This window comes from Adiantum capillus-veneris, chromosome 22, assembly GCF_014529385.1.
Source record: "Adiantum capillus-veneris isolate H3 chromosome 22, ASM1452938v2, whole genome shotgun sequence".
In the NCBI taxonomy this organism is placed as follows: domain Eukaryota; kingdom Viridiplantae; phylum Streptophyta; class Polypodiopsida; order Polypodiales; family Pteridaceae; genus Adiantum; species Adiantum capillus-veneris.
The window spans coordinates 12,382,503-12,454,591 of record NC_140952.1 but is presented as its reverse complement, the minus strand read 5'-3'; the positions used below and the strand labels follow the sequence as shown (position 1 = coordinate 12,454,591).

The 72,089-nt window shown below is 43.1% G+C and overlaps 1 protein-coding gene across 1 annotated transcript; it reads left to right on the top strand.

The window, feature by feature from the left end:
- The first annotated feature begins 17,952 nt into the window (after positions 1-17,952).
- On the top strand, positions 17,953-56,833 carry LOC147428917 (cell division protein FtsZ homolog 1, chloroplastic-like). Its single transcript, XM_086496183.1, has 6 exons — positions 17,953-18,367; positions 53,086-53,185; positions 53,271-53,500; positions 54,165-54,332; positions 54,408-54,641; positions 56,452-56,833. The coding sequence occupies exons 1-6, from the start codon at positions 18,038-18,040 to the stop codon at positions 56,698-56,700; spliced, it is 1,311 nt and encodes a 436-aa protein (XP_086352309.1). The 5' UTR covers positions 17,953-18,037; the 3' UTR covers positions 56,701-56,833.
- Positions 56,834-72,089: the final 15,256 nt, after the last annotated feature.

The window sequence follows — 72,089 nt, the reverse complement described above, 5'->3', positions numbered from 1 at the left end:
TGGAATCATGTATAATTCATAACGTAATTAAGATTCGTAATTGAGTCGTTTGGACATTGTGCATTGGAATGCAATTGAGATCAAAATGTAGATGATTTTGCATCTTTGATTGAGGAATCGGACGTCATTAAAATCAAGTGAATGTGCTACCCCAAAATCTTGAATAATTTTCGATTGAAGACTCTCTCTCTCTCTCTCTCTCTCTCTCTCTCTCTCTCTCTCTAACGCATGTGTGATGGCCCCCTTGTTTAGAAAAAAAAAAAAGCACACACACTCGTTTTTCTTAGCTTGTGGCAGGCAGCGAGCTTTTCTCTAAATATACACACACACACACATTGTGATACCATATTGATGACCCGGAGTTGCGACCCTACCCAGCTGCTAGTTATGGATTTCAGCTTGAACTACACACACACACACGCGGGCATTGGGCCCTCAAGGCCCTCGTTTAATGCATCTAATGGCGAGCATGAGCTGCGTCTTCTACCAACCTGCCGAATATGGCGGTTTCTTAAAAGTACACATGCCTACCGACTCCCTCGGGTCATGCTGATTCGCTGAATCTTATTAGCGCACACGCACTGCCTTCGAGCAAGAATCCCACTTATCTGAGCCAGGCACGAGCACACCTTTTTGCTCCTATTCATTGCTGATCCACGCGTCTCCTGCAGCCTACTGCAGTACAAGACAAAATGGCCTGTGATCCACTGCTTTGGCTCGTACTTCACACACACACAGCGCCGTGTTGACCCGGAGCCGACCCTTGCACCCGCTTTGGCTTGACCCCAACATTAGCACACACACTCCCACTCTCTTTGGCTGCAGCCTGGCTGCAGCCTGCAAATGACCTGCCACACTCGCAACGCTCCTAAATACACACACACACACTCACACGATGCCCTCGGGGCTCTCAACAACCCACCAGTTCTCTCTGACACACACACACACAAGCCAAAATCCGTCAGCCTGCCACATTGCCTCCATAGAATGTCGCCAGAAGGTAATTGAAAAAATAAAAAAAGAACTCAAATAACGTTTTTCGTAGAGTGTTCCCACCCACTTCCCCATCTTGAAAAGAAACATGTTTCTCCATGAGTGTATTGAGAGGAGTGAGGGTAAATATCAATATGCGAAATTCAGCTATTCCGGAAAAAAAAACTTTGCCTTGGAGTGGAACTCGAAGAAAGAACGAAAACGGAAAAGAATTTGATTGCATTACCTACTAGCAACTAGCTTGAAGGAATTTGTTTTGGTTCTAAAATCTTTGAGGATGTTCTGGCACACCCGGCATATTGGCCGTGAGCCAATCCTTTTGCAATAACCATTGTTGACATGAGTGCAAATTGAATCATACCATCTACTCAAAGGTTAAAATGTTGAGTGGTTGTAATATGTTCTTTGCTTAGTGCACTAATTGTTAGTGGCCATTTCATCAATCATGAGAAAATAAATAAATTGCACTTTATGAAGCTCTCTCTTCCCTTTGACATGTATGCCAAATATGCTTATTAAGAGCATTTGTTTCACCCACTGAGCTTACTTCTTGCATACGATAGCATTGAGGTTTTGGATTTATGCTTGTGCATGACATTTTAGTGCTCATTTTTGCCACTTTGGGTAACAATTGGGCTTTAGCTGGAAGGTTTGTAGATAGTTGAGCTTGTATTGATCAAGAGGTCCGCTTTATAATGCATCATAAATTTTCCCGTTTAAGAGTTGGCATCTCGGTTGCAATCATCTCTAACTTTCTCATTTGACTTAGGTTGTGAGAAGATCTGCAGGATAGGCATTATAGCGTATTGTAAATTGGGCTATCCAAGAGCCATGACATTTTCTTCAAATGTATTATTGACTTTCAATGCAAAGAATCTTGGCTTATGCATTGGATAAGAATTGGTTGTGATGTGCATGTGAAATTTTTTGAGTTTGAGAGTTACACTAGATGATGAGTTGTGCTTGTTGGTTGGGATTTTATGCTTGAAAATGGCATTGGATATGCATTTTAGTGCTTGATTTGAATGTAAGAAACCCTACATAGCACTAAAATGAATCTTGTTTGATGGCCAAGAGTGAGCATTAAACCTTTGGGGCTTGTGGTTGAGCATGCTTTTAGTGCTTACTTTGAATGACGAATGCTTTGAAGCACTAATGATTTGAGTCGTTTTGAAGGGGTGTGGCAAGAGTGTGACTTCCAAATGATCCAAGAAGGGGTCATCATTGCAAAAAATTGCAAAATTTGGCTAATTAGAGCCATTCCAAATGTTTGGATTAAAGTTGTAATGCTAGCTCATAGCTTGGTCTGAAAATGCAAATTTTTTCATTTGAGCTAGTATTTACCCAAACTTTTTGAGCTTTCAAGTACATAATTTGGCTAGTGAGAGCCATTCATTTTCATTTCATCAAGTTGTAGTCATCTCTAGCTCATAACGTGCACAAAAAATTTGTAAAATATATTGAGCTAGTTGTTAGCCAGCTTTTTGGAAAGCTTTGCAATGTAAAATTCGGCTTTGAAGAGCCACTTCATTTCTTCAAGTTGCATTATTTTTTAAGCTCTTGATTTGTTTTTTCCATACTTCAAGTGAGCTAGAAACTAATCAACTTTGAATCATGCATAAGAGATGGTAAAAATTGCAAAATTTGCTTAGGTAGAAGCTCATTTTATCTCTCTCATTGTTGTTGTCTATGCATAAATTTGCTACTTTAGAGCATCATGTGCATAACCAAAGGCATTGTTTTTCCCTTGGGTTTTTTCCCTTTGGCAAATTCGGGTATGCAAGACCCTAGCTTTAGGTTTTCATTAATGTTTTTTGTGTGCTTTTGGCTTTCAAATAATTGGCTTTTGTAGCTTGTGTTTACACTCGTCTTGAAGTCAGCTTCTTTTGCAAATAAAAATATCAAGAGGCTTCTCTACACAAAGGGAGATGCTTGCTCAAGGATACTCAAAGAGCATGAATAGGTGTAATCCTTCCATGATATTTCTCTTTTGTTCATTATCTTGCTTGGATTAAGTGAAATTTTGCTTCTAAGCTATGTTTTTGTCATGTTCGAAAGTTAGGCATTTTAAAGTTTCAACACTTTGCTTTGTGAAAATTAACTCATTAAAAAATTAGTTTTTATGAATACTAATCATAGGTAATTGGCCTTGACCTTAGGTTAATGTAGGTTTATTTCTTGCTAGTCCTAAATTCTTAGTGATAGTCTTAATATTCCATTCATTTTTGTCATGACCTAGGGCTATGATTAGGCTTTAGTCTTTTTTAGTCCAATTGCCATTAGTATCTTATAAAGGAAGTATTAAAAAATGTGCTAAAAAATGAATCATGAAGCAAAGAAGTGTCCCAAAAAGTAGCAAAAATGCTACTAAGGCACATGAAAATAAAAATTCTATGTTATGTTGTGTCTGTGTGAGGCCTAGCGCCTTATTGGCACTTGGTAGGCCAGGGGAATCACCTTGGCTCGCTTGGTCAAGGCCCTAAACCGATGCCCTGGGTTGGTAGGGGTTAGCCGTCGCCTTGGTAAGCTAGTAGGCTTTTGGAACACCTTCTTGAGGGTTCAAGGAGCTGAGAGTCGCACCTAGACTTACCTTGGGGTGGTCTAAATTGCCTGAAAAAGACATTGCAGCAAAGCCGGGTCTGGCACCACAGTACAGGGAGATGGCTGAATTCTTTTTGAAGCTTGAGTTAAAACTAATCAGCCGCTTCCAGAAGGATGGATCCATATTGCTTCGCATTGTCATAAGCTGTCCAGAACCAGACTTAGCAAAGGCAGGCGTACACTCTATGATCCTGACACCAAAACCTATCATTCCCTCATGCCTTATGAAGTAGAGATGACCACCAACCAGCGGGATCAGCTTGAGCAGGAGGCCATTTACTGAGTGATTCAGAAGGAGAATGCTGGTACTGGGACTTCTCAGGCACCGTCCAGGTCCAAGGGCAAACGAAAGACGGTCCAATGGAAGGATACTGGGTAGTTCCATCTCAGAATTCAGTGGCGACTTTTCTCCTCAGCAGGCAGGTGGAGATGACATCTCTACCTTGGCCTGATGAGAGCTCCACCTTAGCCTGGTGAGAGCTCCACCTTGGCCTTTTCAGCTGCCTCTCGCAATCTTTGGCCTTTTCAGCTGCCTACTCGCAATCTTGGTATGGTCATTCTATCAGTGGTCAAGCCGGATTCCCAACATCAGAACCAGACGATGGATTTTTCAGTCTCACATCAGAATCAGACAGGGAAATTTTTCAGAAATTTTGGAATCTTGCCAAAATTCAAGAAAGAAGGGAAGGATGTAGACGGCTGGATAGTTCACTATGTGGGAACGTCTTCTTAGAAGATGGGCAGCGAATTACTTAGTAGTTACTATGGTAATTACTACAATAAACTTGAAGTGTATAAATAGGGCCCATTACATTGTAATCGGGTTGGCAATTATTATCATTTGGGTTAGCGCCTTGGCTATACTTGTACTTGAGAATCATTGGCAGTATTGTCGGCTGTACTTTCTCTCTGTAAATCATATTCGATGTAATCTTGATCTGTAATCTCAATCATGGCATATATTTCAGTTATACTTACTTCTTTTCCAATCTTCAGAATCTGAATCTGAATCTGAACCTGAACCTGAACCTGAACCTTATTTCCAGTACATAAGTCTGATTCTTATTTCAGTATCCACATTCCAGTCTAGTCTTTGATTCCTGTCCAGTCTGCTGTCTGAAATCTTCCTACACTAGTGGCTGAAATCTTCCAACACTGGAATTTGTAACATTTAATGGCCTAAAATCTTATGTGTAGCGGAAATTAGCATGAACATAGTGAGCATTTCATTAGAGTTGATTCCTAATGAGAATTACAAGAGTGCTTGGGTGGAGAGAGCAACAAAAAGCATAACACCTAGTTAGATAGCATCGACAATACTTTCAAAAGAGAGAGCAATTAAACTATTGACAACAGTTGAGGACCGGATTTGCATGGAGCCGGTCCCCCCTCCAAAAGGCTTTGTATTATGGTTTCTCCCATCAAGAGAGACATTGTACAATACAATTCTTTGTGTTCCTTCAAGACTAGCTAGTGCAATGAAGATGGAAGCTTCATACACCAAGCAAAACACTTAATCAAACACAACTTGAATTATCCCCGTTCTCAGACCCAAGACCTCACACACCTTCGAAGATGGTGAGAGCTAGCAGGGTATGAGAGTAGATTGAGAGGAAAAAGAAGTATCTTACGAGAAAGAAGTACATCTCCTCACATAATCACTCATATTAGCATAGCTTAGCTTAGTAATTAGCTTGGTAGAGAAGATGAGCATGCATTGAAGCTTGGCTCTTGGTTGGATTTGCATCCACATGCCAAGAGAGTGTTGATGTAGGCTTCTATCTCACAAGCTTGGAGTAGGTGATGAGCTCTCCATTAAAGCTTGGGAGGAGATAGAGTATTTTTCCCTTCACACATGGTCAAGTGTGAGAGTGTGAGAGTGAATGCCAAGCAAAAATCAGCCCCCTCTCTCTCTTGGGCGAGCCCTAGCTGCTATGTTAGTCCGGCTTTTACCTTATTGGACCCCCCCAGGTCAAGCCAATAGGGATTAAGCAGCATAAGTGATAGCCTTCTGACATGTGTCCCCCTTTCCCCTTTTGTGAGAGCTTTAGGTAATTAAATAATTAAACTAAACTCTCATTGGACCCCTTTGCCTCCTGGCCAATAGGAATCAGGCAAGCCATGGGGCTCCTGAATGCTCATTGGACCCCTTGGGAGACTGCCCAATAGTCTTCTAGGACACTTAATTCTTATTGGTTTCTTTTATTAAATGTTTTTAAATTAATTAAACTAGATTTACTCTAGCTTAATTCTCATTGGTCCACTTCAAGGGTCTTCCAATAGGAATTGGGCATACCTTGTGGGCATCTGGCCTAGGGAGCTGACATGTGTCCCTCATTCCCTTTGCGTAAAGGGAGCCTGTGTGTGTGTGTGTGGCTTTCTCTCTCATCCCCTAGCTTTGGGGCTCGCCCCCTCCCATGTAGGGATGCAGAAAGACTTTTTGGGCACACACTAAGCATCCAATTTTCCCTAAGGTTGACCTTTGGACACAACCTTTGAATTTTGGAACCTTAGCATTTTGGAAGTCTTAATGGGCTGAACCTTAGGGTCTTTTTAGCCCGTTGTTTCACATGGCTCTTTTGCAGATGGCCCCCCCTTTGGATCCCTATTTTCCCTCCTTTGGATCCCTACTGTGGCCGGTCTGCTAACTTAACCAATATTCTAGCTTTTTCTCCCTTGGCACTTCCCCACATTAAATGATCAGTTTAATATGAGAAAATCATTTAGGAGAATTAGATATTGATTATTATGACATTACCTCTCTCTTGAAATCATAGTCGTCCTCGACTATGGTGTAGAGAAGATAAAGCATATGCATGAGTCCTTTTCTTAGCGGGTAGAGGATCCCTATGTTACCCTACGACATCATTCCATAATGGATGACTAGTCCATTTGGCGCTTGAGAGCCTGAGGCTGCCGCAAGCATGTCTGCACATTAGTCCTATCAGTCTTCCATAGTAGAGTGACAGGCTCTACTTGGTGTTTGGGAGACGTCGTCTCCACAAACTTGATCTAAGCATGCATACTACTTCATTTTTGTGCACAAATCAAGAAAAAGAGAGTCTTATAAGACAAAAATTTTTGTTCATTTTTAACATTTTGTACATTTGCTTACTCTTGGGAAGCATTGTAAGCATTGACAAGGTTTAGGTTATCCTTTAATTGTATGCCTTGCATCCATCTAGCATCTTCAAAAGGATAATTCTTAAACTTAATAAGATATCGTCGGATAGTCTTACCGCCTCTTAATACCTTGTCTTCATGTCGGAGAATGGACTCGGGCTGCAGCACCTCCTCGTGGTCCTCGATCTCCGGTGGGTCTTCAATAGTTGGTTCTTGAGGTGGCTCTCCTTTGTAAGGCTTTAAGAGGCTCACATGAAAAGCATTGTGTATGAGCCAATGATTGGGCAACTTAAGTTGATTTTGACATACCACACATTTGGAAACATACTCATGTATGTTCACTTTCATGGTAGGCCAATAGAAATATGTTTCAATTCCCTTTAGGGTAGACTGAATCCCTCTATGCCCCGCATATGGGGGAGCATGAGATTCATACATTACTTTCTCACGTAGTGAGTTAGTAACGCATAGTCTATTGCCATAGAGAAGATAATCATCTTGTAAAGTAAATGGTTCTTCTTTCTTCCCTAATGCAAGGGCTGAAATCACATCTCTAAAATCGGGATCAATAGCATACTCATCTATCATTGAAGATAGATCATTGTGAGTTGCTATGGAAACCGCATTCACTCTCGGTCGTCTTGAGAGTGCATCGGCTACTTGATTATGCTTGCCAGCAATGTGAGCAATATGAAAATGAAATTGCGAAAGGAAATTTGCCCACCTCATTTGTTTGTCGGAGAGCTTGGTCTGCGTCATGAAGTACTTAAGACTTTGGTGATCCGTTCGCAGAATGAAAGGAGTCCCCAATAAATAGTGCTTCCATGAGTCTAAGGCATGTAGAACTGCAAGGAGTTCTTTTTCGTATATGCCTAAAGCTTGCTCAACAGGGTCGAGCCTTCGACTCTCATAGCTTATGGCGTGCCCTTCTTGGAGCAAAACAGCCCCAAGGCAATCACCACAAGCATCACATTGGACCTCAAATGGTTTTGAGAGATCCGGTAGTGTAAGCACAGGTTGAGAGATAAGCTTTTCTTTAAGCTTTTCGAAAGCATTGTTTTCCTTAGCAGACCACGTATACCTAACATTTTTCTTTGTTAGGTCATGTAATGGTCCCGCAATTTGTGAGAACTTTTCTATGAAGCGTCTATAGTATGCACACATACCTATAAAGCTTCTTAGTTCATGAAGATTCCTTGGTTTAGGCCATCCTTTTATTACCTCTAACTTGGATGGATCCATTTGGATTCCATCTTGAGAGATAATGTGACCTAAATATTGAATCTCTTGCAAGAAAAATTCACTTTTCTTTCGATTAATATAAAGTTTACTCTCTCTTAAAACTTGAAATATTACCTGGAGGTGTTGCTTGTGTTCCTCTAGTGAATTAGAGTAGATGATAATATCATCAAAGAACACTCCAGTGAAGGTCGATGAGGTCTGAACAGCTTCTCCATCAAGCGATTAAATGTGGCTGGTGCATTAGTCAAGCCAAAAGGCATGACAATGTATTCGTAAAGACCAAATGTAGTACGAAATGCGGTCTTTACAATGTCTTGATCAACTATCCTTATTTGATGATAGCCACTTTTTAGGTCAATCCTACTGAAGTAGGTCGATCCTTGTAGCTTATCAAATAGGTCTTCTACCCGTGGAACGGGAAACCTATTCTTGATAGTGATCCTATTTAGTGCTCTATAGTCGACACACATACGATATGTGCCGTCTTTCTTTTGCACTAATAGCACAGGTGAGCAAAATGGAGATGAGCTAGGCCTAACCATGCCCTTCTCAATTAACTCATGCACTTGCCGCATAATCTCCTCTTGTTGAGCTTGAGAAACTCTATAAGGAGGTTTGTTAGGCGGTGAACTTCCTGGAAGAAGTTCAATTGCATGGTCGTCATTACCTCGTTTAGGAGGTAGCTCACAAGGGATGTCGTCAATAAAGACATCTTGAAACCCCTTGAGAAAATTGGATAACTCTAATTCCTTTTGGTTGCTTTTATTTTCTTTTGCTAAAGCATTAGGTTCATTTTGAGAATCTTTAACAAAAATCATGTACACGGAAATAGAGCTCTTTATTGACTTGTTGAAAGCTGGTGTATGTACAATGGGGATGGTGTTACCCATCTCCCTAGCATCTATATACATGTCCTTTTCCCTGAACTTAAAGGAGATTCTCCTTTCAGGAAATTTAACATGGGCAGCCAAACGGTCAAACCATGGTGCCCCTAGGATTACATCCTCATGCTTGAGAGGAGAGATAAAGAAGTCCTCTTTGTCCACATAGCCTTGGACATGAAGCCTCAATTTCCCGATTAAGGGAGTGACTGAAGCTTCTTGCCCCTTGAAGGCACTGTCTGCGGGTAGGATATCTCCCATCTCGTAGGATTGTATGCCTAGCTTGGTGGCTAACTCCATAGATATAAAATTGTGAGTAGAACCAGGGTCAAAGAGAATAAAAGCATCATGTTCTCTTACCTTTCCCCAAGCATGGCATAGAGGAGATCCTTTGTGGTGAGTTTGGTGTATCTCCTCCTCTTGGATTTCAACCAAAGAAGCTCTAGGAGGATCTTGGCGGTTGTTCTTTTGGGGACAAGCGCGGTACGCATGCCCTTGTTCGCCGCACTTGAAACACCGGTTATCTTTACGATAACGCTCAAGCTCTTCAGGAGAGAGTTTATTCTTTCCTTTGTAAACTCCCTTCTCTTTAGCTTTGTTGGAATTGCCCTTAGGAGACTTTTGGACATTGTCCTTCCCCTTAGGCTCATTGGAACCTTTGTTTTCCGGGGGCTTATTATTTCTTTTACCCCCCGTTTGGAAATTGATTCGCGAGGCCACCATAGTATGGTGTATTACCGCCGATATGGTACGTGGCCTTTGGGAGTTGACATACTCCGCCATTTCTTCGGTTAAGCCCGCACAAAATTGTTGCTTTTGCTCTCCAAAATCCAACTTTTTGAAGACAGTGGCTTTGAGTTGTAGGTCCCAAAACTTGTCTACATATTTGTGGATGGATTCATTGGGAGAGAGCTTTAAGCTTCGCCATTCGGTGAGTACTTTGTCTTTGGCATCGGTGGCCAAAAACTGCTTCATAATGGAAGCTCTTAAAGCCTTCCATGTTCGTGGAGCTTCACCGTTGGCTCGTAGGCTAGACCACCATTGTCTGGCGGACTTTTGAAAGTGCATAGCTACATGGCGTAGCTTAGAGGACTCCGTGAAGCCCTCATCTCCAAACGCCGCATCGAATTGCTGGATAAAGGCCAAAACTTTGTCTGTAGCACCGAAGGTGCCATCATAGGTAAGGAAAGAGATGCTCTTCCCTCCCTCTTTGAATTTCTTCAGCTTGGACGACCTCTTCCATGCGGCATAGGATTTTCTATGGCCTCTTCTTTTTGATGGTTCAAAAGTTGCACCATCACTTTCTTCAGAAGATGAAGAATTTGAAGAAGGTGGAGAAGAGGGTGACCTCTTTCTCGCCTTTTTCTTGTCTTGATCTTTGTCGTCTTCACCATAGCTTTCATAAGAGGAAGAGGATGAAGAAGATGGAGAAGAGGGTGTCCTCTTTCTCGCCTTTTTCTTCTCTTGCTTTTTATCATCCCTCTTTGAATTATGACGTGGAGAAGAGTGTGATGGTCTTCTCCGCTTTGGTGGTGATGGAGAGCGTTTAGCCCGCCGTCTTCGTGGAGCCATCTCCGCCGAGGTGGCGGGAGACTCGCTTCTTTCTCGTTCCTTCGGTGGAGGCTCTTGAGTTCTCCTTTGGGAAGGAGATGCATCATCAAGAAGTAAGTTCTTGAGCCCTTCATATGGATTCTCTTCTTCTTCCCGAATCGGAGAGAGACCTCTTTTGGTAGTCTCACAAGGAGGCTTCCTAGGTGTTCTCTCGTCATGGTGATGAGCTTGGAGAATCCCGTGAGCACGGAGCTGCCGTTGCACTTCACTTTGGAGAGATGGATTGCCCATGGCTTGTTGAAGCCTAGAAACAAGATAATTAACAAGCATTGAAGCATCATTAGTAGCTTGCTCATGAGCAAAATCAAAGTTATCAACATTAATTTCACTCTCTTTAATATTGTCAGCCATTCTAACAACTTTTAGGTGTAAACTTTTTAGGTGTACTTTGGCACTTCAAGCCCTAGTTGCTACTCCTCTTTACCCCTTTAGAAAAAGCACTCAAGCTACTGTACCCGCGGCTCGAATACCATTAATTGCAAGGAATAGAAGAGAGGGTCTTTCAACACCAAAACAGCACCGGCTCCTGTCAAGCTTCTAATAGCTCAATAGTGGTTAAGCCGTAGGCAAGCCCCGTAGGACTCCACTATTAAGACCATAGCTCTCGACGGTGATGCCCCGTTAACTGCACAAAGGCAGGCGCACTGAAAGGCTGAAAAATCCCTATTCTACTTACTCACAGGCAATTAATAATACCAACCATTTGTAGCTAGCTTGAGGACCTCCCTTCTTGAGCAAGAAAAGAGAAACCTTGAGCTCTGATACCAATGTAACATTTAATGGCCTAAAATCTTATGTGTAGTGGAAATTAGCATGAACATAGTGAGCATTTCATTAGAGTTGATTCCTAATGAGAATTACAAGAGTGCTTGGGTGGAGAGAGCAACAAAAAGCATAACACCTAGTTAGATAGCATCGACAATACTTTCAAAAGAGAGAGCAATTAAACTATTGACAACAGTTGAGGACCGGATTTGCATGGAGCCGGTCCCCCCTCCAAAAGGCTTTGTATTATGGTTTCTCCCATCAAGAGAGACATTGTACAATACAATTCTTTGTGTTCCTTCAAGACTAGCTAGTGCAATGAAGATGGAAGCTTCATACACCAAGCAAAACACTTAATCAAACACAACTTGAATTATCCCCGTTCTCAGACCCAAGACCTCACACACCTTCGAAGATGGTGAGAGCTAGCAGGGTATGAGAGTAGATTGAGAGGAAAAAGAAGTATCTTACGAGAAAGAAGTACATCTCCTCACATAATCACTCATATTAGCATAGCTTAGCTTAGTAATTAGCTTGGTAGAGAAGATGAGCATGCATTGAAGCTTGGCTCTTGGTTGGATTTGCATCCACATGCCAAGAGAGTGTTGATGTAGGCTTCTATCTCACAAGCTTGGAGTAGGTGATGAGCTCTCCATTAAAGCTTGGGAGGAGATAGAGTATTTTTCCCTTCACACATGGTCAAGTGTGAGAGTGTGAGAGTGAATGCCAAGCAAAAATCAGCCCCCTCTCTCTCTTGGGCGAGCCCTAGCTGCTATGTTAGTCCGGCTTTTACCTTATTGGACCCCCCCAGGTCAAGCCAATAGGGATTAAGCAGCATAAGTGATAGCCTTCTGACATGTGTCCCCCTTTCCCCTTTTGTGAGAGCTTTAGGTAATTAAATAATTAAACTAAACTCTCATTGGACCCCTTTGCCTCCTGGCCAATAGGAATCAGGCAAGCCATGGGGCTCCTGAATGCTCATTGGACCCCTTGGGAGACTGCCCAATAGTCTTCTAGGACACTTAATTCTTATTGGTTTCTTTTATTAAATGTTTTTAAATTAATTAAACTAGATTTACTCTAGCTTAATTCTCATTGGTCCACTTCAAGGGTCTTCCAATAGGAATTGGGCATACCTTGTGGGCATCTGGCCTAGGGAGCTGACATGTGTCCCTCATTCCCTTTGCGTAAAGGGAGCCTGTGTGTGTGTGTGTGGCTTTCTCTCTCATCCCCTAGCTTTGGGGCTCGCCCCCTCCCATGTAGGGATGCAGAAAGACTTTTTGGGCACACACTAAGCATCCAATTTTCCCTAAGGTTGACCTTTGGACACAACCTTTGAATTTTGGAACCTTAGCATTTTGGAAGTCTTAATGGGCTGAACCTTAGGGTCTTTTTAGCCCGTTGTTTCACATGGCTCTTTTGCAGATGGCCCCCCCTTTGGATCCCTATTTTCCCTCCTTTGGATCCCTACTGTGGCCGGTCTGCTAACTTAACCAATATTCTAGCTTTTTCTCCCTTGGCACTTCCCCACATTAAATGATCAGTTTAATATGAGAAAATCATTTAGGAGAATTAGATATTGATTATTATGACAAATTAGCTGTCTCAAGAGATCAGATCCAATTCCAGTGCACAGAGCTCGGCATGGCCGACTTCTTGTCACTGCTTCTAGAAGTCGGCAGAGATGCTCGCCACACGGCACTAGCCAATTTCAATTGAAATTGCTTGACAAGGTCAATTCTCGTTTGCCATGACCTTTGTACGTCGGTACCAGCATTTGTTGGCTACAATTTGGGCATTTTGCATTGAAGATTCCCGCATTTGGACTATGCAATGAGCATACAAACTTGGCGGGGGAATTGGCATTATGACTGCATGTTATTTCATTACATACCAGACAGGCGTATATGATCTACAAGGGTGTATATGAAACACACGATAATTCTCTCTCGTTCAATAGATAGGGCTATGAGCTGCATTTGAGCGAGTTTTTCCTTGACATCTCAAGACAACTAGTTACAGCAGGATGACCAGGTTAGACCACGTTCAATTTTGTTTATTTTTTCATGATTACACCTTTGATTGAAAACTACTACTTTTGTGCAAAGCAAAGTGCTTTGACAATTTTATAGGAAGCAAGGTTACTCCCTTGTGCCAAGGTATTGCCCAATGACTTGGCATCAAGGGCATTGGCACACAAATTCGGGAAACTGGCAAAATAGGGAATCTCAACTCATAGAATCCCTACCAGTCTAATTGTGCAAGGCACTTATGGCTTTTTGCTCTCACGTTTGAGACCATCACTTTTGCCAAGGGTTTAAGATTATGTATGCATGGCATGCTAGCTAGGTGGATTCAATTCTACCGCCTCCTGAAACACGCTTCCGCTATAACACCAGACACTTTGTCAAGGACACGATAAGTTCGCGATTGTTTCACATAATTTTGGTTGCTGTCAACGCACAAAAGCACTAAAAAGAACCTAAATCAAGGACTTAATTCAAAGGCAAAGTGCTATCATTAAGTCACACTGGTGTCATCACAACCACATACATGGTAGGTGGGTCAGTCTATGACTTGTTTTTGTTTTTCTGCTACCTCTCTCGATGAGAGAGTCATAACAGAAAACTGTGGCACGCTTATATGATAAGCTGTATGCTATGCATAAGATGCACACGAGCATGGGCACAACATATACAAAGTTGTCACTTAAGGAAAGTTCTTCATCCCAACATTCTCTCTCTCTCTTATTTCTCTCCATGAATAATCAAAATTTTCTATGCAGTCTTTGATACATGTTTCGGAGTCAGCATGAGCCAAGGTACTCTAACTCTCAGTTAGAAATTGGGCAAGACGCCCTCTACATTAGTTTTCATCGTTTCGTTGATGCAACACTAATTGCCATAAGGGCTACGCGCCATACACGCTAACACTAGCTAAGAGCCATTGTTAGGACAAGGGTAAGACCTAACTATTGGCATTCTTTGGATAACTCTTTTCAAGATCAACCAGATCTACCCAGGGAAGTACACATCAACATTACTACACAAGCAAGAGTCTTGTCATTACGGATGTCTAGGGTGTCATTTTTTCCACTACATGTTTTCAGTGTGACACTCACATTGAGTTTTTTATACTCTTCAACTCACAGCAACTGAGCTCTACAAGGAAGTATCGATGCAGCAATCCGTTGCGACAGCATGGCTGTCCATAAGAGCTCGGCCGTTCACTTGTGTGGATTTCCTTCTCTCTCTACAGCACTACGGCGTGTCTATGGACATACTTTTTTGGGGTAAGACCCGGTGGGTGATTGTTACATGACCCCATAGGCATTGAGGATCACAGTTGATCTCTCCCAGTTATACTTTCAAGGAAAGAATTCCGCAATCTACCACACGCGGTAGCGGACAGACACACTTTTCAAGTTGATTCCAATCATTTTGTACACGATTGACTATGTTGGTTATCGTTATCTGCTAGTTGAGCAGTTTCTACAAAGAGTCTTACCACGGGGTTTGACTATGTAGATTCTAATCCAAGGGCTTGAGCATGGGATACAACATGGTCTAGGAACTCAAGGAGTTCGGTTTAGCGAGTGTGGAGCAAGATAATGAGGGTCCCTCTCACTCTTGTCGCGGAGTGTTTTGCAGTTCCTCCACACACACGTACATCTTGTACTTGATGGATGTCACTTTTTCGGCCATCCTTATTTCAGACATATTCCACATGTGGTGAATATGAGTCTCTGGGACTGACACTGGCGCCTAATTCTTAATGATGTGTCGCGACGAAGTCCCTACGTGCTGGTCGCATCCGTTTATTAGACCATTTGGAGCACACCGTATCAGGAACAATTTTAGTGGCCAAAAATTGTCGGGTACTCAGTACAGACTCGATGCGATGACAAGTGCTGCGAAACCACCTTAACGGAGGGTCGTTTCTACATATAGCCAAGTATGCTAAGTTACTGAGAATCTCTCATGGTTGGTACCTAGGTGTGACTGATCTTTCACATTCTATTATGGTCAAACTCTTGTTGAAAGGCTTTCACTTACGTACCGGGAAAATTCTCGTCATGGAATTGCGGTTTGGATAAATTTGTGTTAAATGCATGCATACTAGGTGTTATGGGCCCTAGTGTTTAACACTGATTTATTTGGAGCGGCATGTCAATTCATGGAATTTATTCTCTCTGCACCTTTTTCAACTGCATGTGAAATCTCTCCTGCAGATTTATTATGAGTTTACACCCTGCCATACAAGGCACTGGCTCAGGATGGGTGTCTATGGGTGGATGGTCTAAACTCTAGGAGCTTACTCCAGTCCACCCGCTTTCAACCTAGTTGGTTGTCTTCACTCTATATAAAATATATGGCTGGATACTCAATGATCGAGTCCTAGTTTATTGACAGTCGAGGAAGACTGTCTGTAAGTGGTTGGGGAACAACACCTCACTCTTACTGCTGCTATTCATCTCGTGTTGGATGGGCAACTTATAAATATTTCTTTTGCTAAAGGATCTGCTAAGAGCATATGTTAGCACAACGCATTTCTGAATAGATGATTTTCTCCCTATTCTAAAATTTGTTTAAATACGGTTTTCAAATTTGAACACCTGTTGTGGTAGGGTTGGAGATTGTTTCAATAGTTTCATACGTCAAGGACTTACCAGGTGTGCTGACAAAGTATGTTGGCAAGTAACCTTCATTAGGGATGAACATGTAGTTCTTTGTGTTCCAAACTATTCAGAATTCTAACAAGAGGACACTCCCTATCTATGAACTTTTCAAGATACTCACGCGAGTAGGAAATCTGGCTCACAACTGCATGGAAAGTTACGCCAAGGTTTCCTTGCATTATTCCAGTACCTTCAGAAGATCTGAAAACTGGTTATGCCTTTGGACAACTCTTAGTTGTGGTTACTCCTTTACAGTACTCAAGTAAGTTATAAATGGAGTTACCATTTAGACCCAAGTGGTTGCAAAAGGACAACAATGTTCAAAATCAAGATGTTGCTCTTGGATGCATTGAACCTCCTCACTGCACCAATTATCGGTCATACAGACAACTGGCTCACGTATGGGACGTCAATAAAGAAAACATCAGTATCCTTAAGAAGATATATATTTGTGTTTTCGAGGACGAAAACTCTTCCTTAAGGGGGGAGTAATGTTAGGACAAGGGTCCTACGGGGCAAGGCCCAACCTAGGGGGTTAGGGACCTAGGCCAAGGGCCTGGATTGGACCAGTGTGGACTGGGGATCCGCTTAGGGCAAGAGCTAGGAGCTAGGCCTATATAAAGGGCAATAGGGAGGAGGATCCTATGTCTCAGTTCCCTAGGTCTTATAATGCGTAGCCTCAATACATACCTATTTTGAGTGAGACAAGGTAACTTTTTAGGCATCATGGTGGTGAACCTACAGCCCCTTCTCTCTCTCCCCCCCCCCCCTAAGTACGGTATATACATCCCCAAATTTCGGGGCACCCCCTATTATATACTCTTATAGAAGTTCTAACAAAACCCCTATTGTGCACTCACGTGCCACCATACATAAGGTACTAGTGAATCCCCTGAGATTGAAGCACCATTCATTATAATTCAAAATTTGATAGGAAAATGCCTTACTCATAAGTTCCTTCTTCTCATTTGAGGGGCTACAAAATAGCATTATCAATACCTGTGTAGTTACTTGAGTGTGATGCATTATTATCCAACGAATTTATGACACGAATCATAGAGACAAAAATACCATTATATGTACCATTCACTTCAAGAAACATAAAAATACCATTGTATGTACTATTCACTTCAAGAAACATACATGAGCATAATGGCTAGGACACATCGCATACGACAAGGTCTTGGGTTTAAGTCATAGTAGCATTAGATTCGAGATCCAAACTCTCTTGTCATAAAAGAACATCTCACTTTTTAGAGGGGAACTATGTTTGAAAATAGGCATCACACACTGTCAAGAATCTTGGCCGTCGTTGTGAATGTGAACTCGATGTGAAGTTATGTATGAACAAGGTATACAGTGATACACTACTCATGAACTCTACAAGTTGTGTGCAGTGCACCCCTTCATAGTGTAAAGTTGGTGTGAACTTTGCATGGACGAGACTCATTGGGGACGTGAAGGTAATCATTATAATGTCCAAGTTTGTGTTAATCATTAAAGCGCATGCTCTAGCACAATGGTAAGGTACTCGTCTCGGGATTGGGATGTTATGACTTCAAGCCCCTCCCACCCTCGTGACTAAACGGCACGTGGTCTTGAATGAAGACTCGGCCATGGGATCAAGAGCGGATGAGGAATGGGGGGGATCTCGAGGGGATCGGACGATGAAAAAAAAATTGGTGGTGGGTCACCCCCGACCAGACGGGCGCTGTGGCCGGTTGGTGAGCTAACCGGGTGCGCATGTTCATTTCGATGAAATGGATGCGTGTTCACGTGTACTTATGCTTGTTTGAGTTTACACCTTGGATGTCCGAATTTACAAAATATGTCCGAATTTACTTTTTAAGCATCCGACGGTTGGGCGTGCCTTTGCTTTTGTGCGTGCAATACTTGACCGTGGATCCCATGGCGGGGTCTTCATTCAAGACCCCGTCGTGAGGCCCACTTCCACTCCCACCCCCTTGCCCAAATTGGTAAGTTGAACTATCCCCATTCATTGATGGCTGTAGATTCCCCCAAAAAGCCGGTTGTCCAATAGTGCCTTGGCCGAACGAGTGTAGTAGTATGAGCTCGAGCTGAGGTCGCTTCACCAATTATCTGTGCATAATTGCATGAGCAGGAATAGACAAAGCGAGTCAAAATGTTGGCGCAGCGAAAGCTCCACTCTCTTGGGGGGGAGCATGACAGTTCGGGGGACCTGTCTCCTTCTATTCGCGCCTTATCCTCCGCTTCATGGCGGCCATACTCTCGCGTTATAGGTTCTTTATCTCTCAAGAGCTCTTCAGAGTCGTTCAAACTTCAAGTGAGCAGCAACGGAGTTGTGGGCGCCGACCAGTTGCCTGGTGTCTCGCAAAGGGTTTGGGCTTCCTCTTCCTCCTTGCCTTCATATGAAGGCGCCCGGATTAAGGTGATTGGCGTGGGTGGAGGGGGTAACAATGCCGTCAACAGAATGATCGGTAGTGGCCTCCAGGTGCTCTTCTGCCTCCAATGTGCTTCGTTTTTGGTTTATGTTTGCCAGGCATTTACAATATTGTTTTAGCATCAAACACAAACGGTCAAGCTTAGTTCTCAGTCTGATATGTTCAAGAACGCTGGAAGAATAAGGTCACCCATCCAAATGAAAGAGAACATTTAGCTGACCTATGTTAGTTTCACAGAGACATGTAGGAAATGTTAATAGGTTTCTCATTCCCTGCCAACATATGTCCCTATATAATAACAAAAAATGACTGTCCTGGTTTGTTCCATGTCCCTATGCTTCCACTGCATCTATTATCCTTTGGATTTGGATGGAGAGCTGGTCCATCTGTCTTTTTCTTGGTTACTATTTCAACGATTTGAGCATGAGGAAAGATACACAGTACCTGCAGGAGTCTAGCCAGCGTATAGAGAGCCAATTTTGGGCCCGACAAGGCTGAAAATGACCAAGAAAAAATATATCCAGCTTTGGAAGCTCCCACCTGAGGCTTCTCTTGCACAGTTCTTGCGGTTCGACCTTCGAGATTGGATCCTTGATAGTGGTGTTTACGGCACATGACACCTTCGAAGGATTTGCTATCTAACATGCGATAACACTGGGTTTCTGTCTTTCTCAATGACAAGTCGGAGATATTGATTCACAGCAAGGGCACTATGGAGTTGATCCCGGACGGCAGAGGGGGGATGTAGGTCTCCAAGGTTCTTTTATGTTCTACAGTTGGCTTCCATCTTATGTTGGTGCACGAGGTGTGCAAGTTAGGGATAAAAATGGTCTTCACGGAGCATTTGGTTGAAAAATGGGATCTTGATTTTGGCAAGGAGGAGGGGGCGCAGTGGGGCACGGTCTCTACCAGCTTGGGGCACTCTCCTCGGTATAACGGACTCTCCTAGAGTTTTAGATTCTTGTCCTGTGGTGGCTCCAATATCTCTAATGATAGATTAGAGAGTGAGGGTTGTTTTGTGGCTCTGCACGACTCTACCTAAGGTAGACGTATTGTTGCTAAATTGGCTTTATCTGAAAGAAAAATAATTCTAAATGAATTATTGGATTTACAAGTGAGAGGGTTTTCTCGCTTGAGAGACCATAAAAAATAATTCTAAATGAATTACTGGAGTTATAAGGGAGAGGGTTTTTCTCACTGGAGACATTTGAGTATAGATATTTCTAGTGCATTGTTCAGAGTAATGACGGGAGCACCGTGAACGGAATATCTGTAAGGCCATCGGGTGCTTATGATGCGTCACATTGGATGGGTAACAGGGAGCATCGGGAAGAAGTATTTGACCATTCGGGAATGGACATCTTTGATGCGTCATAGGATGGGTGACATAGCGCATTGAAGGAGATCGTACCGTTAGTTTCGTAGGAAAGGACTTGGTGATGGGTATTCTTGATGCGTCACAAGCTGGGTGACGAGGGCATCAAAAAGGGAATATTACATAGTCGGGAGGAAATTCCGAACTGTGTTAGAATTGTCCACAAGGATGAAGATGGGTTCAGAGGAAACTTTGAGGAAAAACAAATGCTTTTTGAGAAAGCGGGTTGCTTTTTGGGAAAGTTGATGCTTTCCTGCGAGAAAGTCGATGTTTGCATCTAGAGACGCTTGGGAATGTCCATTTGTGCACGTGGTTGCATCCAGGGACGCTTGGGAAATGCTGTGTAAGCATCGTTTTCAACTTATAAAGTTTTATTGAGTTTTTGGGCAGGCTCATACCATTTTTAAATAGGTTGGCTGTCCACTTAATAAGTGGGTAGCCACCCTTTAAAAAAAGAAGAGCAAAGCACAAAAATTAACCAGCGCTCCCTTCTTCTTGCTTTTGAAAGCAGCAAATGATTCCCCTCTTTCTCTTGCTAGTGTAGCCAAAGCAATCCCTCTCTTCCTCTCTGTGGCACCTCTCCCCCTCCCCTATTTCCGCCGGCAAGACTGCCTCTATTCCTGCCTTCTGCTAGGAACTACAAAAGTAGACTCTTGTCAAAGTCGACGATGCGGAAGCGTAGAGATCAAGGGGAGAAAGCACGAGAGAGAGATAGACAGAGAAAGAGAGAGAGAGTCTCCTGAACCAACCAACCTTGGCAATGAATTGATGATAATTGGGAGAGGGTCATGATAATTGGGAGAGGGTCACTGGGGTGGGTACAATCTTCATGTGTAAGGTGCAGCGGTTGACCTGAACCTTAGACTTGAGATAGCTTGTCCACATGGACATAGGATTAGATGTGCACGTATATCCCCTCCCTTTTAAAGTGAGGTATTGTTAGGTGCGGCGGAATGATTGTTGTGCTTTGCTCAAGATGATTGCTCTGAACTGTGCTCAAGGTTCCTTTTAGTTCTTATGGAAGGGATAGCCTTCCGTTCTTAATGGAAAGTGCTATGATCACAAACAAAGTGAATGGACACTGTGCGTGCAAGTGAATGAGACTGAGAGATAGAGAGAGAAGAGAGATACGACACTAGAGACGTTGTAAAACCCTCCTTTGAAGGCCCCACTCTCGTTGGCGAGAATGGTCTACTATTGATTGCACAATCTGGTACAAATGGTATGCATGAGACTGATGCAACTTGGACTATGCCGACGACGACGACGACGGTGGTGACGACGACGACTTGATGGCTGAAATCTGTGGTCTTCTAATCGCTGAATTTCGGGACTGTTTCGGTGGCTGAAAATGACTGTTTTGGCTGCATTTTCATGGCTGAATTTGGGATCTTTGCAATGCTTCAAGGGGTTACTCTGCTACTGTGTCTAGTGCTGAAATCGATGTGGATCTGCTGCAGTTTGGGGCTGAAAGTTAAAAACGCTGATGCATGGCTGATGTTAGCAAAAACGCTAATGCTGATCTGGGTCGGAAACCAAAACGCTGATGATGGCTGCAATTGGAAAACGCTAGGGCTGCCTGATGATGGGGGCGATCATGCAATGGGTGAAATCGTTGGGAATCTGCTGTTGCCGGCGGTAACTGCAAGAGAAAACGCTGGCTGATGCATATGTCCAAAAACGCTAGGGGATCTGATGGTGTGGCGAGGTTGGGAGTCCAAAAACGCCAAGGTGCTGAGGGGGTACTCCTGAGAAGTTGCCTGTTGAGCAGGAAGCTCCTGCTGCCTCTTCTGCTAGAAAGTGCTAACTTGGGTTTGCTTATATATTAACTTAGCAAAATTGCCCTACCTACTTTTGTTGGAAAGTCATTTAAAAATAATAAGTGAAAATAACCAAAAATAGGAAAAATAGGCTAAATGTACTGGAAAAATCCCATGATTGAATCTGATGGATTCTGAAGGGAATACTGGTGATCATGCTGTGTGCAACCAGAGGATATGCATCTATGCTAAGTGACTGGGCATTCACGGTCTACGAATAGACTCACAAAAGTGCCAGATCACTGCTAATCTGCAAGTCATTGTCAATCAAATCATCATCATGCTTCACACAATCATGCAAATCCTGTGTGTCATGCTTTGGAGAAGAAGAGACTGAGAGAGTCTCCTTTCCCCAATCTCTTGCATCTGTGCCTGAACTTGAGAATAGAGTCGCCAGAACTCTTTGTTTTGTCGGTCGCTCTGTTCTTGTATTGCTTTGTTCTCACGATCAAATTCTGCTTGTCTTGCTTTGGCTTCCAAACGTGCTTGCTCGCTCTCACGCGCTATGGCTGCCATTCTTTCTTGGTACCGGCGCTCTATGGCTGCCATGTCTTCTTCGTGGGCTTCTTTCTGCTTCTCTTTCTTGGTCCAACTCCTCCATAGGAGTTAGTGCAATCTTTGTCGTAGATGGAAAAGGGAGAGGGTCTGAAAAACCTCCTGGTGGGGAAAATTCCTCTTCGCCTCTCCCTCATGCTCATCACCTCCAAGCGAAGTATCCATTCCGCTTCGAGTGATGACCATTATGCAATCGTGGGTTCTTGGGATCCTGGGTTCTTAAGTTCACGAGGAACTTGGGTACTTGGGGGTCTTGGTTCTTGGGTTCTTGGGTTCTTGAGGATCTTGAGGTTCTTGAGGTTTTCTTTCGCTTGCAAATCGGTTTGAGAAGGATCTTCTCTTCACCGGAGTTCTACTCTTTTCCGCGGGTGCACCCCTTGGCGGCCTTGCGCTCACACCAAGGTTGCTTTTTCCCACCTCACGTCGATTGGCCGGCCGCTAAGTGCATGGTCCGCGCTCAATGAGTGAAAAGAGACACAAGGGGAGGTTGGACAAGCCCTTCTTTCTTGGGATTCCTGTCACTCTTCAAAAAACACGATTAGGAATCGACACGCCCAAGCGAACTTGGGTTCGTGCGACCTCAACAAGCAAAAAAATTCTTGTGGTTCTTGTGGTTCTTTCCTTGAGTGATACAAAACACTGCCAAAGCTCTGATACCAATGTTAGGTGTAGCGGAATGATTGTTGCGCTTTGCTCAAGATGAGTGCTCCGAACTGTGCTCAAGGTTCCTTTTAGTTCTTATGGAAGGGAGAGCCTTCCGTTCTTAATGGAAAGTGCTATGATCACAAACAAAGTGAATGGACACTGTGCGTGCAAGTGAATGAGACTGAGAGATAGAGAGAGAAGAGAGATACGACACCGGAGACATTGTAAAAGCCTCCTCCGAAGGCCCCACTCTCGTTGGCGAGAATGGTCTACTATTGATTGCACAATCTGGTACAAATGGTATGCATGAGACTGATGCAACTTGGACTATGCCGATGACGACGACGGTGGTGATGACGACGATTTGATGGCTGAAATCTGTGGTCTTCTAATCGCTGAATTTCGGGACTGTTTCGGTGGCTGAAAATGACTGTTTTGGCTGCGTTTTCATGGCTGAATTTGGGGGATCTCTGCAATGCTTCAAGGGGTTACTTTGCTACTGTGTCTAGTGCTGAAATCGATGTGGATCTGCTGCAGTTTGGGGCTGAAAGTTAAAAACGCTGATGCATGGCTGATGTTAGCAAAAATGCTAATGCTGATCTGGACCGGAAATCCAAAACGCTGATGATGGCTGCAATTGGAAAACGCTAGGGCTGCCTGATGACGGGGGCGATCATGCAATGGGTGAAATCGCTGGGAATCTGCTGTTGCCGGCGGTAACTGCAAGAGAAAACGTTGGCTGATGCATATGTCCAAAAACGCTAGGGGATCTGATGGTGTGGCGAGGTTGGGAGTCCAAAAACGCCAAGGTGCTGAGGGGGTACTGCTGAGAAGTTGCATGTTGATCGGGAAGCTCCTGCTGCTTCTTCTGCCAGAAAGTGCTAACTTGGGTTTGCTTATATATTAACTTAGCAAAATTGCCCTACCTACTTTTGTTGGAAAGTCATTTAAAAATAATAAGTGAAAATAACCAAAAATAGGAAAAATAGGCTAAATGCACTGGAAAAATCCCATGATTGAATCTGATGGATTCTGAAGGGAATACTGGTGATCATGCTGTGTGCAACCAGAGGATATGCATCTATGCTAAGTGACTGGGCATGCACGGTCTACGAATAGACTCACAAAAGTGCCAGATCACTGCTAATCTAGACTAACTGGACTGATTGAACCCTGTCATGCTGTAGCTTGTCTACGGACACATAGGGTTGGATGTGTCACGTGACAGGTATTGGTACCGAGCTGCATGGCTTCCTTGTAGTCTGCCAACAACTCTGGACAATCTCTGAAAAATTCTTCATCAATCCACACTGCCTCGTGGGTTCCTCGATTCTTGAACTTCAAAAAGTAATGTCCGACTTGCTTCTTTGAGCCATGGCGAAACCGATGCAACAACACTTGCTCCGACTCCATGACTTCAGCTTCATCGATGATCTCGGGCTCTTCTTCTTTAGAAATGTCCTTCGGAGGTGTACGCTGATATACTTTGAACCAAGAAACATGGAAAATGTTGTGCATTGACCATAAGTTAGGCAATTGCAATTTCATAGAAACCTCATCGATCTTTTTAATGACAGGAAATGGACCATACATTCTGAAAGACAACTTAGGACACTTCTTTCCGACTTGCTTAAGACGTTGCTTCACGATTCTTAATAACACCAGACATACTATCTAATTCACCAAATTTTTGTAACAGCTTGGTTTCATAGGTCATTTTGGCCTTTTGAAGATGTTAATATATTATTTCATTTCATTTCATCTCTCTCTCTCTCTCTCTCTCTCTCTCTCTCACTCTCACACACACACACACACACACACACACACACACACACACACAGTCACAGATTAACTTCCGACTCCTAGTGCGGCGGAAGAAGATAGCATTTTGGGCTCGACTAGAGCAGGACCTATACCAGCTATTCTTGAGTCAGGACTCGCGAGAGGCATGATGGCTGTTTCATGAGCCATCGCCCCCCCCCCCCCCACCCCACCCACCCCCCTGCCATTACCTCTATAGAAACCTGGGGTCAGTATGCATCATCTTTGTACACAGTTCCTGGACAGCCGCCCCTTCCCTACCCCCTCGATCCTTGCCCACACACATGTGCTTTTTTCACCGTTGAGATGGTGAAGAAGGCCATTGACAGGATGAGGACTGGGACTCGGGAGAGCATATGATCATGATGGCTTAGTGGCTGAGCATTTCATGCATGCAAGAGATCTACTAGCAGAGCTTCTAGCAATTATGTTTAATCGTGCCATGTATGAGGGCTTGCCTGATACGTGGAGCCTACTATCTACGATTGTACCTATCTTCAAGTCAGGAGACCCTATGGAGCCTGGGAATTATGGCACTATCATGATTGGACACACATTGGCACGGTTGTACGCATCCATTCTTGAGCAGCAGCTGAGTAGATGGGCACAGAGGGAGGGAATGCGTGCAGCTTGGCAGACAAGGTTCAGGAGAGGTTCTTCTACTCTTGACATATCTTGACACTCAAGGCCATCATTGAGGAGGGAAGATCCCATGGGAGACGGATCTATTGTTGCTTTGTGGACTTCCGCAAAGCATTTGACACAATACCCAGAGCTAGATTGATGCGCAGATTACAGGAGATGGGAGTACCCACAAAGCTCATTTGGGGGATCATGGCATTGTACAGACCAATAGTAGGGCATGTACGCACCTTAGAGGGTCCATCTACACCGGTTCACTCCACTATTGGGGTGAAGCAAGGCTGCCTGCTCTCTCCTACTCTATTTGGTATGTATGTGGATGAGGTTTCTGACTACATTGAGAGAGATTGTGATAGAGGTGCACCGCTGGCAGGGACATGGATTCCGCTATTGTTATAATGTGATGATATTGTGTTTATCTTCGACTCTCCAGAGGGGATGCAATGTCACTTGGATGCTTTGCATGTGTTTGCCCATGAAAGTGGTTTGTCTGTCTGTCACCAGCGTGTGACTACTATCTATCCTTTTTGTTGATTTCTTTCTTATTATCTATTTACTTTCACTTTTTGGAAACACCCCTCGGGAAATCTAACTGCCATGCATTGCATAGCTAGTGTGGAACTGTCCAGAGGGAGTCCAGGCCTGAGGGCAAGAGAGCACTAAGGTTGGACAAGGACTATGGTTAGCCAAGTGGGGTCATTGACTAGCCAAAGTGGAATCCTTTGCTACAGAGGCTACATTTCAGTTCTGGATGTGGCCACAGTGTACAAAGAGGGTCGGATGACCTAGAAAGATACAATGGCAGCATCTCCTAAAATTTAGGGAACTGCTATTTTGGGACCTGAAAATGTGTTGACGTCATTACCTCCGGAATGACAAGGGGAACATTTTCTTACTCTGCTGTGAAGTCAACTGGGCAACCGGTTGGGAGATTTTTAGGCGGCAACCCCGAAACGGGAAAATGCTTGTAAATGTGCCAAGTGGCACATTCTGGACCCTGGTGCACTTGCCTCATGCAACAAGAAGTGGCGCTGAATTTAGGAGGGGGAGAGCCTCATTTTCAGTTTTTGTCACAGGTTAAGAGCTATGGAGTGCTTGCTTACCCTCATATGCACAGTGCGGTGCCAGGAGTGATGCCCTGCACGCTACGCACTGCCCTCTCTCTCCCCTTTGGCAGTATGTTATGCCCCTCTAGTGGGCTCTTCATTTGACCAATGTACAGTTGTGTGGGTTCATGCGCGATTGCCGAGGCGAGAGCCTCTTGCACAGGTACTGGATTAGCTAGCGGCTAATCCCCCGCAGGTACAGGTGAATTCGGAGAGGTTTCACGCCAGAAATCTCGTCCGATTCAAAGGGCAAGTAGCCCTACAGGTGCGGGAGCTCGAGGACTTGCTACGGATGCGACCGGCACGCGAAACGGAGCCCGAAACAGTAAATTACAGCCTGCTGTGTATTTTTGCAGGTTTAGGGTTTTGGCCCTAAACGGACCCTAATACCCCCAGGAGGTTCGGGGACGCAAGGGGACCGCTGTACAGGCGATCTGGCGCATTTTCAGGGCTGAAAACAGAGAATCCAGCGTGCTGCAGATTCTCGCCAGGTTTTGCAAAGTGCCCGTATGCGTCGGGAAAATCATTCAATGCGTGGGAATACTGACTGTGAAGGGTCCTAGTACAGTTATGCTGCAGAAATCAGGCCGGAACAGTTGAAATTCAGCCAAGTTTGTGCGGGGCAGCTTGTAGGGATCCACAACATTTATTCCCTCTTTTAAACAATAAAGAAATACCGAAAGGGGCGCCTAAGTTAGGGGCCAATCTGGTGTCGGTCTTCTCATACAGGTGCATTCTAGCATCTGTATCCCATTCCCCTCTCATGTGTCACTATAGCATAGGTATAATAGACGACTAATAATGGGTGAAAGCTAAATCAAGGTTTGAAGTAAAGTCTACCGCCCTTTTTGGATTGAACAGGCCGGTTACATGGTTCCATCGACGGGACTAAATCACTTTTTCCCATAGAAGTGAGCCTTGGTCAGTTTTGGGCTTGAAGACATAGGGGATCATAGACTAGACACAGGGAATTGCAATTATGGCTGACAGACCAGATGATGTGACTGAAGAGGTTTCCTCTTCACAGGGTCAACAGACACATGAAGTGGGTGAGTCCTCAAGACCACCACAAACAGATGACGATATATTCAGGACCTAGTTGGCTACTGCTGTGGCTATGTTCACACAAGTAATGCAGAACCCGAGGTTTTTAGCCTTTCTGCAACCTCCTGTTCCGTCTCAGCAAGTTGGGTCACTGGATCATATTCAAAAGCCTGTTAAGGCTCGAGCAGAGGTGATTCATATCGCACAGTCAATGGAAACACCTGTACACTTGACGGAGAACATGCAGTCTCCACAACCTATGCCTAAGGTGCAAGAACAGGTGGCTGAGATGCCAGTCTTTCAAGCTGTACCAGTTCAGCCTGCCACCTTTTAGTAGCCTATAGCTGGTTCTAATGGGCAGGGAAGCAACCTACAGGCTATGCAACAGGTCTTCCCACCACCTTCAGTACACCCTGGCTATTTTGGAGGTGGATCGGTATTCCAGAGCATGGCTGGTCATGCACCTGGAAATCAGTTTTACACTCCAGGAACAGTGTTCGGGGGTGCTCAAACCATGATGCCTAACCCGATGTATGGTGTCACAGGCATGCTACCAGGGTTTCAAAGCACTCAGGGCCAATTTGGGATGCCACAGGCAAATTTTGGTATGGCTGGAATTACAAATCAACAGCCAAATATGGCATTTCCAGGTCAAGTTAATAGCGGCCAAGGAACACAGATGAACCCTAATAGTGTTCCCATGTTTCAGTCACTTCCATATGACAATTTAACGCCGCTGGAGAGGCCAACTCCGTACAAAGAAGGTGGCAAAGGTGTGTCTTTCACGACCTTTACAGGGTTTGATGATAGGAAGAAGGCTCTCTCATTCCTCCAGCAGTTTGACAAGGCCTATGCAGGGGGAAACTTTACAGAGGCTTCAAAGGTCCGCAAGGCAGCCACTTTCTTGACAGGGAATGCGGGACAATGGTGGACAACTTTATTGCTTCAAGGGCAAGCTCCGTCCACATGGATTTACTTCAAGCAGATTTTTGCAGCAGCATGGTTATCTGATGACTTTGAAGCATATGTCATGACAGAATGGCACCAGCTAAATGCTGCCACTTGCAGAAATCTGGATGATTACAATCGGAAGTTTTGGAAAGCTCTACTTCCAGTAACTTCCTATAGGTTTGTGCCATTGACAGAACAGATTGAAAAATACTGTTGTGGCCTACCTAAAGGATTGAGAAAGTACTGTACGAAGACAAAAGTCACTACTTTGACGCAGCTCATCGAGGTAGCAAACATTGGCAATGGTTTGCTCAAGGGAGAAGATTGTGAATTTAACACTGGCGTCAAGGCAGGATCAGGCAAGAAAAATTCAGCCAAGAAGCACGTTTCCAATGAGGCTCCTAAAGGGACTCAGGAGTCAGCCAACGCAGGGAAAGACAAAGCTACGGCTGAATCAGAAAAAGGACCAGCAAAGAAATGGAAAAGATGTTTTCCTCGCAAGTCAGAAGAGCAAAAGAAGGTCCTGAGGAGAGAGAACAAATGCTTTATATGTGAGCAGCCTGGTCACATTGCTTACAATTGTCCTACAAAAAAAAGGCCAGCTGATTCTGATGACAAGGAAGACAAGAAAGGAAAGAAGCCCATGGCTGGTCTAGTGCCAGATATGGTGGGCGACAAGCCAAATTCAGATGCAAGTGAGCTTTGCAGAGCATGGGGAAAGGTCAGGGATCAAACAGTGCTTATCTTCTTTGATCCAGGTGCCAAAGCCAACTTCATTTCCCCAGAATTGGCTTCAAAGTTGAGAATCAGACCTGAAGAGATGGGGTATACAGCAGAGGCAGGTTTGGCATGTCCTGGCCATACAGAGGTTGTGACACCCATCATTGGAAAGTTGCGTCTACATATCGAGTCCTATGTAGATGCTGAAGAATTTTACATCATGCCACTGGACGGATGTGATGTGTTGTTAGGTATTCCTTGGTTGTTTCGTGTACAAAGAATCATGGATGCCTACAACAAAAAGATCACTGTACAGAGCAGGGGAAAGACTCACATTCTGGATGTAAAGCTTAAAGGGGAGTCTATTCCTACTGTATCAGCTTCTGCTATTACTTCTGTAATGAAAAAGCATCTTTCTGCGTACTTGGTTTTTGCGCGTGAAGTGTCAGATTGTGATGAATCAAATTTATCTGTGCTAGATAAAGAAAGGTCAATGTTTTTACAACAGTATAGTGACCGTTTTTCCGATTCATTACCGTTTCAATTACTGCCAGAGAGACCCGAGGACCATGCGATAGATTTGGTGCCAGGCAGTAGCCCACCAAATAAGCCTCCGTGCAGGGTTAGTGCGGCTCAGCAGAAAGAGATAATGGGCCAAGTACAGGAGTTGTTAGAAAAGGGGCTGATTCAGCCCAGTTAATCTCCATTCTGTTCTCCAGTGTTGTTGGTGCAGAAAAAGGATGGCTCATGGCGTATGTGCATCGACTACCGTGCACTGAATAAGAATACCATCAAGAATAGGTTCCCTATACCTAGAATTGATGATATTATGGACAAATTAGAAGGAGCAGCTATGTTTAGCAGGATAGATCTAAAGAGTGGGTACCATCAGATTCGCATTAGATCAGAGGATGTGCACAAGACTGCGTTTAGAACGACGTTTGGCCTTTACGAATTTTTAGTGATGCCCTTTGGTCTCACAAATGCTCCTGCTACGTTTAATAGGATGATGGACAGAATTTTCCGTCCACACCAGCAGTTTGTTGGTACATTCTTTGATGACATGATAGTCTACTCAAAGAATGAAGAGGAGCATAGGCATCACTTGGCCATTGTGTTCAAAGAGCTACGCAGTCATAGGTTGCTCATCAATGCAAAGAAAAGTGAGTTTTTTCTGGAAGAGATTCACTTTCTGGGACACATTGTCTCAAAGGATGGTGTCAGAATGGATCTTGCAAAAGTTGAAGCGATCAAGTCATGGCCAAATTTGAAGACGGTGCATGATATCCGAAGCTTTTTGGGACTATGCTCCTATTACAGACGGTTTATCCGAAATTTCGCTGAGATTGCTTCACCTTTACATGCTCTTCAAAAGAAGGCAGTCACCTTTAGATGGACACAGAAAGAGATTTTAGCTTTTAATCTCTTAAAGGAAAAGATGACTTCAGATCCAGTCATTGTGTTGCCAGATCTTAGGAAGTCATTTGTTGTCCAGTGTGACGCCTGTGGTAGTAGCATTGGTGCAATGCTAATGCAAGATGGCAGGGTAGTAGCCTATGAGAGCAGAATTTTGCAAGGGCCAGAGATGACCATGCAGGTCTATGAGAAAGAGTTACTGGCTGTGATTCATGCGCTCTTAAGTTGGAAACACTACCTGCTAGGTGCAGATTTCGTTGTCCAAACGGATCATCAGACCTTGCGATACTTCTTGACACAAACAAAGTTATCTGAGAAGCATATGCGATGGGCAAATATTTTGTCCATGTTTCATTTTCAGATTGTGCATGTGGAAGACAAGAAGAACGTTGTGGCTGATGCCTTGTCAAGGAAGCCACAAATTTCAGCTGTGTCGATTCCTTATCATCATGAACTTGATGATATGAGGGAACAGTATGCAAATGATGAAGATTTTGCAAGGGTCTTCGAGCAACTAATGGATGGACAACGTCATGAACACTATCTTCTTAAAGACGGGTTCATGATGATGCATGGCAGATTGTGTGTCACAAAGCCATTGCGACGCAAAGTTATGGAAGAGAGTCATGTCCCACCGTATGCAGGGCATCGTGGTATCGATGCTACAGTTAAAGCGGTTGAGACATTCTTCTACTGGCCTACATTGAGAAGAGATGTGGATGCCTTTGTGCGAGAATGCCTAATATGCCAGAAGGTCAAGTTTGACAGGCAAAAGACACCAGGGTTATTGCAACCACTACCTATTCCAGATAAACCATGGGAAAGTATTGCTATGGATTTTATCTTTGATCTTCCGAGAACGCAGACAGGAAACGATGGTATTTGGACCATTATTTGCAGATTCAACAAACAGGCTCATTTTATTCCTGTCAGGAAGAAGATAAAGCCAGATCAGATGGCACGCTTGTTTATGAGCAATATTTTCAAGTATCATGGCATGGCACAGTCGATTGTTAGCGACCGTGATCCACGCATGACAAGTTTGTTCTGGAGAGACTTGTTTGAGAATATGGGCACAACACTCAAATTCTCTTCGTCATTTCATCCTCAAACAGATGGGCAATCAGAAGAGGCAAATTCTACTGTCCTAGATCTGCTGAAGTGTTATGTGTCAGAGCATAAAGGAAAGTGGGAGCAGTATTTGCCATTGGTGGAATATGCATACAATAATACAGTGCATTCATCAACTGGCAAGGCACCCTTTGAGATAGTTGAAGGTGGCAAGAAAGTTCCTCCCATACTGCATACAAAGGACAAGATATTTGAAGCAGATAAGTATGTTCAGGACATGGATGAAATGTACAAGAAGGTCAAAGTGGCCTTAGAAAGGACTCAGGCAAAGCAAAAGAAAGCAGCTGATCGTCACCGTCGTGAAGTGGTATATTCACTTGGTGATTGGGTGCTTTTACGCTTTGAAAAGGCAAGGTTAAAGAAGATGAAGGGCAAGGAAAGACTGTTTCCAAAGCTCAGCATGCGTTACTATGGGCCTTTTCAAGTATGCGACATAATCAGTGATGTTGCATATAGGCTGAAATTGCCTGACAGTTGGAAGATTCACAATGCGTTTCATGTGAGTCTTCTCAGACCCTATGTGGGTGATGTGCCAGAAGATATGCCAGCTGAAGATCAGCCGGAAGTCGAGGAACTTGACGAGATCTTGGTCCCGGAACAGATTTTGGCACACAAAGAAAGGAAAGTGAAAGGCAAGGTTGCTAGGCGTTACTTAGTAAAGTTCAGAAACTATCCACCAATGGATGCTAAGTGGATGGAAGAAGGTGAACTTGCAGAGTCACCAACTGTGTTATCACTTTACCTGGAAGCTTTCAATTTGCAACCTACCTTGACCCCTTGAGTTTCAAAGCTACATGGATTGTCAGTGTGACAATGGCTTCTGAAACAAATGATGTACATGGTATTTAAAGTGAGCTCAAATGAAATACCTGTTACATGAATGTTAGAGCTGTACAGATTGTCAGTTTGGCAATTGCTCTTATGGAATGTCCAAAAGTTTGGTTAGTGCTATAGAAGTGAGTATTTCTTGTCAGTTTGTCAAGGATACAGTGATTGCTTCTATTGAAGAGTACATGTGTAACTGCATTCTTAAACTGTCGGTTTGGGTATGCTCGAAAGTGTTACGGGATCCAACGTGTACAGGAGGGGGAGAGCCTCATTTTCAGTTTTTGTCACAGGTTAAGAGCTATGGAGTGCTTGCTTTCCCTCATATGCACAGTGCGGTGCCAGGAGTGATGCCCTGCACGCTACGCACTGCCCTCTCTCTCCCCTTTGGCAGTATGTTATGCCCCTCTAGTGGGCTCTTCATTTGACCAATGTACAGTTGTGTGGGTTCATGCGCGATTGCCGAGGCAAGAGCCTCTTGCACAGGTACTGGATTAGCTAGCGGCTAATCCCCCGCAGGTACAGGTGAATTCGGAGAGGTTTCACGCCAGAAATCTCGTCCGATTCAAAGGGCAAGTAGCCCTACAGGTGCGGGAGCTCGAGGACTTGCTACGGATGCGACCGGCACGCGAAACGGAGCCCGAAACAGTAAATTACAGCCTGCTGTGTATTTTTGCAGGTTTAGGGTTTTGGCCCTAAACGGACCCTAATAACCCCAGGAGGTTCGGGGACGCAAGGGGACCGCTGTACAGGCGATCTGGTGCATTTTCAGGGCTGAAAACAGAGAATTCAGCGTGCTGCAGATTCTTGCCAGGTTTTGCAAAGTGCCCGTATGCGTCGGGAAAATCATTCAATGCGTGGGAATACTGACTGTGAAGGGTCCTAGTATAGTTATGCTGCAGAAATCAGGCCGGAACAGTTGAAATTCAGCCAAGTTTGTGCGGGGCAGCTTGTAGGGATCCACAACATTTATTCCCTCTTTTAAACAATAAAGAAATACCGAAAGGGGCGCCTAAGTTAGGGGCCAATCTGGTGTCGGTCTTCTCATACAGGTGCATTCTAGCATCTGTATCCCATTCCCCTCTCTTGTGTCACTATAGCGCAGGTATAATAGACGACTAATAATGGGTGAAAGCTAAATCAAGGTTTGAAGTAAAGTCTACCGCCCTTTTTGGATTGAACAGGCCGGTTACACTGTCAACCTTGGTAAAACCAAGGTCATGGCATTTAATGCCACCCCACAGTGGATCAGGAGGTCAGCGTCCGCATTCACATACGGCTAGGAGACAGTGGAGTATACAAATGCTTACACTTACCTTGGAGTGGATTTTAGTGGACCGGCCTTTTCATTGAGGAGAGCAGCAAAGACTAGATTGACAAGAGCCCATGCGGCATTGGGTAGATTGGAGAGGATGTGTTCATAGGTTGAGTTTCAGCAGCCTCGGACGAAGCTTTGGCTCTTTGACACTCTGGTGGCTTCTGACTACATTGAGAGAGATGGTGATAGAGGTGCACCGCTGGCAGGGACATGGATTCCACTATTGTTATAATGTGATGATATTGTGTTGATCTCTGACTCTCTGGAGGGGATGCAACGTCACTTGGATGCTTTGCATGTGTTTGCCCATGAAAGTGGTTTGTCTGTCAACCTTGGTAAAACCAAGGTCATGGCATTTAATGCCACCCCACAATGGATCAGGAGGCCAGCGTCCGCATTCACATATGGCCAAGAGATAGTGGAGTATACAGATGCTTACACTTACCTTGGAGTGGATTTCAGTGGACCGGCATTTTCATTGAGGAGAGCAACAAAGACTAGATTGACCAGAGCCCATACTGCATTGGGTAGATTGGAGAGGATGTGTTCACAGGTTCAATTTCAGGAGCCTCGGACGAAGCTCTGGCTCTTTGACACTCTAGTGGCTTCTGCATTGCTCTATGGAGCTAAGATAGTGGGGCCTTTGTTGGATCATCACGGGAGGACAGGTCGCACTGATGGATGGGGGGACATGGAGAAGCCTCTGGTCTCTATGATCTCGTGGCTCATTAGAGCCAAGGCTTCAGTACCACGTGCCATTATCCGAGCAGAGCTAGCTGCCTCCCCACTAGTGGTTGAGGTGCTCACTAGATCTGTCTCCTTCATACACTGCATGTGGGAACTTCCTAGAGACAGATACGCCCGCCTTGCACTTGAGTCCTCTCGATAGTTAGCCATGCAGGGAGATACAACATGTTGGTATGGGGAGATGACATCATGGTTTCAGGCGCATGGGTTCAACATATACAGATTGCCCCCCTTCTAGTACTCACTGGATGCACCCTCTCTGACTCTTACACAGTCCGAGATCACCAGGCTCATCCGCCAGGACCTGACTTAGCTAGACACCAAGAGGACATGGATACAGCCAGCACAAGAGCTGGGCACGAAGATGGCTTTCTACAGAGAGCACCTTCTCCAGCTTACGGAGGACGGTTTTGTGACGAGGCCCAGATACATGGACACCCACTTGTCTCATGGAATACGATGTGCTATTGGCCAGATACGCACATCTTCACACCAATTGCGGATTGAGATTGGGAGATACAACGGAGTACCAGCAGAGGCTAGGACATGTCCCCATGTGACATGGAGCCTGAGACAGAGTTGCACTACACATGCCACTGATACGAGGCCGCTTCCACTGCTTGTTCAGAGAGGGCTTTGGACCACTCTCCAAAGTCATGAGGTACGAGGATCGGAGATGCCTAGGTGTAAGCTGCAGCGGAAGTGAATGCTGAACTTTGCTCAAGATGAGTGCTCCGAATTGTGCTCAAGGCTCCTTTTACTTACAGAAGGGAGAGCCTTTCGTTCCTTTAGTGAGAGAGTGCAAATGATCACAAACAGTGGATAACACTGTGCATGAAGGTACTGAGACTGAGAGATAGAGAGAGAAGAATACGACACGAGAATGTTGTCAAACCCTCCTCCAAAGGCCCCACTCTCTATGGCGAGAGCAGTCTACTATTGATTGCACAAATCTCTACAATGCTTGGACTTGCCGACGATGTCGACGACGATGAGGAGGACGACGAGACGGGCTGAAATCTGAAAACGCTAATGGCTGAAATCTGCAAATCTTTATCTGCTGAATTCTGACTCTATGTCGGTAACGACGGCGATGACGACGATGCATCGAGGACGCCCTGAAAACGCAGATGTTGAAATCTGCGTTTTCCGGACTGAAGCTGCAAACTTCGGTGGATCTGATTGTTGTCGGGGGATTTGTATTCGAAAGGTGAGCCGGGAAGGCACGGGGCCTCTGGCTGTGAGAGGTGCGAGGAAAAGAGTTGCAACAGACACAATTAATGGAGACAAAGCTTAAAACAGACAGCTTGATCCAGATTCCAAAGCTTGATAACTCAAAACAAATAATCAACAGTATCCCTGCTTAATCAAATATTAATAGAGGAGTTTATGCTCCTTACAAGGTTTAACCTGCCTTAATCCAGATGCTAATGAAGAAAATGAAGCTTCAATAATGATGATAATATCTAGTCCGATGATAACAGTACCAAATATGATCCTTTGCCTTAATTGGTCTGCCAAACTTGCCTTGATCTTCTTCGTTTTCCCCCTGCTACTTCAAGGTCGAGAGAGAGTTGATTTTCTCTTCAGCTATTAATTTTAACTTAAAATTGGCTTGTTAGCAAGCCCTTATTACTGTTGAATAATCATGTAGGATTCAAATAAACCTGATTGGCGTCCCTTTGCTCATTTTCTTGTCATGGAAGCGGAGCTGCACGACACCGTGCGGCGAGGATCTGTTGCAGGAAGGTGAGATCTGCGAGGTTTGGGACTTCTACTACGGGGTCTATGTGCTGAAAATTGAAAACGTTGAGGCTATGGGTGAATCTGTCGCCGTGGATCTGCAAAACGCCGAGGCTGATCTGCAAATCAAAAACGCTGGGCTGAACTGAAGATTGATGCAAAAACTCTAGGCTAATTGCTGGAGTCTGCTACCGCCGGAGCTGATCTGCAACTGCAAACGCCAGGGCTGAATCTTGATGGAAACGCTAGGTTGCTGCAGCAGAAAACGCTAGGTATCTGCTCCAAAAATGCTAGGTGGTCATTGTTGGGGAGTCTTGCTGAGAAGATGCCCGTTGAACACTCGGTTCCTACTGCCTCTTCTGCCTGGATTTGCTAGTGCTAGCTTTTCTTATATAGTGCCTGACTCAAATTGCCCTACCCTTTCCCAACAAAAGTCACTTAAAAATAATAAGTGAAAATTGGCTAAAATAGGGAAAATAGGTCTATGCACTATAAAAATGCTCCTGATGGGTTCTGATTGAAATCTGATGATCATGTTGTGTGCAACCAGAGGATATGCATATACTCTAAGTGCCTGGACATGCACGATCTGCGAACAGACTCACAAAAGTGCAAGAACACTTCCTAAGCTAACTGAACTGAACCCATGTCATGAAGTAGCTTGTCCATGTACACATAGGATTAGATGTGCACATGACATCCCCTCCTTTTCAAAGTGAGGTATTGGTATTGAATTGTATGGCGTCGAGGGAGATCGCCAATAGTGTCTGGAATCCTGGAAAGGACTCTTCGCCGGCCCACTCTGATGCGTGGGTCATACGATACTTAAACTTCATAAAGGTCTGCAACGCTTGCTTCTTTGGGCCGCGTCCAAAGCGACAGTCATCTGTGGCTCCTTCAATCTTCAACTTCGTCTATAGTCATGCGGCTACCTTCTTCAAGAATCTCCGAGGATGAAAATTCCTAAGACCACTTCCAACACAAAAACATGAACATACCCATTCTATGTAAAGTGACTGGAAAAATTCTAGTCTTCTTTAGAGATTGTGCATGCAATGTAGATGAACATACAGACGGAGTGCCAAACCTTTTATCAAACACATGCAAACAATGGGGTCGAATCTTGACTTTTTGATCTAATTCAATCAACTGTGGCAAATCACAATGGAAATGCCGATGCTTGATGCTCAATCCTTCCCGTGCTCTTTCGGATACTGTGTCATGCCAAGGAAGAGACATGGAATGTGAATTCCTTGGGTGCAAACATTTCATCTTTTCATGAGTAATTCGCATACATCCGTGCTCATTCATGAGTGAATCGTGTTCATTGTACAATATGGCATGCCTATGAAAAGGGATCACATAAGGACGGTGATTAAAATACAAGAAAGCATCACGAATGAAACACTCGAACAATGCGTGCTGACTAATCATTCGAACACATAATACTTCCTAAGAGGGTTCTTGGGACCTCGACTCGAGAGCCAAGATCGGTTCTTCGTGATTGATCGAATCTGCAATGAGGTTAGCTTCACCAGAAAAAGTATCAACTAGACCATCATCCTTGTGAACAATCACATCATTATCATGCAATTCATCATGCTCGTGAATAATCACATCTTGATCATGCAACTCATCATGATTATCATTATCATGCAAATCATGTGTGTCGTCGTGCTTTGGAAAAGGAGAGACTGAGAGAGTCTCCTTCTCTTGATTCTTTTCAATCTTCGTCTGCATATTAGAAATGAGAGATGAAGAATGAACAACTTGCTCTCCACGAATGACAATGGGAGAGTCACTTTTGGCATTGAAAGTGAACGTATCTTCCGTCCAATCAATGAGAGGGTTATGCTCACGAAACCATCGAATGCCCAACAGCATATCACGTCTTGAAAGAGGAGAGACTACAAATTTTTTGCGGAAGGACGCTTGTTGAACAGTGAACAAAAGATCAAGGCACTCTTGCGTGATGAGAGAGTCCATACCGGGAGAGAAGCCTAACACCTCGAAAGAAGGTGTCTTGCTAACCTCCAAGCGGGCTCTTTTGACAAGAGTCACTAATCAAATCATGCATACTGCCGGGTCAAACAATATGACAAAACGCTGACCCTTCACATGACCATAACACTTAATGAGAGACTCATCAATTGTAAGGTGCAGCGGAATGAATGTTGAACTTTGCTCAAGATGAGTGCTCCGAACTATGCTCAAGGTTCCTTTTTCTTAGGGAAGGGAGAGCCTTCCGTTCTTTTATGAGAGAGTGCAAGTGATCACAGACAAAGTGGATAAACACTGTGAATGAAGGTGCTGAGACTGAGAGATAGAGAGAGAGAATACGACACCAAACAAGTTGTCAAACCCTCCTCCGAAGGCCCCACTCTTGATGGCGAGAACGGTCTATGCTATTGATTGCACAAATCCGGTACAAGATGCTAATGCAAGTTGCGAGGCTAGTGAGCCTAAGTCTGTAGACATGGGTGACAACAAAACGACGACGACGACGGCGACGGCGGCGGCTGGAAATACTAACTGTTGGGGGTGCGAGATCTGCTGCTGTTCATGCTGCTGAAAACGCTGATATCATGTTGTTGGAAACGCTGATTCTTGCTGTCCAAAACGTTGAACTACTAGCTTTAATTGCTGGGTTTTATGGCTGAAAAAACGGTGGTTTGCTGTCTCTAAAAAACGCTGGTTGGCTGGTTTGAAAACGCTGGTGCAGAGGGTTGTAGAAGCGTTGTCTAACGCTGCTGAAAATCGCCAAGCTTATGGGCTGGAAATGCTGGCTATGGTGCTTGAAAAATGCTGAAGTGGGGGCCTTCAAAACGCTGGGCTTCTTGCTGAAAAACGCCAGGCTTTGATGGTTCTTGCTTGAGAAGTTGCCTGTAGTGCAATGCTCCTGCTGCCTCTTCTGCCAGAAAGTGCTAGCGCTAGGTTTCTATATATACAAACTTAGCAAAATTGCCCTACCTAGTTCCCAACAAAAGTCACTTAAAAATAATAAGTGAAAAATGTCAAAAATAGGGAAAATAGGTCTATGCAGTGTAAAAATGCTCTTGATGGGTTCTGATGAAAATCTGATGATCATGCTGTGTGCAACCAGAGGATATGCATCTACTCTAAGTGTCTGGACATGCACGGTCTGCGAACACTCACAAAAGTGCCAGATCACTTCCTATTTTAGACTGACTTGACAGAACTGAACCGTGGTCATGCTGTAGCTTGTCCACGGACACATATGGTTGGATGTGTCACGTGACATCCTTCTTCAAGAATCTCCGAGGTTGAAAATTCTTGACACCACTTCCAACACAAAAACATGAACAAACCCATTCCATGTAAAGTGACTGGAAAAAATCTCGTCTTCTCTAAAGACTGTGCATGCAATGTAGATGAACAAATAGAGGGAGTGTCAACCCGTTCACCACACACACGCAAACAATGAGATCGAATCTTCTGTTTTCGATCTAAATCAATCAACTGTGGCAAAACACAATGGAAATGCCTATGCTTGATGCTCAATCTTTCTTGTGCTCTTTCTACGACTGTGTCGTACCAAGGAAGAGACATGGAATGTGACTTCCTTGAATGCAAACATTTCATTTTGTCATGAGTAATCTGCATACATCCGTGCTCATTCATGAGTGAATCGTGCTCAACGTACAATATGGCATGCCTATAAAAAGGGATCACATAAAGACGTTGACTAAAATACAGGAAACGATCACAAATGGAACACTCGAACAATGCGTGCTGACTAATCATACGAACACATAGTACTTCCTGTGGGGGTTCCTTGGACCTAGGCTCGAGAGCCAAGATTGGTTCTTCCTGATTGGTCGAATCTTCCCGTGGGGGTTCTTTGGACCTATGCTTGAGAGCCAAGATCGACGTTTCGTGATTGATCGTCCCTGCAATGAGGTTAGCTTCACTAGAGAAAGTATCAACTAACACATCATCCTTGTGAATAATCACATCTGGATCATGCCAATCATCATCATGCAATTCATTATGCTTGTGAGAAATCACATCTTGATCATGCAAATCATCATGCTTGTCATTATCATTCAAATCATCTATCATCATGCAAATCCTGTGTGTCATGCTTTGAAGAAGAAGAGACTGAGAGAGTCTCCTTTTCCCAAATCTCTTGCATCTGTGCCTACACTTGAGAAAAGAATCGGAACAAGGCGGCTTTTCTTTCGTGGTGCTCATGCTCTATGGTTGCCATTCTTTCTTCGTGTTCACGCTCTATTTCTGCTTTTCTTGCTTCGCGTTCTAACTTCTTGTCCATCATCATCTTGTCGAAAAGCTCCATAGGAGTTAGTGCAATCCTTGGCGTAGATGGGGAAGGGGGAGGGTCGGAAAAACCTCCTGGTGGGGAAAATTCTTCTCCACCACCCTCATGCTCATCACCTCCATGCGAAGTATCCATTCCGCTTCAGGTGATGACCATCCACTATAGTCGTGGGTTCTCAAGTTCACACGAGGAACTTGGGTTCTTGTGGGTCTTGGGTTCTTGGGTTCTTGAGTTCTTGAGGTTCTTGAGGTTCTGGAGTCTTGAGGTTCTTCTTTAGCTTGCAATCTGTGTTAGAGAAGGATCTTCTCTTACCCGAGCTCTTTTCTTTCCCGCAAGCGCACCTCTCGGCGGCCTGCTCACACTAAGGTTGCTTTTTCCCACCTCACGTCGATTGGCCGGCCGTTAAGTGCACGGTCTGCTCTCAATGAATGAAAAGAGAAACAAGGGGAGGCTGGACAAGCCCTTCTTTCTTGGGTTTCCTGTCACTCTTCAAAAACACGATCAAGAATCGACACGCCCAAGAGGACTTGGGTTACGTGCGACCGCAACAAGAAAAAAATTTTCTGTGGTTCTTTCCTTGAGTGATACAGAACACTGCCAAAGCTCTGATACCAATGTAAGGTGCAACGGAAATGAATGTTGAACTTTGCTCCAGATGAGTGCTCCGAACTGTGCTCAAGGTTCCTTTTTCTTAGGGAAGGGAGAGCCTTCCGTTCTTTTATGAGAGAGTGCAAGTGATCACAGAGAAAGTGGATAAACACTGTGAATGAAGGTGCTGAGACTGAGAGATAGAGAGAGAAGAATATGGCACCAAACAAGTTGTCAAACCCTCCCCCGAAGGCCCCACTCTCGATGCAAGTTGCGAGGCTATGATGCAATGTGAGTCTAAGTCTGTAGACGTCGGTGACGACGAAACGACGACGATGGCTAGAAATACTAACTGTTGGGGGTGCGAGATCTGTTGTTCATACTGCTGAAAACGCTGATTTCATGCTGTTGGAAACGTTGATTCTTGCTGTCCAAAACATTGAACTGCTGGCTTTAATTGCTGGGTTTTATGGCTAAAAAAACACTGGTCTGCTGTCTCTTAAAAACGTTGGATGGCTGGTTGAAAATGCCCGTGCAGAGGGCCGCAGAAGTGCTGTCTAAGGCTGGTAAAAATCGCCAAGCTTATGGGCTGGAAACGCTGGCTATGGTGCTTGAAAAATGCTGAAGTGGGAGCCTTCAAAACGCTGGGCTTCTTGCTGAAAAACGCTAGGCTTTGATGGTTCTTGCTTGAGAAGTTGCCTGTTGAGCAATGCTCCTGCTGCCTCTTCTGCCAGAAAGTGCTAGCGCTAGGTTTCTATATATACAAACTTAGCAAAATTGCCCTACCTAGTTCGCAACATAAGTCACTTAAAATAATAATTGAAAAATGTCAAAAATAGGGAAAATAGGTCTATGCACTGTAAAAATGCTCCTGACGGATTCTGATGGAAATCTGATGATCATGCTGAGAGGATATGCATCTATTTAAGTGTCTGGACATGCACGGTCTGTGAACAAACTCACAAAAGTGCCAGATCACTTCCTATTCTAGATTGACTTGACTGAATTGGACCCTGGTCATGATGTAGCTTGTCCACGAACACATAGGGTTGGATGTGTCACGTGACATCAATGGGAGGATCATGAGAAACTTAGGTTACGCTCGTGTTCTCATTTATTGCATTGATAGAGGAAGTGGGTTCTGTGGGTTCTTTAGATTCATTAGAGTCAAGCTTAGGACATGTTCTTTTTATGTGACCCTTGATGTGACAATGAAAACAACGACCTTCCTTAGAATAAATGCTTTGTTCTTCCAACGTGATGTATCCTCCTAAAATTCCTTTTTTTGCCTTTTCATCTGAAGTGAGCTTAGGTGTAGCAATTGTGTTAGCTTTACCCTTAGGTTCATTTGGAGAGTTCTTTTCTGAGAGACTAGAGGAAAATTGGTTAGAAGAGTTACCATTCTTATCGTTCTTACCGTTCTGAGAAGTCTGAGTGGTACTTGGAGAAGTTTTGTTTTCCTTAGGCTTTCCCTTGTTGTGCTTCATCTCCTGTGCGAGAGCAATCGCTACCGCCTTGTTGAGATCGATTGGGTCGAGAACTATGACATCAAACTTGATATAGTCGTCCAATCCGAAATTAAAAGCCTCCTTGCGCTCATCATCCGATTTGCGTAATTGGGTGCCGAGCTGCAAAACGCGATTAGAGAAAAACATAACTGGCATCTTGAGACTGCGCCAATCGTCTTTCAACCGTGCTAGATACCGTGGTGGCATAAACCGCGCCTTGAGCTTGTCTTTGGAAGTCGGCCCAATTGAAAGAAAGGTGCGCGCCATCCTCGGCTTCCTCTAGGTACGTGGTCAATTGCGTCTCTTACCATGTGTGGTATCAATTAACACTAGTTTGATACCAAAACAGGACACTTTAAGTGTCCTTTTTTAACAAATTTAAATTAAATGCTACTTGCATTAGATGGTTTATTTAAGAAAACCCTCTTAATATGCTTAAATATGTTAGCTAGAGGGTCTATAAAAAATATTACCTTGCATTTTAGAATCTATCATGATCAAGAACTATACTCATTAAGTTGACTCTCGTAAGACTACGATTGATGCTTTGAAGAAATCGCCTTTATAAGCTCAATAAAAAATGAAGCGACCTTGTAAAAAATTTTAGGTGACTCTTCCACAATTTAGCTATAGATAATTGAAAATTTCATGTGCAAAAGAATTGACTTTGGAGTATATAAAATAATGGAAAGTTCCATGTGTTTGATATGGTCATTTCAAGCATATCGTTGTATACAAAGAAAAATATGTTTCTGAGTATTTGTGAGTTTAAAAAGTGATACATTGCTTGCCCTTTCCATTGAGCACTCAAGGTGGCAAGTAGAAGGGCTTTGGTATGCAACAATTATTGGATCATTTTAAGTATTCAAAACTGCATAAGAGAAAACTTTCATATTTTCATTCTTGAGACATAAGCATTCAAAACCTCAAATAATATCAAACTTTCCACGTAGATCAACTAAATGTATCAAAGTACGTGGTACATACACAATTGGGGTGCCTAAAACCTTGGTTTCAATGTTATTAGGGAGAACTCAAGATTTTCAAGAGTTTTTGCACGATAAAAAATTCAAGATAGAGTTCAAGCAACGAGATTTAATTGAGTTAGGGAGCCCAAAAAATACGTAGTTTCTTGGTTTAAACATATAAAGTCATTTGTAGTTGTCAAATTGCACTAGAATAATACCAATTTCATGAAAGGACCTTTGGAAGACCAAAATTATGCTCTTATTCAGCACGTGCTGAAGTATGAAATTATGTCTATAACTTGCATGACTTGAAAACTTATCTCTGAAGTGCATTCCATTGTTTTGTAACACTAATTGCTAGCACTTTGCTTTTATAAATATAAAAAAGGCCATCTCTACAAAAAGATATAATAATTTTATGATTTTTTTGGCAAAAGAGCTTGAAATTTTACTAAAATTTATGTCTTAGAACTTACCAGAATTCTCTCTATACAGATTGTATTTAGATATGGAGAAAAATCCAGTGTTTTCTTTCCCTCATAAACCAATCTATGGTAAAAGCAAGGTGTAAAGAACTTCTTTCTAGCTTGACAAATAAATTGCCAAAACTTGGTAGAAAAACAGGACACTTTAGTGTCTCAGGACACTTAAGTGTCCAATTACAGAACTATTGTTAATGGCATCACCGGCCAGGTACATAGCTACCGTCAAAATCTTGCTATTTCCTGTCTTCTTAGTTGTCGCAAAATGAACATTAAATTGATGCAACCAAGAATGAATAATCGTAGCATCCATCTTACCATCATACTTACTGAACTGGATTGTAAAGTGTAGCGGAATGAATGTTGTTCTTTCTCAAGATGAGTGCTCCATAATGTGCTCAAGGTTCCTTTTGGTTCTTATGGAAGGGAGAGCCTTCCGTCTTTAACGAGAGAGTGCAATGATCACGAACAAAGTGAGTGGCCAGTGTGCATGCAAGTGTATGAGACTGAGAGATAAAGAGAGAAGAGAATATAGAGAGAGAAGAGAATACGACACCAAGATGTTGTAAAACCCTCCTTCGAAGGCCCCACTCTTGTCGGAGAGAGTGGTCTACTATTGATTGCACAAACTGGTACAAACTGAATGCAAGTCTAGGCTAGATCGATGACGACGATGGAGATGGCGAGGACAACGGAGATGGCGAGACCGACGTAAGGGTTGAAATCTGATGCTTATGAACTGCTGTCCAAAAATGCTGCTGGCTGAAATCTGCTACTGCTGAAAACACTAGGAAAAACATTGGTAACTGCTGATCTTTGTCGCTGAAAATCTGCTGCTATGAGGGCTGAAAACTGCAGGTCTTCAGGGCTGAAAACTGATGGCTTAAGGCTGAAAACTGCAGGTCTTCATCTGCTGAAAATCGCCATGGCTGAGGCTTCAATTCTGGAAACGCTAGGGCTCTGAAAAACGCCAGGGCTGAGAACTTCTTGGAGAACTTCTACTGAGGAAAATTGAGAATCTTTGGCGATACTTGCTTGGAGGGAAAAACGCCAAGGGAGGGAGTATGCTGGCGATGATACTTGATGAAAACGCTAGGGGTCTTTGCTTGGAGGAGACAATGCCACCAAGGTTCTTGCTGAGAAGTTGCCTGTTGAGCTTGGGCTCCTGCTGCCTCTTCTGCCAATTAGTGCTAGTTTAGGATTGCTTATATACAAACTTACTCAATTTGCCCTACCTACTTTCCAACAAAAGTCACTTAAAGATAATAAGGGAAAAATGTTAAAAATAGGGAAAATAGGCTAAATGCACTGGAAAATTCCCCTGAAGGATTCTGATGGGAATGCTTATGATCATGCTGTGTGCAACCAGAGGATATGCATCTACACTAATTGACTGGTCATGCACGGTCTACGAATAGACTCACAAAAGTGGCAGATCACTTCTAAATCTAGACTGACTGGCTGACTGAACCCTTGTCTTGTTGTAGCTTGTCCATGGACACACAGGGTTGGATGTGTCACGTGACATCCCCTCCTTTCGTCAAGGGAGATCGCCAATAGCATCCGGAATTCTGGAAGGGACTCTTCGCCGGTCCACTATGATGTGTGGGTCGTGTGGTACTTGAACTTCATAAAGGTCTGCAACGCTTGCTTCTTTGGGCCGCGCCGAAAGCAACACAAAGTCTTCTGTGTCTCCGTCAATGCTTCAACTTTGTTTATGGACGTAGGTCCACCTTCTTCAAGAATCTCCAAGGCTGAAAATTCTTGAAACCACTTCCAACACAAAAACATGAACATACCTATTTCATGTGAAGTGACTGGAAAAAATCTTGTCTTCCTAAATGACTGTGCATGCATGCAATGCAGATGAACCAATAGATGGAGTGCCAAACCGTTCACCACACACACGCAAACAATGAGATCTAATCCTTCGCTTCTGATCTAAAGCAATCAACTGTGGCAATTCACAATGGAAGTGCCCATGTTTAATGCTCATACTTTCATGAGCTCTTTCTACAAATGTGTCATGCCAAGGAAGAGACATGGAATGTGACTTCCTTACATACATACTTTTCAGCTTTTCATGAAAAATCCGCATACATTCGTGCTCATTCATGAGTGAAACGTGCTCAACGAACAATATGTCATGCCTAGGAAAAGGGATCACATAAAGACGCTGACTAAAATACAGGAAACGATCACGAATGAAACACTCGAACAATGCGTGCGTATGAATCATGCGAACACATAATACTTCTTGTACGGGTTCTTTGGACCTAGGCTCGAGAGCCAAGATTGCTTCTTCTTGAGGGGGTTCTTTGGACCTCGACTCGAGAGCCAAGATCGATCCTTCGTGATTGACCGAATCTGCAACGAGGTTAGCTTCGCTAGAAAAAGCATCCACTAACACATCATCCTTGTGAACAATCACATCATCTTCATGAAATCCTCATGCTTGTGAGAAATCACAGCTTGATCATGCAAATCATCATGCTCGTGAGAAATCACACCTTGATCATGCAAACCATCATGCTCATCATTATCATCCAAATCATCATGCTCATCATTATCATTCAGATCATCATGCAAATCATGTGTCATGCTTTGGAGAAGAAGAGACTGAGAGAGTCTCCTTCTCCTGAAGCCGTTCAATCTTCGCCTGCACATTAGCAATGAGACAGTGAGAATGAACAACTTCCTCTCCACGAATGACAATGGGAGAGTCACTTTTGGCATTGAGAGTGAAAGTGTTAGCCTCCCAATCAATGAGAGGGTTAAGCTCACGAAACCATTGAATGCCCAAAATCATATCACATCTTGAGAGAGGAGAGACAAAAAATCTTCTATGGAAAGCAGTTTGTTGAATTGTGAACAACACACCAAGACACTCTTTCGTGATGAGAGAGTCCATACCGGGGGCAAAGCCAGAGACCTCGAGAGAAGATTTTTGACTAACCTCTAGGCGGGCTCTCTCAACAAGAGAGGGACTGATCACATCATGCATACTACTTGGGTCAAACAATATGACAAAACGCTGCCCCGTCATATGACCATAACATTTAATGAGAGACTCATCAATGGGAGGGTCAAGAGAAACTTGGGGCACACTTGTGTTGTCATTAATTGCATTGACAGAGGAAGTGGGTTCTGTGGACTCTTTAAATTCATTAGAGTCAAGCTTAGTACATGTTCTTTTTATGTGACCCTTAATGTGACAATGAAAACAACGACCTTCCTTAGAATAAGTGCTTTGCTCTTTCGACTTGATGTATCCTCCTAAAATTCCTTATGCTACCTTTTCATATGGAGTGAGCTTAGGTTTAGCAATTGTGTTAGCCTTACCCTTAGGTTCATTGGAAGAATTCTTTTCTAAGAGACTATTGGAAGATTGGTTAGAAGAGTTACCGTTCTTACCATTCTTACCGTTCTGAGGGTTCTGAGAAGTCTGCGAGGTACTTGTGGAAGTCTTGTTCTCCTTAGGCTTTCCCTTGTTGTGCTTCATCTCTTGTGCGAGAGTGATCGCTACCGCCTTGTTGAGATCGATTGGATCGAGCACCTCGACATCGTACTTGATATACTTGTCCAATCCATAAAGGAATGCCTCTTTGCGTTCATCATCCGACTTGCGTAATTGGGTACCTAGCTGCAAAACACGATTAGAAAAAGATATAACCGGCATACCATTTTGCTTGAGAGCACGCCAATCGTCCTTCAATCGAGCGAGGTACTGAGGTGGCATAAACCGCGTCTTGAGCTTGTCTTGGAAATTAGCTCAATTGAAGGAAAGGGGCGTGAATTCGTCGGCTTCCTCTAGGTGCGCGGCTAACTGTGCCTCTTGCCATGTGTGGTACCAATTGATGGCATCATCGGCAAGGTACATAGCTACCGTCAAAACCTTGCTATTCCTGTCTTCTTAGTTGTCGCAAATACTTGATGCAACCGAGAATGAATAAGCGTAGCATCCATCTTACCATCATACTTACTGAAAGTCAACTTTTCTGTGACTGGGTTGTTGGAATCCGCATCGTGGCTTGCCCACTTGAGGAACTCCCACAATCTTTGGCTGGTTCGGACTTTGAGGCAAGTACTTGTCGAACCAATTCTTGAGTGCGGAGGTCTCTTTGACCCTCACGCTCGGCCTCCAAGGCCGCTCTTGAACCTCACGATCGGCCTCCAAGGCCGCTCGTCTTGCTTCAGCTTCCTCCTTTCTTTGTGCTTTATTTCTTTTCGTTCGTCGCACTCGCGTTCCAAAGCAATGCGAGTCGCTTCTTGTTGTATGGCAATTTTTTCGTTTCTTTCTTCGCGCTTGCGGTCCTTGGCTTCCTGTCGTTCTGCTTTTCTATCTAGTTGTGCCATCATCTCCATCATCGACTTGACCATCACCTCCATAGGATTTGGTACAACTCGTGGCATAGATGGGGAAGGGGGAGGGTTGGAAAAATCTCTTGGTGGGGAAAACTCTTCGTCGCCTCTCTCATGCTCATCACCTGTATGCGAAGTATCCATTCCGCTTCGGGTGATGACCATGCACTATGATCTTTGGTTCTTAAGTTCACGAGGAACTTGGGTTCTTGAGGGTCTTGAGGTTCTTGGGTTCTTGAGGTTCTTGAGGGTTTTCTTTCGCTTGTAATCTGTGTTTGAGAAGGATCTTCTCTTCACCCGAGTTCTGCTCTTTTCCACGGGCGCACCCCTTGGCGGCCTTGAGGTCACACCAAGGTTGCTTTTTCCCACCTCACGTCGATTGGCCGGCCGCTAAGTGCACGGTCCGCTCTCAATGAGTGAAAAGAGGCACAAGGGGAGGTTGGACAAGCGCTTCTTTCCTGGGATTCCTGTCAATCTTCAAAAACACGATTAGGAATTGACACCCCCAAGCGAACTTGGGTTCGTGCGATCTCAACAAGCAAAAAAAATTCTTGTGACTTGTGGTTCTTTCCTTGAGTCATACAGAACACTGCCAAAGCTCTGATACCAATGTAAGGTGCAGCGGAATGAATGTTGTTCTTTCTCAAGATGAGTTCTCCATAATGTGCTCAAGGTTCCTTTTGGTTCTTATGGAAGGGAGAGCCTTCCGTCTTTAATGAGAGAGTGCAATGATCATGAACAAAGTGAGTGGACACTGTGCGTGCAAGTGTATGAGATAGAGAGATAGAGAGAGGAGAGAATACGACACCAAGATGTTGTAAAACTCTCCTCCGAAGGCCCCACTCTCGTCGGTGAGAGTGGTCTACTATTGATTGCACAATCTGGTACAATCTGAATGCATGTGACTGATGCAAGTCTAGGCTAGATCGATGACGACGACGGAGATGGCGAGACCGACCTAAGTGCTGAAATCTGACGCTTATGAACTGCTGTCCAAAAACGCTGCTGGCTGAAATCTGCTACTGCTGAAAACGCTAGGAAAAACGTTGGTATCTGCGGATCTTTGTCGCTGAAAATCTACTGCTATGAGGGCTGAGAACTGCAGGTCTTTATCTGCTGAAAATTGCCATGGCTGAGGCTTTAATTTGGAAAAGTTAGGGCTTTGAAAAGCGCCAGGGCTGAGAACTTCTTGGTGATGAGTGTCTACTGAGGAAAAACGCTAGCAACTGAGAATCTTTGGCGATACTTGCTTGGAGGGAAAAACGCCAAGGGAGGGAGTATGCTAGCGATGATACTTGATGAAAACGCTAGGGGTCTTTGCTTGGAGGAGACAATGCCACCAAGGTTCTTGTTGAGAAGTTGCCTGTTGAGCTTGGGCTCCTACTGCCTCTTCTGCCAATTAGTGCTAGTCTAGGTTTGCTTATATACAAACTTACTCAATTTGCCCTACCTACTTTCCAACAAAAGTCACTTAAAAATAATAAGTGAAAAATGTCAAAAATAGGGAAATAGGCTAAATGCACTGGAATATTCCCCTGAAGGATTCTGATGGGAATGCTTATGATCATGCTGTGTGCAACCAGAGGATATGCATCTACACTAATTGACTGGTCATGCACGGTCTACGAATAGACTCACAAAGTGGCAGATCACTTCTAAATCTAGACTGATTGGACTGACTGAACCCTTGTCTTGCTGTAGCTTGTCCACGGACACATAGGGTTGGATGTGTCACGTGATATGGATCTTCTCTGTGACGGGGTTGTTGGAGTCTTAATCTCGGCTTGTGTCACTGGATGAACTACCAACATCTTTGGTTGGCTCAGACTTCGAGGTGAGAACTTGTCGGATCAACTCTTGCATGCGTAGTTCTCTCTGTATCTCACGCTCTGCCTGTCTTTCTTCGGCCGCCAAGCGCGCTTGCTTACGCTCACGCTCCATGGCTTCCTGTCTGTTTTGGCGTTCACGCTCCACAGCTTCCTGTCGTTCTGCTTTTCTTTCTAGTTGTGCCATCGCAACGCGATTCGCTTCTTGTTGTTGTGCCATCATGTCCATCATCGACTTGACCAAAGCCTCCATAGGCTTTGGTGCAAACCTTGGCGTAGATGGGGAAGAGGGAGGGTCAGAAAAACCTCTTGGTGGGGAGAATTCTTCTTCGCCACTTCCATGCTCATCACCTCCATGCGAAGTATCCATTCCGCTTCGGGTAATGACCATACACTGAAGTCTTGGGTTCTTAAGTTCACGAGGAACTTGGGTTCTTGTGGGTATTGGGGTCTTGGGTTCTTGAGTTCTTGAGGTTCCTGAGGTTCTTCTTTCGCTTGCAATCTGTGTTACAGAAGGATCTTCTCTTCACCCGAGCTCTTCTCTTTCCCGCAGGCGCACCCCTTGGCGGCCTTGCGCTCACGCCAAGGTTGCTTTTTCCCACCTCGTGTCGATTGGCCGGCCGCTAAGTGCATGGTCCGCTCTCAATGAGTGAAAAGAGAACAAGGGGAGGCTGGACAAGCCCTTCTTTCTTGGGATTTCTGTTACTCTTCAAAACACGATTAGGAATCGACACGCCCAAGAGGACTTGGGTTATGTGTGACCGCAACAAGCAAAAAAAATTATGTGGTTCTTGTGGTTCTTTCCTTGAGTGATACAGAACACTACCAAAGCTCTGATACCAATGTAAGGTGCAGCGGAAGTGAATGCTGAACTTTGCTCAAGGTGAGTGCTCCGAACTGTGCTCAAGGTTCCTTTTACTTACGAAAGGGAGAGCCTTCTGTTCCTTTAGTGAGAGAGTGCAAATGATCACAAACAAAGTGGGTAAACATTGTGCATGAGAGTACTGAGACTAAGAGATAGAGAGAGAAAACCCTCCTCCGAAGGCCCCACTCTCTATGGCGAGAGTGGTCTACTATTGATTGCACAAATCTCTACAATGCTTGGACTTGTCTATGATGTCGACGACGACGAGACGGGCTGAAATCTGAAAACGCTAATGGCTGAAATCTGCAAATCTTTATCTGCTGAATTCTGACTCTATGTCGGTAACGGCGACGATGATGACGATGCAAAGAGGACGCGCTGAAAATGCAGATTCTGAAATCTGTATTTTTCGGATTGAATCTGCAAACTTCGGTGGATCTGATCGTGTGGCGAGGATCTGCTACGGGAAGGTGAGATCTGCGAGGTTTGGGACTTTTACTGCGTGGTCTATATGCTGAAAACTGAAAACGCTGAGGCTATGGCTGAATTTGTCGTCGTGGATCTGCAAAACACCGAGGCTGATCTACAAATCAAAAACGCTGGGCTGAACTGAATCTTGATGCAAAAACGCTAGGCTAATTGCCGAAGTCTGCTACCGCCGCGGTTGATCTGCAACCGCAAATGCCAGGGCTGAACCTTGATGGAAACGCTAGGTTGCTGTAGCAGAAAACGCTAGGTATCTGCTCCAAAAACGCTAGGTGGTCATTGTTGGGGAGTCTTGCTGAGACGGTGCCTGTTGAACACTCGGTTCCTGCTGCCTCTTCTACCTGGATTTGCTAGCGCTAGCTTTTCTTATATAGTGCCTGACTCAAATTGCCCTACCCAATTTCCCAACAAAAGTCACTTAAAAATAATAAGTGAAAATTGGCTAAAATAGGGAAAATAGGTCTATGCATTGTAAAAATGCTCCTGATGGTTCTGACTGAAATCTGATGATCATGCTGTGTGCAACGAGAGGATATGCTTCTATTCTGAGTGCCTGGACATGCACGATCTGCGAACAGACTCACGAAAGTGCCAGAACACTTCCTAAGCTAACTGAGCTGAACCCATGTCATGAAGTAGCTTGTCCACGTACACATAGTGTTAGATGTGCACGTGACATTGGGTTTATTTCTGCTCGAGCTGCACAGACACAGAGAGAGCGTGATGAGAGGAGAGGCTAGCCAGTCTCAGAGACACATCACAGACTTCTTTAGAGCAGACAGTGGACACCCGGAGGAGCTACTACCACAGCAGAGCTTGTTGCCTCACACCAGAGACACACTAATCGACCGAGCGACTGAGCTGGGAGATCCAAACGCCCACGACTGTGGAGGACTACACAACATCGATGGAGGCTACATCAGAGGATTCGGATCACTTTGGCCCGACATGCACAACGCCCGGTCAGACTGCTAACCATGGAGGAGATTGATGAGATCCACCAACGACCGATGTTGGATCTCTTGTGATTTAGCTATCCTAGCTAGCTGCTTAGTTCACACCTACCAGTTTAGGATTCCATAGTATTTTTATTTTGTCATTTTGTTACTCTGACTTTGTATCAGATCCACCACATTGTAACGTTCTGGTCTCATAGGTCACCTTGGCCTTTTGAAGACGTTAATATAACATTTCATTTCATTTTCATCTCTCTCTCTCTCTCTCTCTCTCTCTCTCTCTCTCAGCTTGGGACATCGACGCTCAGAACAGCTCAAAGGCAAGATGCCTATTTCCGAAGGGAATTGGTCCATGAACTTCACTCTCATGTCGGGCGCCCTTGAGCATGACTCTTAGAAGTGTGCCATGCATTCAGAGTTGGACACGATAGAGTTGTATTCTCAAATTAAAAGGTGGCTTTTTTTTGAGTTTTCAGTTTTCTACCTGCATATGTCAGTAGTGTGTCATTAAGTGCTCATGAGTTTTTAGATTGCAAGCTAACTTCTTTCTTCAAATAAGACTGTGTAGGCTGTGGAATTTTGGGCCATAAACACTGATGCGCAAGCTTTGTTGCAATCATCTGCATCTCAGCGGTTGCAGATTGGAGAACAGATTACACGAGGGTTGGGTTAGTTGTGCCTTTTATGGTGTCCAAGTGCAACGGAGTTCTGTATTTGGTCTCCATTTGATTTTTGAATATTTTCCCTGTTCAGGTACTGGAGGCAAGCCAGAACTTGGCGAACAAGCTGCTGAAGAGTCCAGGGATGCCATTCAAGTGGCTGTATCAAATGCAGATCTTGTTTTTATTACTGCGGGAATGGGAGGAGGAACAGGTTCAGGTGCAGCTCCAGTAGTTGCTCGGTTGTCAAAGGAAGCAGGAAACCTAACTGTAGGGGTTGTTACTTATCCTTTCAGTTTTGAAGGCCGCCGAAGGGCAGTACAGGTAGGCCTCCATAGATTCACAGTCCGGTTGCTGACTATTGTCTCATGGTTGTTGTTGAACTCGCTCAAATCGATATAGCTATTTTTTTTCTCATTTGAACTGTAGTTTTCCGCAGTAGTACAGAATCTTGCACCATAGTGTGTGATATCTTTGGCTTCGGGGCTGTAAGTTTGAGTGAAGCAAGCATGAATCTCTGATCTTTGAAGGGACTAGAGAGAGTTTCCACAAATGTTGTGTGTAGGTGCAGTGCACAGAAGAGCTGATCATTTTATTCAAGAAGTTTAAGCTGCTTCAAGCCTTGGCAGATAGATCGGTTTCTCTTTATTTAGATGCAGTTATTCTTTTTTTTTTTAGTTTTTTCAAATACATAAATTTCCCAAAACGAGATGAACATTATATTCATCATTCATCACTTGTGCATGCCTTTGTAGAAATTCTATATTTATGTTCAAATGTGTTTGGAGAATTGTATCCCATTCAGGGTGCAGGTTCAGTATGGTATTTGTTTTCCAAGGTTTCTACTATACATATATGCAGTGCACTTTAATTGGTCATGAATGGATTTATTGCGTACAAAGGAACTTTATTGAGATTTAATTTAGCACAAGTACTGATGAACAAAGGTGTAAGAAACTTCAATTATTAAGGGTTATTTAACTGGCAGGCCTTAGAGGCTATTGAACGACTTCAAAATGCTGTGGATACCTTGATTGTGATACCCAATGATAAGCTGCTTGATATTGCACAAGAACAAACCCTTCTCCAGGAGGCCTTTCTCTTGGCAGATGACGTGCTTCGCCAGGGAGTGCAAGGCATTTCTGATATTATCACTGTATGTTGCAAGTTTTGTTCCTTTGCTTTGCTAGTATCTTGTTTGTTTTGTGCTTGATTGAGTCACATTTTGCAGATTCCGGGACTTGTGAATGTGGATTTTGCTGATGTAAAGGCTGTGATGCTCAACTCTGGAACTGCTATGCTCGGTGTGGGTATGTCTACAGGCAAAAATCGTGCAGAGGAAGCAGCTCAACAGGCCACTTCTGCTCCTTTAATCGAGAGATCCATTGAAAGGGCCACAGGGATTGTGTACAACATAACAGGAGGGAAGGATCTTACACTGCAGGAAGTGAACAAAGTCTCACAGGTATGGCATTTGTGTTGGTGACCTAATGGTTTTAGTTCTTTTGTATCCATGTTCAATTTTGCAAGATCATTTGCACACAATATTGTTCTCTTAAGACCATGTGATATGATGTGGGAATGTTTGGAGAGTCTTGAGTAAAGAAGAGAATGTTTTTCGATGTATGGGAGTTGGTGTGGGAGTAGTACAGACCTACTCTTATCATCTATTCCTGATAGTGTGATTTTCTAAGAGACGTTTAAGTGAATGTTTGGAGAGTCTTGAGTAAAGAAGAGAATGTTTTTCGATGTATGGGAGTTGGTGTGGGAGTAGTAGAGACCTACTCTTATCATCTATTCCTGATAGTGTGATTTTCTAAGAGACTGTTCAAGTGAATGAGGTGTCGCTGGAAGCTGGGTATACCATGGTAGACACGTTCATATTGTGCACACAAATCACTTCATTCAATTTTTGATCGTAGACAAAATGATTCAAGCTGTATATTGGTGGACCTTCCTAAAAGCAGATTAAAGTTTGTTTGTTAATTCAGTCTATTGTAACCAGACAAGCTTTGGTAGTTTTTCTTGTCATAGAATTTCACAAGGTTTCTGTAGTTTATTTGTTAATCAAAACCACAACTAAAAGTACCATAATTATGCCTGACATCATTTGAGGGTGGTACAGATTTTCATCTATGTCTCATATGTGCATTTATGAGCAGCCAAACGAATCTTTAATACTAGGAAATTTATGAAGGAGCTCAATTAGCTGGTGAATCTTCTAGACATGGATGTATTGATGCATCTATTCCTAATCTCATAGTAGATTTTGTGGAAGATCCAATGGGTTTTGATCCTTGGTTCCATGTCAACCATGAAACACTTTTTGGCATGTGTGAAGCGTGAAAGGTAAGTATTGAAAAAATAAATTTGACTGGGTGACAAATGCTGTTTTGATAGGCGTTAGTACCATCCATTTTATTCTTTCAAGTTTTTGAAACCTTCCAACATCCATCGATGAACATTTTTGCTTGAAGTTCACAAATGCTTTTAGTTGGACACATTTCTATGTACATTTTTGCTTGAAGTTCACAAATGCTTTTAGTTAGACACATTTCTATGTACATTTTGGTGTGACGTTGAATGCACTTTTTGTTAGACTGACACTCATAAGAGTTAAACAGCACGTTTCAAGGTTGAAATGCTCCATGGTCATGTTGATGTGAATGGTCCTTTGGCAAACCAGGGTTGACAGTGTTCATTGGAAATTTTCTGTCCTGAATATATATGTTGAATGATCCTCAATCTCCACCTTTAAGAGGAGTCTTGAGAAGAATTTCGGAAGGTAACCTATGTGTGAAACCGCATAAACTTGTTTTCTGCAAGGTGACTCTCCTTATGTGTTGCTACTTGAAAGTGAGAGTGGGACTGTTTAATTGCTTCTTTTTGCGGGATGGGAGTAAAGGAAAGATTACTTAGTTCACACAAATCCCATCTTTGGGGAGATGCTGCTAGAAGTCCTGGAAAAGATGGTCACGGATGTTGAAGTGTACATTTTATGTAAAAGCCCTGTTATCTTTCTAGGGATTTTACATGTGGGGAAGCAAATTCTGATGGTCAAAGTCACTAAGAGGGTCCTTCAAAAAGTCCCGCATTTTGAGGTTCTCCGTATAGCTCAAATTTTGCTGATGTGACGCACAAAAAGATTTTTTGAACAAGAATATTCGTTATTTTGCTGCAACACTGCTTTAGATAATTGATAACGGGCTGTCAACTTGAACCTCTTTCTTAAGACTTTGATCGCACTTAAAAGGCATTTGGGTATTGCTCCTCAGGTGGTAACCAGTTTGGCAGATCCATCTGCAAACATTATATTTGGAGCTGTTGTGGATGAGAGATACGATGGGGAAATTCATGTCACAATTGTAGCCACAGGCTTCTCTCATACATTTCAAAAGGTCTTGATAGATCCCAAAGCTGCAAAGGTTGAAGCTGAAGAAGAAAAAAAGACTGAATCGACGTGGAGACGGTCACCTGTAGCTGCACGGCCCTCCCAAGGTGTTGATAAAAGAGGTTTCTTTTGATGAAGCTTGTGCTGATTGCATTGCATACGTATTGGTTTCAGGTGCTCAAATTCTAAAGCTGAAAGATGCCATTGTGTTGAACCTGCTGAGCTCTTTTTCAAAATAATGAATTACAAGCCACAAAGCTGATTCTTCCAGGAGTTCCTTGGCATTGAACTGAATTTATGCAGACACATTCCCTCAACATTGCTGGGTTGCAGAAAGTAATGCGTCTCTTCGTACTGCACAGATTTGAGATAGAGTAAATTTTAGAGTGATGAGTTGGATTCGGCCTGCAATCATTGGGCTTCTAATACCTCTTTTATATACTAGAACCATACCTCTCATGGCTGTCCGGAGAAAGAGGGTCTGTCGGTCGCGTTGAAGTTCATAGTCTTTATGGTGGGCAGGCAATGCTTTTATTCATTATAGAAGAAACTACACGACTATATGGTTAGGTTGGGCTATGAAAATGCAGATTTTTTGGCTAATTTGATGGTAGTCTTTAGTTCTATCAATTCTTGTAATTAGAATGTTCTTGATAATTGGTGAGCTCCATGCAGTGAATAAACAGTTCGTGATTGTTTAGTTGTTAAGTTGTTAAGCATACTAATGATTCTTTTTACTTCATTGAAAACTTGATGGCTGTTTGTGATTAAATGCTCATTGTGTTTTTGCAATATGCAGTTTGATAACAGAGTATAGTGGGTTTTATTTAATAATGGCCAGAATCTATGAGACCAGTTGATGAGAGCTACCATGTTGAACCCATTAGATCCTCTCTTCTATAGATTAAAGAGGGCCAGCCAGTGTGCGTGTACCCAGTACACTGAATTTAGTGCTTATTTATGTTTTTGTCTCATTAGTGTAGTGCTGGTTCTACACGCACTATTGGGGACTGACAACATTAATGGGATGTCCTAGTATTGGGATATACTTTACAGGACGGTGATTGTGATGTTGTCTTGTGGAAGACTTGCCTTGAGTCTAACTTAGATCACCGTGTGTTTATAGCTTGCACTTTCTCTGTGTGTAAAATTTTGCAATTTGCTTTAGGTGAATCTGGGCCTTTTTGGGATTCATTTGGGTATATGTGTCCTAGAGGTTACATTCAGTTTTATTTGATGAAGCGTAGCCATAGTCTCTTGCAGTAATCCTTATTTTCTGCAACATATGTATACACATACCTGATATGGCTCCAAGGGTGAACCCTTCCTCCTATAGCCAGGTATATGTGACACCATGCGGACTTCCCTTTTTCTCGTGCGTGTCAATTTCTGCGTAGCCATCTTAGACCAGTTTGGTGTGTTCTATATGCAGCATGCATAGTCTTGCGGTATTGTCATCCCATAGGTTCCAAGGCTCTTTGTGCTTCTGTGTGCCCATTTGGGGTCCTGCTTTGGCCTCGAAAGCATCGCTATGCCTGAATAACCCAGAATAGCTCATGCCACAATTGAGTACTGGCTTTTGTATGTGCACTAGTCTCTCATTTTGAACGGGAAATGTCAAAGTGGAAGCAATGCTCTGACAAGATCTTTTGTATTGTGGCTGCAAACCATAGCATCGTAGATTTACAATTTCTTGAAGAGTTTCCAAAGTAAATATCATCAAGACAAAAAAGAAGAATTTTCTAGATAGGAAAGTAATGAGCATCTGGCTAAGATTATAATAACCAGATACTATCTTATATGATAAATGGCAAAAAGTGATACTTGAGTGAAAAATTTGTACACAAAAGACAAGGCTGGTTACTAAGAGGAGCAATAATAATGAAAAATTCAAAGTTACAAAATTTGTAGTCATTGTTGATTTGTCTTTGCCTTTGGGCCTTGATAAATCATCCAATTGGAAATACCGTCTCTCAAAAGTTAGAGCAAGTTTGGTGAGTTATAGAGATTTGGTGAACTATAGAGCTGTTGTGAAGGAGAACACATGTAGGGCTTGAAACCCAATTAGAATACACTAGGGTATGAAAGCTGCATATCACAAGGAGTTTGTCCCTTCTTAGTTCAAAGACTTGAAAAAAATCTTGCTACCAATGAAGTAAGTCTTAAAAGAGGAATGGGAAGGGATGGCAAGGGACTTCTGTTTTTTCAAGGGGTGTTCTTCTTAGAATGCTAGAAGCTATATTTGTTACAAAGTTGAGACGTGATGCAATGTAGAGGGAGCAATGTTACGAAGTTGAAAAGTGATACCGTGTCAGCTTTTACAAGGGAGATTGCTCTTATACAATCACACGGTGAGAATAGGAACAACATAAAAAGAAACCAGGGAAGAGGCAAAGAGTTAACAGAGGGAGGGGTTATGTGTGGAAGGTATGGAGCATGATGGAACATCTTTGGTGGTAGGTGCAATGTAGGATTAGGGAAGAATTTGCTTTTTGTAGTTGAGTCAAAATTTTATGATTGTTTAGTATTTAGTGTATGGTTGTAGTTTTATTTTGTTTGTTGCACTTGATATGTAATCCGTTGTAAGTTCTTGTTCGAAATATGTTGCATACAATTGTTTGTGTACTTCTATTGGAAGCTGCTATCATGTACATTACAACAACTTATGTTGAATACAATTGTAGTGTGTTTGTGTACGTCTATTGGAGCCCTTATCATGTACCTTACAACAGCTTATGAAGAAGAGAAGTGAACACAATATCTTTCTCACAACCCTTTAGCCAGTTTATAAAAAGGTGGCAAGGCATGGACAAATTTTCTTTGATAAACTAGCATTATTAATGGGCTTCAAATGCATTGGGCCTTGGAACTACATGAAAAAAGCGTTCCCTCTATATATCGGTTTATCTGTTTTTGTCCACATGGGATGGTTTTGTTCAGTATGTATGCTTGTTGTGATAACCATGTAGACTATGCGAGAGAGAGAGAGAGAGAGAGAGAGAGAGAGAGAGAGAGAGAGAGAGATTTGTGAGATTGTTGTCTATATAGGCAGTCATTTCCACACCTTTTTATGCATTAGACAGATATGGCTACAAAGAGTGCTTGTTTGTCTTTCATTGTTATAGACAACGTAATCTTTTAGAACTTTTACTATAGTACCAAATTGGTTATAATTTGGAAGAATGATGTCATTGTTTGTAGAGATATGTTTTGATCACAGGTGAGAATATGGCACCAAGAAGAAGCTACATGGAAGAGGAACTAGTGAAAGTGAGGAAAGTAGAGATAAGGTGGGGATAGAAGTAATTTTATTTGTGAGGAAGAGGAGGTGACTTGTCTAAGGAAGGAGGATGTTGTGGTGGAGATATCTATCTATAAGGAGGGGGAGGAGGAGATTTGTATAGATAAAAGAAGGGTGGATGAGTCATAGGTTTGTAAGGAGGAGGGGGAGATTTGTATAAATAAGGAGTGGGTGAAGGAGACTTGTAATGATAAGGAGGAAATGGAGGGGACTTGTATTTGAAAGTAGGGGGTGGATGAGATGAATATTGGTAGGGAGAGTGTGGAGGAGACTTGTGTAAATAAGGAGGGGGTGGAGGGGATGGATACTTATAGGGAGATTTGTGTAAATAGGGAGGGGGTGGAGAGTACTTGTTTACATACGGAGGCGGAGGAGGACTGTATTTTTTGTGAGGCGATGGTGGAAATATTTGTTTATATGGGGGGGCGGGGGGGGCGGGGGGGCGAGGAGGAGGAGACTTGTATTTGTAAGGTAGGGGTGGTGGAGAAATGTGTTTGTAAGGAGGGGAAGGGGGAGGGGGAGATGGAGATTTGGGAACATAAGAAGGGGGTGGGGGGGACTTGTATGTGTAAGGAAGGGGTGGAGGGGAAGGAAGAGGAGGAGAGCTATGCGGGGGTGGAGGAGACTTGTACTTGTAGGATGAGGGAGGTGGGGACTTATATAATGGAGGAGGTGGGGGAGAGGACTTGTATGTGATGTAAGGAGGAGGGGGAGAAGATGAGTAGTGATGGTGAGGAGGGGGTGGAGGTGATTTGTAGATATAAGGTGGGGGGGTATAAGCATGAAAAGGATGGTGGTGATGTTTATGCTTGTGATGGTGAGGAGGGAGTGAATGGTTGGGGTGGAAATTAGGGGGGGCACCGCAAGGGGGTGGGGGAGAGTGTGCGAGAGGTTGAGGAGGTGGTGGTGGTGATAGGGGAGGCACATATCTGTGAGGAGGAGGAGGAGGAGGAGGAGGAGAGGTGTATGCGAGTGAGTGGGCATGTATAGGGGAGAGAGCTCCAAGGAGGGCTGGATAGAGGAGCACGAGAGACAAGGTGGTGAGGGGAGCCATTGTGTGTTTTTTGTTGGGAAGGGGGGGGGGGGTGTTTGATGGTTGCAAATTCACCGAAGCTTTATAGGGGTACAGTCGGTAGCAGAGATGGGAGAGGGAGCACGTACGCCTAGTGCTATTCGGTCTAAGTGGAGAAGCAGCCTGCAAAAGTGATCAGGGGGAATGTGTGTGCGAGCTGCGCAAGTACATTTCTACATTTTTTCTCTCAGCTTGCGACTCTGACATGCGACGCAGGGACCACGTTGCATGTGCAAAACAATCAGAGACTTGCTGTTCACACGTTCTTATGTGTCCGGACTCCACCTTGAGCCTTGGTGGACAACAGATCATCAGCAGCTTAACACCTCACCTTTCGCGCCATACTTGCTTACATAATGCCTTGTCACGTTTGCGTCACGCCCTGGAGGAGTCTACATTGGCTCTCCAAATATGAAGGCATATTACACAAGAAGATTTTGTAGGAAAACGGAGTCTTTCTCAGTGTTTTTCATACAATGCATAACATCATGAGCTTCTGCTCGAGAGGCACCGCATACCTAGCTAGGCAGGGGACCGCTGGTCGTCGGCGGTCCCCTGCCCCCAATCGTACCTAGCTAGGTATGCGGCACCTCCCTCACAGAAGCTCATGATGTTGAGGTAGGTCACAATGTGGGAAATATTGTGAGAATTTGTCCAAAACTTCTTGTGAATTATGAGCGGGCTCTCGACGAAACTCAGCATATGCCTTACAGAGTTGTTAGACTTGCATCAAATAATAATTCTAGGATGGACGTGCCTAACTAAGATATGCGATCTATTTCTAAGTACCTTAGCGCCTCATTAACCTCAAACCTTTTTTGGTCTTCATTTTTGTTCCCTTTTAGCGGTTATAATGTACACACAAAGTAGATTGCTGCCTATTAATCTAGGAATGTCAAGTTGGTCGTATTATTCTATTGAAGAAACAACCTATGTGAAGGGCACTATAAAATAGTAAAGTAGTGTGTTTTGAGGCTCATGATGAGTTCATGCGCATGCATGATGAAGTGCTTTTGACCCATACTTTAGAAGATGCACAAAAGATTATGATTATCTAGGAAAACATTTGCTTGCATAGTGGGTTGATCGTGAAAGACTCCGGACCAAAGGGTATGCTTGTGAAAGCCATGCATTGTGTAAAATAAAGAGCCCCTTGAAGTGGTCTCGACCAATCATAAATGAAATGATTGCTCTATGCGACACTTGAAAGTTGGACAGAGTTCCTACTATGTATTTGAGAACTATGTATTTGAGAACATGTGCAATGTAGAGAGAGTAGAGTAGATGTTTGCAAAAATACCTCCTTGACACCTTGTTGACACCATCTTTATGGAGTTGAAGTATGGGTGGTAGCATCTCCAAGTCTACTTCAAGCCCATCCCCTTACATGCACTATCACCTCCATCTAGCTCAATTCTTCTTCTTTATGATGCGAGATAGGGAGTAGGGGCATCCACGAGGAGTCTCATTGAAGATGCATTTTATGTCCCTAACAAGTTTGCAAGTTTAAGTATCATAGTGCTTGAGTGCTCAACTTTTGATAATATTAGAGCTTGCTTGAATGTGGACACTAGCATAGAATGCAGGTTCATGGTTTAAGAAAAATTCAAGAAGCTGCCAAGAGGGGCATTAACTTTTTGGAGCTGCTCAATTTAATGTCATTTTGCAACCTATATTTATACATCAATATTGCAACTTGATTTATCAAATTTTTGCTATCAACTTTTAGGGCACAATTGTTCGTCTTGGAGACTACAACATGCTTTTGTGCAAGCCCTATAGCGAGAGGCAAATCAGTTTCCCCATTGACATTTCAACGGTAAGACGATTATGCTGTTTGAGACGGCTTTTCTATGGATGTCATTGAGAAATCTATCGTGTTGAAGTCTTGAAAAATGTATTGTGTTGCCCACAACTCCCCCTGCCACCTGGAATATTTCCATCTTTATAATAACCTATATTTATTTATATCGGTGCCCTTATGTCAAGGAGAGTCAAAATATTTTGACTCACCTGCTCATTTTGGTATGCGAATTTTGTGTAGTATTGAGGCAATAGAGAATTTGTCTTTGCATTGAGTTAGGTGCCTTTTTCATTGTGGTCTCTCAATGTATGCATTTATATCATCTTTGGATTCTCTTCATGTTCTAAATGGAGTGGAGATTTGAACCAAGGACTTGTGTGACCATTTCTGGACTTTTCCACACATCTATCGAGGTTTGTGGCATGAGTCACTAAACTTCTACAGTAGAGTTTACCAAGTCGTGGTTTTGTTTTTGATATGACCTTTCTAAATTCTTGCAAGAAAATTCCATTAGAAGAGGCATCTTCTTACAACAAGATGGAGTGTGTTTGTGAGTGCTAAGCATCTTGTAGGAGGTGACTCCACGCTATTATCAGGTAATGAACCAAGGATTTGTAAGGGGAAATACTACTTGGAGCTTAGACGTTGCAATGCATAGACCTATGAACACCTATACACGGATGATAAGGGTAAAAAATAAGGTGGGGCCAATAATCATCAAAAGGCTGCGATCGTGATGCCGTATTCTATGCTTTCAAACCAACATTGCATAAAACTATCTGACATGGCTTCATGGAGAGAATAGCTATAGTAGTAAATTCATGAACTTCACAATGGGAGGACTCTTCATGGTTAAAATTCTAACAAAGGGCAGGTCCAATGAAAATCGAGATATATGATGCCATCACTGCATCTGCATTGTAGAACATTTCAAGTTCTAGGTATTTAAAAACTAGTTATAACTTACTACTTCTCTTGCTCATTGTGTATCTTGTAGTTGTTAGTTGTAGTTCACTTGATTTCTAGTATCGCTTCGCAACATTTTCAAAGTGCACCCTTGTTCAATGTACTTTAGAGTTTTCTTTACAAGTTACAGTTGTTTAAAAATGCACGTTTTTGGTTAGTTAGAATGCGCTCACGAAAAAAATTGATTTTGGTAAAGATTTGAGTAGAAGGGCAATGAAAAATTTTCCCTTCATTTTGAGGGTCAAAATGCTAGACAACCCTTCCCATGGGACGGGCACCCTTGAAAATTTTGCTTCCTAGGATGGGTAAGTGTGCCCTACAATTATCAGGCCTGCTAAGGCCACCACAATGCTCGTAATACCCTACAGTAGCCTTCGAAAAAGTGTGCACTACTTACCAACCCTTGCAAGCCACCAGGGATTTCATTCACGTCTTCATGTGAAGTACGAAGCGGTGATAACTCATGTCATTAACACTCCATGAGAGTGTTAATAACATCAAATTCACAACACCTGCTAGAATCGGCCCTTCCTGTTAGCCTGGCGGGAATTTTGTCTAGCCCGACGGGGCTCGACAGGAAAGCTGTCATGCCCGGCGGGCTCGGCTATATCCTCCTCTTGCTCCCCATTTCTGGAGGTGGCTATATAAACGATGTCTCATCCTTGCATCCGTCCATTTTGGCACACTTGTTGGCTTAGTTGAGGTGTTGGTTTTCATTCAGGTAGCTTTGATTCCTATATTTTTTAACATCACAAACAATTACAACTTACTTCTCCTTGGGTGTCTATCTGCCTAGAAACAGGTTTGGGTAGCGAGCATCCTTGCGGAGGTTTAGGCGGTGCAAGTGCTTGGGGCTCATTTCTATGGTTGGAATGGAGCGCTCTTATCACTACACCTACATATTGTTTTGTTACGTATAGTTACCTCCCTTGGGTGTCTCCAAAATGTAGTACAAGTGATAATGGACAATGCCAAAAATTGCAGAGCAGTGGGTTGTCTCTTGGAGGAGCGCTTTCCTAGCTTGTACACGTTTGGTTGCAATGTACTATAGCTTGAATCTTGTGTTGCAGGATTGGTATAAGAAAGACGACACTGATCAGTTCAAAATCATTATAGATAAATCAAGGAAGGTGGTGAAGTTTTTTTTGAAGAGACAATGTATGCTAGACATGTATCGACAACGAATGTCCACAATATTGAAGCTTCCATGTGAAACCAATTTTGCACTAACTTCTACACCGTGGAGAGTCTCTTGCAGAATAAAAATGCTGGTTTGGAGACGTTTGTTTGTGCTGGCTTCTATGAGTCGAAAGAAGAGCAACCAAAATGAGTAAAAACAAAGGTTTGATCCATGAAAGTGCTTATTGATGATGATAGACACTTTTGGTCTGGTGTTGGGGACACATACTTGGTGATGAGGCCTGTGATGTTATCTTGCATCAGTTTGATCTTAAGTTACCCAATATAGGGAAGGTGTACATGGGATGGTATAATGTTTAGGAGAGCTTGAACTCTCCTTCAGAGCCAAAAAATTGTTTGATCAAGCCCTGGAGAGCACCTTATAATAAGGCTAAAAGAGATATCTTAAATAAGTATGTACATGCTTAATGGGTTAGTGTGCATAGCCCACTACACAATGTTGCTTTTTTGCTTGATCTAGAGTACTAGAACATGGATTGTGATGAATTAGATGAGGAGGTGATTGAAGACTTCTATGATGTGGTAAGTAAGTTCTACAACAATCAGATGATCAAGCCCAAGCAATCAGCGACCTGACACAGCATAGGTTAAAGGATGGCCTTTTCAATTTGGAGTTTGTGAAAAACCTCGCATCGAGACAACCGGCATGGAGATGGTGGCTCATGAACGGTGCTTTGGTGCCTACATTGCGTCGATTGGCCGTTAGGGTTCTTGTACAATGTGCTGCCAATTCAAGTTTTGAGAAAAACTGGAGTACACACAGCTATGTGCACTCGACTATTCGTAATCCGCTTCTCAATGATTGAGATGAGAAATTGGTTTACCTATATTGAAATCACAGTCTACTTAGCAATATTCAATCAAAAAGGTATGAAGAAGATAGACCACGGTGAACTGTGGATATGAATGAAGATGACCAGATGCAAGGGGAAGAGGTGACAGTCGAAGAACTTGAGTTCTGTGAGCTTGGTGGATGTAGTTTGCTTGAATTGAATGCGAACCTTGAGGTGGATGATTTTCCTCCTACTCGACAACTAAGGGCATTGCGGAGCAATGATGTAAACATAGATAGCATTGTATGTTAACACTTCATTGAGGTGCATAACAATTGGATGTCATGTAAACCTTTTTTGTGTGGCTTGTGGCCCATGGGCCAAGTGACATACCACAGTTTTTATTTTATTGTCATTTAACACGGTAGTCTGAATATTGTCATTTATAAATTTAAAAAGTATCATAAATTTTGTTTGCAATTCCAATGGGAGACTTTATGCACTTTGCATTTATAACATTACTTTATGCACCAAGGAAGACTATCAAACCTTCATGGATCAATTTACCAACATTCAAAAAGTCACAACAAGTTTTACAAGGCAAAATCATAGTCTCTCTCCCTTGCAGTTGCCGCCAATAAGCATTGATATCTTTCTCCATTTTGAACATGGAATACATAAGCTGGTCAATCGGAGCATTGCAAATGTGGCACTCTTTTTTATTTACCATGTTTTGCATGAGACATGGCAAATGATACATGTGGCCACAAGCTATTCTGTAGTGTCCACTCCAACTATGGAAAAAGTGTCTGCAAATCAGGCAAGGGCCCACTGCATCCAAAGTGTAAGCTGGAGGTGACTTGTCATAATAACTAATATCTAATTCTCCTAAATGGTTTTCTCATGTTAAACTGGTCATTTAATATGGGGAAATACCATGGGAGAAAAAGCTAGAATATTGGTAAGGCTACCAAACCGGTCTCAGTAGGGATCCAAAGGAGGGAAAATAAGGATCCAAAGACGGACCATCTGCAAAAGAGCAATGTGCATCAATGGGCTTCAAAGACCCTAAGGTTCAGCCCATTAAGACTTCCAAAAAGCTTAGGTTCCAAAATTAAATGAAAGGTTCTATGGTCAAACCTTAGGGACATTTGAATGCTTGTGGGGAGACTCAAAAGTCTTCCCACATCCCTATCAAGGAGGGGGCAAGCCATTTTTGTAGGGGATGAGAGAGAAACACACACACACACACACACACACACACACACTCTTCCAAGCTCCCTTTACACAAAGGGCATAGTGGACACATGTCAGCTTCCTAGCCCAATTGCCCCAAGGTGCATTCAAATCCTATTGGATGGCCATAGAGGTGGACCAATGAGAATTAGGCTAGAGTACATTTAGTTTAATACAATTAAAAACACTTGATAAAAGAACCAATAGAAATTAAGCTCTCTAGAAGACTATTGGACAGTCTCCCAAGGGCTCCAATGAGCATTCAATAGCCCAATGACTTGCCTGATTCCTATTGGCCTGAAGACCAAGAGGTCCAATGAGAGATTAATTGAATTATTTAAATACCTAAAGCTCTCATAAAAGGGAAAAGGGGGACACATGTCACAAGGCTAGCAATTATGTTTCTAATCTCCTATTAGCTAAGCCTGGCATGAGCCAATGAGGGGCCAACAAGAGGAATTAGCAAGAGGGGTCGATCAAGAGAGAGAGGGGGACTGATTTTTGCAAAGCATTATCACACACACACACACACACTCACACAAGATCATGTGTGAAGTAAAGAAGAGAAGACTATCTCCTCCTCAAGCTTTAATGGAACACTCATCATCTACTCCAAGCTTGTGAGAAGGGAGGCCTACACCAACAACTCTTGGCTTTGTGATGCAAATCCAACCAAGAGCCAAGATCCAATGCATGCTCATCTTCTCTACCATGCTAATTACTAAGCTATGCTAAGCCATTAAGAGTGATTTATGTGAGGAGACGTACTTCTTTCTCGTAAGAATACTCCTTCTTCCTCTCGATGTACTCTCATACCCCGCTAGCTCTCACCATCTTCGAAGCTGTGTGAGGTCTTGGGTTTGAGACTGTGAGGGAATTGATGTTGTGTTTTCAAGTGTCAGCTTGGTGCTTGAAGCTTCCATCTTCATTGCACCAGAAAGTTATTGAAGGAACACAAAGTATTGTATTGTAAAATGTCTCCCTTGATGGGGGAAACCTATAATACAATGCCTTTTGGAGGGGGGACCGGCTCCATGTAAATCCGGTCCTCAACTGTTGTCAATAGATTAATTTCTCTCTCTTTTTGAAGTATTGTTCATGCCTATCTAACTAGGTGTTATGATTTTGTTGCTCTCTCCATCCAAGCAATCTTGCTATGCTCATTAGGAATCTATCCTTAATGAAATGCTCACTATGTCTATGTTATTTTCCGCTACACACAAGTTACCAGACCATTAAATGTTACATTGGTATTAGAGCACAAGGGTTCCCTTTTCTTGGTCAAGAAGAGAGGTCCTCAAGTTGACTATAAATGGTTGGTATATTAATTGCAATTGAGTAAGTAGAATATGGATTTTTCAGCCTTGCAGTGTGCCTGCTTCGTGTAGATAATGGGGCATCACTGTCGAGAGCTATGGTCTTAATAGTGGAGTCCTACGGGGCTTGCCTACGGCTTAACCACTATTGAGCTATTAGAATATTGACAGGAGCTGGTGCTGTTTTGGTGGGGAAAGACCCTCTCTTCTATTCCTTGCAATTAATGATATTTGAGCCATAGGTACAGGAGCTTGAGTGCTTTTCTAAAGGGGTTAAGAGGAGTAGCAACTAGGGATTGAAGTGCCAAAGTACACTTAAAAATTTTACACCTAAAAGTTGTTAGAATGGTTGACAATAGTAAAGAGAGTGAAATTAATGTTGATAGCTTTGATTTTGCTAATGAACATGCCACTAATGATGCCCCATATGCTTGTTGATTACCTTGTTACTAGGCTTCAACAAGCCATGGACAATCCATCCCTCCAAGGTGAGTGCAATGGTAGCTACGTACCCATGGGATTCTCCAAAATCCCCACCAAGAAGAGAGAGTACCTAGGAAGCCTACTTGTGAGACTTCCAAAAGAGGTCTCTCTACCATAAGGGAAGAAGACGAGGATTCGTACAAAGGTCTCAAAAATCTACTACTCCTAGAGTGTGACTATGTCGCCACAAACTCGGAATAGTCCTACGCACCTACAAATTAATTTTTTGTGTAAGGAGAACCTCTAGCATAGCACGAACTAGTTTTTTTAAAAACAATACTAAAAAATTAGCATACTTGCTTGCTCTGCCTCTGATTTGTTGACAAGGGCTGCAATTTGCTCCTTTGATCAAAGAAGCATATATATTAAATGGGTCTTCAATCAAAGATTTCTTTGATCAAATATTTCCTTCGACTATACGTTTTATAGTGTATTATTTGAAAAAACAATGTATAATCTAAATAATACGTATAATTTTCAATATATGGCTGTATAAATGCAACACAGTTGAACAGTTCCTATGTAAAAGGCATACTTAGCCATTACCTATTTCCCATTTGTAAGGTCAAAAGTATTTTATGTTCTTATTATCTGTGTGGCTATATTGGGTGTTCTATGCGACCTCAGAAGTTATGTCGTTCAGCTTTCCTAGATAACTTCTTGTAATCTTGTTTCATGTCAAGCAAGAAAAGAGAAGGTTTTTTTGTGTCTTGTCTTTGTCTACGTGGATTTTTTGCATTTTGTGTATTTTTTTCTTATGTTTCACCACAGTTAACAGTATATGGAGAACTTGTAGTCTATCATGTCAACATCAATTCAATATACCATCATATTGGGTGAGTTATGGAAGATAAGACCAAATCCATGAAAAGATTTGCAAGGCACCCTAGAAAAAATGGGCATAATGGGATTAACCAAAGAAAAAATTGAAGAGTTTCATAAAGAAGAGTCTTGGGAAAAATCATCAAATCAGTACCTATGAACAAGGCAGGAGATTACAGTGAAATGAACAAATGGAACACGACTCTTTCGGTACAATATAATGATGTAACAACTGTGGATGTTCTAGATAGTGGTGCAAGCACTTCCATTGCAACTAAAGAAATCTGGGAAGCTTGGGGAAGGCCTACAATTAGCCAGCCATAGATGAAACTACAATTGGTAGATGAAACTACACAACTCTTTCAGTACAATATAATGATGTAACAACCATGGATGTTCTAGATAGTGGGGCAAGCACTTCCATTGAAACTAAATAAATCTAGGAAGCCTAGGGAAGGCCTACAATTAGCTAGCCATAAATGAAACTACAATTGGTAGATGGACACATTGAAAATCCCATGGGATTACTAGAAAACGTGATAGTCAGCTTTTCTAGAATTGACTACCAACATACTTTTTCCATTGTAGATTTTGAAAAGAAATTGTATTATGAAATCATTTTGGGAAGACCTTTTATGAGGGAAATACAATTGATTCAAGACTGAGAGAATGTCTATATCTACTTGAAACAGGTTGGATTAATTACATGTGTAAACCCAAAAGACCATTCATGTAAGGATGTTTTGAAGACACCAATTTAAGAGTTGGATTAAGAGACATTGGCCAAAACTAAAGTACCATCATGATTGAACAAAGACACACCAATTTGGATGTGTAGAGTCTCAAAGAGTGGTAGTTTACAATGAGAGGATTGCATCTTAGATCGAGGTGTAAATGATGTTGATTATATACCAAAATCCTTTTCAGAACATTTTTTTGAGTCATTTGAGTGGAATCAAATTTTGGATACTATGGATGTATGTGTCAACAAGTCCACGTCCTATACTCTTTGAGAAATACACGTCATATAAAGATATCAATGAAGTAGATCCTAAAATTTGTCAAGACACTATCCCCTTGAGAGATTATGCCAAGCTGAGTAGACCAAGATTCTCTATATGCAATAAGATGTTTTCCAAAAAGATAAAGGAAGAGATAGAGAAACTCAAAAAAACTTGAGTTCATCTATGAAATAGAGCACATTGATTGGGTGTTGCAAATTGTGGTGGTACCAACAAAGAAGGGAAAACCCATGCTGTGTGAATCTCAAGAAGGTGAATGTTGCTACTATATGAGATAACTATCCTCTTCCCATCATGGATCACATTTTAGAGCCAGTAGCTAGAAAAGAAGATAATAGCTTCTTGGATGGATTTTCAAGCTACAATCAGTTATCCATTGATCCAAAAGATCATCATAAAACTGCTTTTGCCATGGAATGGGGAATTTTTGCATACAGAGTCGTGCCTTTTGGTTTGAGCAATGCACCAGCAACATTCCATAGGCTAATGAGTCATGCATTCAAATAATATCTAAGTTATTTCCTAGAAGTCATGCATTCATAGAACATTGTGGCTATTACCGTAGATTTATCTACATGTATGTTGTCATTGCAAAACCCATTTGTAGACTTCAATGAGCATATCACCTTTCAAGGATCACTTTAAGAGAACCTCCCAAAGGATTTGATGATGATTTGTGAGATTCTTATCTATCCCCCATTGAAATGGTTTTGAGATGGTCAAAAGATCTTATCTCTTTGATGAAAATAGCTCAAGTAGATTCATGGATCCCACTTCCAATCACACCATGGATGATAGAGAAAACAACTTTGTATCAATTATTGGCAAGAAGGTTGTATTGGAAAAACAAGGATGGGATTCTACTTTTGTGCATAAGCCCCAAGGAACAAGCTTACTACTTAAATGTAAACCTATGAATCTACTGCAGGAAAGCTATACCTAGCTCAAGCTGTATCCGAACATGGCATATCATGAATCACACAAAATATTGCTAAAACCACTCTTTGGAATGCCCCACATAGTCATAAATAAGCATTATATGTTTTGCATAATCTGCACAACAAAGTACGTACAACTTGTGAGCAATGCACCTGGATTTTGACACACACTACCTCATTGATTGGTAAACACGTCAATAAAAAATAGTCACAAAGCACAACTAGCCACTGGAAATCATAAATTCTATCCAAGAGACAAACTTTCTCAAGGGAAATCTACCTTTGAATGGTCTGTCGAAGTCGTATGTGATGTATGTGTACAACAAAGCAGGATAATGGAGAATCATCAAAGCCAAAACATCAAATCAAGGTTGATATTGGTCACATTCATGAGACACTATGGATCCAAGCCGCTTGGGATGGGGGATAGAGACGATCCAATGTCACTCTTGCTCAATCTATCTCTAGGAAAGTCAAGCTTGGAAGCCAAGGTGACGAGGATGTCCATCCAAACAAATTCTCTCCATATGAGGGTGTGGGAGAGTAGCCAATTTCATAGCCACCTGTGCTTAAAGCCAATGGTTGCAAA

Bases quoted from the DNA above. Each gene is read 5' to 3' on its own strand.
- LOC147428917 (XM_086496183.1), top strand. From the start codon at position 18,038: ATGTTGGCGCAGCGAAAGCTCCACTCTCTTGGGGGGGAGCATGACAGT. The intron at 18,368-53,085 runs GTGCTCTTCTGC...AAGACTGTGTAG, and splicing joins TGATCGGTAGTGGCCTCCAG to GCTGTGGAATTTTGGGCCAT. The intron at 54,333-54,407 runs GTATGTTGCAAG...CACATTTTGCAG, and splicing joins GCATTTCTGATATTATCACT to ATTCCGGGACTTGTGAATGT.